This window comes from Pocillopora verrucosa, chromosome 10 (genome assembly GCF_036669915.1).
Source record: "Pocillopora verrucosa isolate sample1 chromosome 10, ASM3666991v2, whole genome shotgun sequence".
NCBI classification, from domain to species: Eukaryota; Metazoa; Cnidaria; class Anthozoa; order Scleractinia; family Pocilloporidae; genus Pocillopora; species Pocillopora verrucosa.
In genome coordinates, this window is record NC_089321.1 from 3,901,418 (window position 1) to 3,970,692 (window position 69,275).

The window sequence follows — 69,275 nt, forward strand, 5'->3', positions numbered from 1 at the left end:
TCTGTTTCCATTCCTGTTAAATAAAGTTATGAGTATGTCAAGTGTGCCGACACTTTCTGTGTATTCTCCAAATGTTTCATCCCTATAACTCAGTAAGCCTAGTTGAATGTAATACCAAGTAATCAAAGCTGAATTAATTGCTTACAACCAAACTTTTATTTTAACAGAGCTCAGTGTTTTGGACGTTTACAGTTTTTTTTTTATCCAGTCCTTTTCCAGTGTCAGAGTAATTTCTTGGTCTCCTGATAGTTGCAGAGAATTTTTTCCTCTTGTAACATGCGAATTCAGTCCTCACTCACAGTGCCTTTCATTTAGCTTGATTCTTGATAAGCTGGCTAAGCGTGAAAACAAAACTTCACGCAAAATCTGTGACGTAGCGGCCGATTATTAGCTGCAGTTGTTCATCCATATTCATCAGGACTTGTGAAATTTTCTGCAAACCACGCTGTCCGTCGTAGAGTGAAGACGTGCTGTCCGTTGTGCTAAATATAGAGTTGCACTCTGGAAGGAAGAAGACACTGGACCTTTAAGGAAGAGCACTCCTACGTTATTAAAACAGCAGGTGAGTATTCCCTCTGGAAAACATCGCTCAAATCTCCCTCGAGGAGCTAAAAGAGTCGTTTCATCGCGGTTCAACGACATAACACGAGTCAGTGGCTTGGCCAGGTCTGAACCGCTCTTCAACTCGAAATTCCGTTGAATTAGGGTGTTGGCTTCGAGAAAAGCAGAACTTGTAATGAAAATTCTTTCTGGTAAAACGCTCCAATAAAAATGTTTTCCTTATTAAATCAATTGAGGATTTCATTTTGTGTTTGAAAGTAACCACGTGGAGGTGTGATGACTCCTCTACTCCGTGACCTTTGCTTCACTGTTGATAACATTTCGAAAATTTTTAGTATTTTAAACTTTTTCTTTACTGATATTAAAGTGCAAAACAATTATTAAGGAATTTAAGTCTTAGTTTCCGTCCTCGTGGAACGTAAGCATTGCCTGATCACATTCACATTCTTTACTTTCAGGAGGAGCAATGTTGTCTGAAGGATGAAAGAACAAAGATTCTGGCCAAGAGAATTAAAGACATTGGAATTACTGATTATTTAGTGGATACTGCAAAGATAAGAACTTTTAATTTATTTAGTAATAGTAGCAAAAATGGTGGCTGTTTCTTTACCTAATTATTTTACGAAATATTAATTCTTTTGCCAATTTTCTTGTACTGGAATGGATAAAACTGATTACGTAGTAAGTATATTGTTCTCAATTAGCCACCATTTTTGAAATAGTTTGTCGTGGTACAGATTGTTCGGCACACCCTTAGCGATCATTTGATTTATTTGAAAAAATAGCCATGATTTGCTTAAATTTATCTTGGAGGATTTCGCTACATCAAACCGAACGAGGAAATCACTGGAAACTGATTTACTCCAGCCCAATGAGTGCTGTAACTGAAATTAATCGTTTCGAATCACTGATCGCTCATTTTCTTTGTTTGCTTAACAGTTAGTATCACTGGTGTATCATGGTTGATGTCGTGCAAAGGTGATATTTTTTAAGGTGGCACTCTAACAAAATACTTCGACCGGACAAAGACCAAATGAAACTCAAACCTGAAATCATTTGATGAGTTAAATCTTGCGTATATTATTTATGTCAAAATCACATTACTCCACACCATCGGCCTACAAATGCCAATATTGACTGGTACGTTACTCGATGTCAATCCTAGAACAGTGTTCAACGACTGACTTTGAAAACTAGGCTGGCTCACTAAATTAGAAAAAGACTCCTTACAACAAACGACATCAAATACCACCCAACTAAAAAAAAGACCAACTGGGTCACCAACAGACCAAACAGAGCAAACTAAACTTGCCAACGAACGCTATTCAAGTCTGAGAGCCACCACCCACTTTACTGCAAAACTGACCAATCAGTCAAACCAACGTTGAAACGTGTGACTTAGAGACAACTCTTCACTTGACTCTGCTGACTTCTGCTTAGGCCAGTCACTAGTAACGACAACAGCCCTTTTTCAGAATTACTATTACCCGGGCGATCGCACTGCACGATTGACTACAACACGCTAACAAGAGATTAAGTTGGTCAAAAATATATTGATTCAATTGAAAATTAATTCTCGGCATGAACTGTATCAAATTGAAAATTGACAAATTTTGTTAAAAAAACTGAAGTATTCGTTTTTCATGCAAGAGGCAAGAATTTATTGGAGTGCCATCTTAATTAGAAATATTACTTTGGACCACGCATTAACTGAGGTTGGCAGTTTCCGTTTGGAAGTAAGATATGTTTTAAAACACTAATGCCTGGTGACAAGTTCTTTCCAGAAACTAATTATTTTGGAATTTACCGTTATATAAACCAGTTTAATTGACTTCTCATTCAACGAAGAAATTTTTATTTTCATATTTCGACGCGGATAATGATGGTAGTTGTTTTGAAAATCGTTAAAAAATAGTTCATAGATTGGACAAAAATCAACGTGAAAATAGGAACCAATTTATTTGGCCAGCAAACAATAAATATACGTCAACTGGCGAAGATTCTTCGTTATGGAAAATCATTATTGTGTCATAATAGTCTCTTACCAACAAGAAAATTAAAGAAATTACTTTCGAATTTACAAATAACGATTCGAAATTTTGGATGAAAATTATTTTTTTTCAGACAAATGTACGAATCAGAAATGAAAATTTAACGAAATAAAATCACTCACAGTTATGTCATGTTTTCTTGTTCAATGCTTTCACACATTGATTTCAAGGAAATTTAGAGAATTATTCACGTATTTGTTTATTTTAGAATTGACATTGGTGCAGAAAGCACGTGGATTTTACGAAACCGAAACGTGAACCAACAATGCAAATTGGCTATATTCAAATTGAAGTTCCGGGAATTAAGAGGAGTTTATTGTGTTTTCTCTTTGAAAACATAATACTCTTTTATTTCGGTGCTTACCGCGTTGGTTGTCATTTGCTGGTTTATATAAAGATTTTTTATTAAAACAAACTTTCTAGGAAGTCCACAACGCTTCTTAATTAAGTTGTACTCTAAAAAAAGGGCCACTTGTTACCCTTTGGACCAGGCATTTAGTTTTAAAGTATATCGTAGTTAGTTTAGTTAACTCTTATTGTAAGTGGAAGAAAGATCTTTTGTGCAGTCATTCGATGTAATACAGAAATACAGAAAAAAATGATCAACAATAAGATGCAATTTTTACCTTCAATTTCGGTTTGTAACTTCACAAAAACAGAAATTAGAACGCGTTTAACAACTAAATCTCTTTAAAAAAATTCGCCTCAAGAATTCGTCATAAATAAATTGGAGCCGGATTGTAAAAAGTCTTTGCCTATTGTTTACAAAATTGAACCCAAATTCTTCCTTAAAAATTGAAACTGTTTGATTTCTCAAATTGCTTCTCGAATCTAGTTTACGAAACTTGGAGCTTAATTTTTATATGTCCACGCTCGTAAGGCTAAAATCAAGTCCAATGTTATAGCTTGTTACTGATGTTTCAAACTTGTTCGCGAATTTTACTTTGAGAAACTTGGAGTCTAATTGACAAATGTCTTTTCTCTTGAGGCTGAAGTCAAATTCAGAGAGTATGTTCCCACAATTCACGCTTTTTTTAATTTAAAAATAGGAACTTTTTGAGTGAGGGAATGATATATTCTTCATAATGCTTTACCAATCTATTTCCTGTGTTACATTCGAAAACCGGCGGATTTTTAAGATCTTTACTCTGGAAAAACCTCATGGCAAGGCATGACAGGTTTTGGAAAAAAAATACGTTGACTTTAACAATTTATCACAATTTTTGAGATAAATATTTCTGATCGGACGCTCTTTAGCTTGCCATGATACTTTTTCTTGAGGAACTTCCACAAAGAAATGAAGTCTTAAGATATAGACCAGGGGAAAAATTTGATTCTTTTTAAGAGTGAGGGAAATTGGCGATTACAGTGCAATGATTTTTGCATTAGACGCTGTTAAAGTTTTTATCCAAAAAGTTGTTAGAGAAAACTCTGTGCAAATTGCTCCAAATTTTCCCGCCAAAAGTCTTAGTGTATATACGAAATATTTTTCTTGACACATTTTTTATTGATTTAATTGAAAATTACTCAGTCTGTTTACTTGTGACTAAAGAGAATTTTAAAAAAAAATACTTTGAATATGAAACTTTGTTGGTTTATTAAGTATATAATAGAAAACAATAAAAAAGACAACAACTGAACTCTTTACTTTATTGACTTGCTTACCCATAGTATATGTAACATAAGAAGACAACAAGTGAATAAATATTGAGGTTTATTAGCAAATTGTCTTCATTCGCTTTAGTGAAAAAAAAAAAGGGCGCATGCGTATTTTAGGCACCGTATTTTTTCTAAGTCTTTTGGCGGGAAAATTCGCCACATTTGAACAGATGTTACTTACAGAGTAAAATAAGAAAATTACGCATGCCTAGTTTAAGCGCCCGTATTTTATATTTTTCCAAGTTTTTCGGCGGGAAAGTATTTCATCTTAAACAACCCTTACCGTGGATTGAACTGACAAAAAAAAAACACGAAATAACAACTTTGTAGTCCTAGGTTTTGGCGCTTGAATCTTCGCTTTGACTCAAAATGAGCTACATCTTGTTTGTACCTGTGCAAAGATATTTTCTGTCACTTGCATCATAGACTTTCTTGTTTAATTCGAGCTTGAAATACCAGGGATATTCAACAGGCAGTCTGAAAAAAAAAAATATAGATTTATATAAATTACGTAAACTAACAAGTGCCCTAGAGAATATTGTTCTCTCAAGCGATGATTATGTTGGTTTGTCGCAGAAACACGTATTTGGTAATGTTAAATGGAATAAAATCTAGTTTTGAAATCTTTAAGTATGCGTAAGTGTACAAATGAACATGAACGCAACCTGTAGTTAACGATGAATTCAAGACGACACTGAATATTCTAATAAATTCGAGAAATTTTGTTGTGGCAGTTGTCGTCGAAATTACTTCAAGTTAGATTTATTTTAGATCAGTTGAGCTTTCCGCCTGTTTGTTTTCATGTTTTAAACCATCCATTTCAAGCCGGAGGTTCATAGTTTTAGTCTAGCAACTTCTCTGAACGCTCGTCAGCGATTGCTCTGAGATCACGTAGGAACACACAAGCAATAATTGTATAAATTTAGTTCCTACTTGCTTGAATTATACCTTAAACCATTTGAAATGCCCTTGTAAATACGAGTTCCTGATTTGTTCCAATTTTTCGACGAGAAGCCAGAAAAATTAACTAATCGAAATATTTTTGCTAGTTTCTGTCTGCAACACACCATACTAATGCCATGCATAGAAAGAGCATATGAAAACAAATCTTGGCGCTTAAAAATTCGTGCGAGTCCGTGAATATTTGAATAAGAAGAACAATTAAATGTGTCTGGGCTGCATTTTTAACCAAAAAAGCTGCAAATTACTCATGTGACAACTTCTATATGTGGCTAAATAGCTGTGAAGGAGTTATGGAATCGAGCTAACTATTTCTTTCATAAATTCGTTCCCAGTGAACACCTTTGCATTAGTCAATTTAAAACTAGAGTTTTTCAGTGTCCTACCATTTTAAGCAACGCCATTTGATATTGGGTAACCGAGATTTGGATTAAGGTGGCAGTAAATTCTTAACAATTTCTGTACTTTGGAGCATAGGTGTACCATTTGTCAGAAAGTGTCCTGTATTTCTTTCCTTTCTTGTATATCTTGATTTCAAGTTGATCTTCTTTTTTTCTTGGTACAGTTCTATAGAAAAAGATATATAAATTGTGAATACGCGTATGCCTGAGTGCTTTTTATACTAAAGAAGATAAATCATGAACTTTTTTTAGAGCCACCACATTGTCTGGTGACAAATTTAATGCCTTTTAGTGTTATTGAACTAAGGAATTAGGAAATTTTATTGTTACACCTTGCTAAGCATTCGAAAACGAAAATCATAATCAACTGGGAATAACTGAGGTAACTTTGAAAAATGGTCTTCTACCTTAGAACTACAATTGTGTTTGACAAGCTTACTGTTGTCACGGTAATTTGATAACAATGTTTGCAACAAAAGAGTTGGAGCAGTGGCATTGATTAAGCTTAAACTTAAGAAAATAATGCTTCATCAAAGTTAAATTAATCAGACGGTGATCAAAGAGGTAAAAAAATTGAAGAAAACGGCTTTGATTTTATTTATAGTTTCTTCATTTTCATCTCTGTTTAAATTTCAGCCACTGACCAGATTTACAAGCTTTAATTTGAAAAGTTAATTTTTTCCAAAGCTAGAACACCGACCTTATGGCACGTTCTCCTCAGTTCTTTCTTCGCTCCAGACTCTCTCATCCTATGTCTGATGCTTTTCTAGAGTCAAGAAGAGGAAATACAACGGGAATCCATGAATACCTTCTCAGTAGTGCTCTATATAAATAATAATCATAAAAATTCTAATTTTCTCGATTGTGACTGGTCTAAAAAACTCCAATTTTCCACTAATTCACCTGCCAAGTTGTTATCGGATAGTTCAATAAGCCAATCACATTCAAAGTTGTAGTTAAAATCAACTAATCACAATTTTTATCCATAACTTGGCTATTTTTCTTTTTTCGGAAATTGTAATTTTCATAATTAATTAATAATAAGACTTCGTGTCGTCCTACTCGTTCTTTTATTGTACTTGCGATAAATGACTCGGACTCCCACTGCGCGGTATCACTTGTATGATTACAGATCTTATCAATAAAGGGCAAAATTACTGAGCGCTGATTGGTTGAGAGAGAGGGCATTTTTTTCTTAATCGAGGGAATTTTTAGTAATCAAGAGAGGGCATGATTACCTGTTAATGATTGGCTAATCCGTTGCATTGCTAATCCGTTGCTTCCCAGATAAAAATAGACTGCGCGCGTGATTTTCCTTCGTATAAATTTTGCCCTTTATTGATAAACAAGTAATCCCATGAGACCTCGTACTATTAAGGATTAATTGCACTTGAGTTTTCAAAATTTTCCAAATTGCCCTCGTCGCTTCGCGACTCGGGAAATTTTGGAAAATTTTGAAAACTCTCGTGCAATTAATCCTTAATAGTACTTGGCCTCATGTGATTACCTATACAAATTGGACTCCACTCAGTTCTATTACCATTACAAATCGATAAATTATAGAGACAAATAAAACTTTGAGTGGAGCCCCCATATTTTTTATGTTGAATAAAAGTAGAATGTCGTTACTAAAATAAAACATCATAAAGTCTACTAAGGTGATGTGACTTTACTTTCAACAAGATAAGGAAGAGAACAAGAAAAAGATTCTAAGATAAAGCCCGTCTCTGTATAAGAGATTGCCCTGGACGGTTGTCAGAGTCTATCATGGTTTCTGTAGTGTGAATTAAGCGATAGTGAGTGTACAGATACTAGCGTCTGTGGTTGGGAAACACGTACATAGCAGTTTACCATTGAGTATTTTGTCAAGTTTTTGGACAAAATGAATAAAAGTGAGTACTGCTATCCACGGCGTCTGTATGGAAAAAGGGAACCAATCCTCTATGTCATCACGTTTTCATGGTCACCCTTTTTGGTGAGGTTGGACTGGAGGGAAAGGGAAAGTTTGAAACGCACCGTAGGCCAGTACACTATCACCATAAAAGCAAGTTGAAATATATGAACAGGGATGAAAAGAGAAATAATTAAATAAGCGATAAATACATTAACAATAAAATACGAATTTTTCGCGTTCAAGAAGAACTGTCATGGCGGCTGCCACTAAGGATTAATCCAACATTGTGTTATGTGGATTACGCTCTTTCCTCTTACATTTGGCATTGTGAATTCATTTACAAGGCAACGACGAGAAAGACGTGTCTTCAATGTATCTTACTTTAGATTATTTACCTGAGGAAAAAGTCGATACAAAGTTAAAAGCACAAATCTTCGACATGGCATCTGACTTGATCCTGCAGAAGAAACAGTCGCTGACCAGGACAGAACAGACAATATCTAAGGTAATAGGTCCAATAGGGTCGTAAGGACGTGTTTCTTGACTCCATAGAAGCTAAAAAGAACGCTCAAATTTCTTGTAGTTCCTAAGCGTAGTTCGTAAGCTCTTTCCACGTGCAAGAGTGAGCACAAATATGAATATTGATTAATAAAAATTATTTGTAATTCAAATGAGTTTTCCGACGTGAAAAAAAGGATTCAAAATAGTCGACCCCGAGTTCCTCGGTCTGTTTCGTTCAACCATTAAAGTAGGATGCCTCGCATAAGTCTGATTTTCAACTTAATGAAGTTTCATAGAGTTCTGCAAATAGTGCTTTAATACAAGAAATATCAGTTAATAAAAAGCATTTTTAGTCCTTAATTATCGGTAAACCAGAACTCCTCGGCATATAGATATTTTTTCCTTTCGTAGGAGTATTACGAGGTCTCGAGGGTCTGTTGTTTGTCAGACTGCATCAGTGTCAAAAAAACACGTTACGGACGAAGTTGTTTTATTCGGCCATTTTCCGACTGGATGAACTCACGTACACAATTTTAATATCTGTGTACACACATATAAATGCAATATCTTCAGGCCTCCCCAATTTTCAAAAAGACGTTCCAAGATTTCAATAAAGTATTGTTCACAATCCTCTTTCATAACACGGTATTCGCCTCTTAATGTATTTTTGATAGTACAGTTTATTCAATTCTTTACAATCGTTTTTTTTCAACAGTCAGCAGGTTGAGGAATATACTCAACCAGGTACTAACTAGATCGGTTGGAATATCTACAGATTCTGGAAAAAAAAAAAAAAAAAGAAACTTTTTCGGATATATATTTCTGTTGTCTCTATTGTAGCACTGGTATAAACCCGTGTCGTAAAAAATGGACGATTACCACGCATTACATTCTGGTAACTTAAACACGTCCCGTATATTTCTTTGCGTGATTCCTATGTTCGGAACATCTAATAACTAAGCCAAAAAGGTTCCAGCTTTACAATTTGTACTTTTAACCTAACTCCTAACTTAAAACAATTGAACAGAAGAGCCCAAATAAAGTGACCTGGCCTTGGATCGAAGACATGACCGCGAGGCGTGAACCTATAATAAATGTATTTTCAATCGATGTTTTGTTTTGTTTCCCTCGTTTTTCAATGTGATGTGTCAAAACAGAAAAAGAAAGCTAATCTTACTCAGTGAAACTACGAGAGAAAATTGTTTGTGCTTTAATTTTCCCTTTTTCCTCAGGAAGTTTACCACGAACCCTCAACTTGATGTGTTCGATCCAAGGTACCGGTGGTTTACTTCACAGGCGTTCCTTCAGATATCATACAACGATCCCCTCCTCCCAGAAGGACGCTTTTACTGGGGGGAGGGGAGAATAGTTTTCTGATTAGCACGAGGAATGCAGCCTATGGCTATTAACAACCAGACAACTACCTCCTCATCCAGCCAAAAAAAATAATTCCTCCTAATGAAAGTTTCTACTTTCTTTCTGTATACTACAAACTCTTATATGCCGACCAAACTTAAAACGATTACCCTTTAACTCACGTTAGTGACCAAGACAGAATTTCTCCCTACAATTACAATACAATAACAAGTAAACAAGTGATGAAAACAAAGAAAAACTACCAACTAGGGGATCATTAAGTTGATCCAAAACCAAATTCTCCAAACTAGTATCACCAAAACTGTTTGACAGTCAGTAAGGAGAATTACTAATAAGATCTTGGGAGCGAAAGGGTTAAAATAATTCATACATATCATACACGTGTGATAACACACGAGATTTATAAAACGAAAAAATGCTGAAATAAAAATATTAATGTACGTCACAAAGATTGAGTATATATAATACATGACGATCTATATATAGTATATACAACAAACCAAAACACCTCTACCGACTTATTTACAATAGCTACCAAATTTCTAATTAAAAAGACACTAGAGGTGATTTCATATGTGGAAATTATATACTTTTCTTGCCGACAAATGGTCAGATGAAACCAGCAGTAGCCGCGTTTGACCTTGAGGACGTTTGACCTTGGGCGCGTTTGACCTTGAGCACGTTTGACCTTGAGCGCGTTTGACCTTGAGCGCGTTTGACCTTGTACGCGTTTCGATTGCGGATTGTAAAACCAAAAGCAAAACAATAATAACAGCCAACCAAAACAAAGGAAAAAAATCACACAGAGTCAGAAAACGCAGAGAAAAAAAAAAGCAAACTGTTCAATGCGTGGGAAAACGCGGGTGACCAAGTCACGATTTTTTCCCTCTGAATCTGATTGTTTAAAATATGGCGTGAGTTTTCTGAACCTATCACATGTCGCGTGAAGCAAAACCGAGCCAATTCTGCATTACTCTCGCGTCATTATAAAAATTGTTCTAACTTCAATTGTGATTGGTTGAGAAGTCACTCATATTTTAATGTGGACGTTAGTCCAATTACCTTGAGTTTCATTGGCTCTTGCTACTAAGTTTTCGGTTTTACGACATCCCATCAGAAAAAGCTCTATCCTCATGGCACTCATCGCAATAAACGTTGGTAAATTAGGAAAATTATCTACCTCTAACTAAGGAAACAAGAAGGTGGTCTTCAAAACAGATTGACTGTTTGGTGCGGTTTCCTATTGTTTTGTGCAACAGGATATCTGGATCAATGTCAGTTTCTTAGCAAATGCTCACCTACCCCTCCCCTAATCCAACATTAACCCTAAGTTGTACTCAGTTGACAGTTGTTGGGTTCGGGGAGGGGTAGGTACGCAGTTGGGGCGAACGTCCATCGCTGAGTTTGTTACTCGACGCTCTCAATATTGATTAGGTGGTTTCCAGCCTAGTGATATCGCCAGCTTATTCCAGAATAATTCCTTTTCTAGTCGTTTGTAATCGAGGTAATAAAAATGAGACATGGAACGAGGAATATTGTCTCTGTAACCATCATCAATAAGAACTGGTATGATATCAAGTTTTTTTTTGGTTCCTGTGAAGGCAAAATGAAACACAGGTCACCATCAGCATCTTTTCTGAGATAAAGTTGTTGTAAAGTATCAATTCATACCAGAGAAAATTAAAGTAGAGAAAAACCACACCGAGATTTGAACGAAATTGTGCCGAATCGACAAATCGAACCAAACAAATTCCCATCGGTTCAATGTATTCATCTCCAGAACATGCGCAAATGCAGCGTATGATCCCATTTCACGAGCAAAATGGTTAATCTTTCCTTTTATGATATCTCTCAGTTTGTACGTGGGCAGCGATTTCGCTGTAAGGCTCGCTAAATCAAAAAGTTTGTTTGAGTTTAAAATTAAAGTTTTTTACCCAGATATATGATAAATATCTAACTACATGCAGCGTTGTTTTCTTGGTCCATACTTGAAGTTTCTGAAACTCGATTTTTACGCTTAGATTTATGACCCGCGCTTTTCGCGCCGAGCAAAAACTCGTTTCATAACTTGATTGAGCATGAAAGATTCACTCTCCTATTGGACCCCAAATCAGACAGCTGTCAATCAATCACGTTAGCAAATCTCTGAATGGTTTGATTATAAAAAACATAACATTTCTAAAGACCGTCCAACTGACCTGTTGACATACTCATGGCTACATCTGATTCAAAGCGGGCCTTTTCACTATCATGGTAGTTCCTAGACCAAACAAGAACCACGTTTCTACAATTTTTCTCGATGGCCGTGGCAATTCCCTCAAAACGTGAACCACCAGGCAGGAGATCTCGTCTTGTATCACATACATGACGGTTATATGGTTCACTTTCCATCCTCTTGACAAGTTTATCCACAAAAGCACGGTCTCCCTCATCGTAGCATATGAATGCGTCATAAGAATCACGAACTAGAAACACAAACAAATTTCCTTTACAATAACGAAATTGAGGTGTTAGAGCAATTTCAGTTATGTCGTTAGCAATCCAGGGTTGCCTTGGTTTTGCTTTACTAGGCTCTGTGATGGGTCTTGAAAAATCGTACTCCTCAGGTGCAAAACTTAAACCAATCACGACTTGGTCGCCCACGTTTTCCCGCGCATTCGTTGTTAATACTTTGAGTTCCCTTTGACCCCCGAGAGTGACTAGCATCTAATTTCTCCTTACAATGACATCCCAGAATCACACACTAAGGTCATGGGAATAAGAGAAATGATCACCAACTAAAGAAACTCTTTGATTGTTAAATAAATTCTCCTCATCAGCACCTCAAGAAATGTATACAGAAAAGTATAGAGAATATGCATACTGATGCCAAGGTGTAAAGGGTTTAATTTTTTTTTCTAATAAGGCACATGTGTTTTCCATTCTTCTGATTGACCATCGTTATAACCTTGGTTTGGTTTTACAACACTCAATCGAAAAGAGCTCTTTACAAAAAATTGGGTAAATTTGATGGCAAAAAAACTAAATTAGAAAAATACAATAGTCCACTCACTTGTTTTCTGTTCATCAATCTTTGCTGTAAACAAGAACATACGATGGAGACAAAAGACACTGATGTTATTTAAAATTACTGACAACAGCCACCCTAATTCAGCCACTGGCTAAGAATAAGCTCTTGTTTAAATATCATTTTTTACAGTCAGTCATCTTCAATGACTGGTTTAAGAATGGAAATGAAAACCAGTCTGTTCCCAAAACAGCTGTTAGAGTTCCTATGCACCATGCAGACAGAAAGGTGTCGTAAAGCACGACACTTTCAGTTGTGATCATTTTTTGGTCAGATTGAAGAAAAAGGCAAAATGTAAACATGAGAAGTTAAGCAATGACTAAGGAGTAATGTGTTGATCAATTCAACAATTCAAAACTTCAACATCCAACCCCCCACACATTTTAACTGATGAAGATTTGTTTGTTCAAATTCCCCCCCCCTGTCCCCCCTTCCCCCCCCCCCACCCCCTAACTACAATTAAACTGGTATTAAGTGGTCACTCATGGGGTATGGCAGAGTGACCACTTTGTACAGTTTGACTCATTAAAACAGGTTCTACAGAACAGGGTGGATATAAAAAACAACAAAAACCTTATTCTATACCATAGTTGACCACTTTATGTATAAAAACTTGCTCAAAAATACTACTAACATTGATTTTCAGAGAGAAACATGAATTAACTTTTACTTGAGAGATTTTTGTTAGTTTTATGTAAGTGGTTCCTCCTTAGGTGACCATTCATTCAGATGGAAAAACAATACAAACAGGCTGTTGGGACTCAGTCAAGGGTGACCACGACTGTTTTATAGACTGAGGTGACTGCTACATAGTGGTGAAAATTACAGTGATTAAGGGAAAAAATTTGGGACCTTGACAACTGACCACTTAATATGGTGCAGCTTTAAATAGGTTGAACTGTATATACGTTAACACCTCCATATTTAATACAGCATTTGTATTCTGCTAGAAAGACTTATCAATTCTAGTTCAAATTCCCCACCCCCTGGCACAGAGGATGATCAAATCCTTGTGGGTTGCCAGGGGAGAGGTTGTTGAAGCTTCTAATTGCTTGGAGCACAAGGACAATGAAAGTCAAGATGAAATTGGCTTTTTGCTGTAATTCTGTCTGTTTGATTTTCATTCAATGATATCGCACAGTGATTTAGATAATGATTTTGACCAGAAGCACATAACTTAGGTTTTCTGCTTCTGCCTTTATATAATGTTCAGTTAACGCAGGCTTAGTAAATACAAACAAAGTACAGTTACAGTCAAACACAGATACATACATTTTTGAAATCGCTCTTCAATCACCCTTCGAGGAGGTGTTCTCTCTGAAAATGATCCAAATCAAATAATGGTTAACTCTACTATGGAAGAGATTTTCAGTATAGTGTCACAAGTTTTCTATGATTATAATAGGTTTTTCTTTTGATTTGTTTAGAAAAAGACTCCTTCTACCCTCTCAATCAATCAAATGTCAAACTAAAATCAACTGTAACTTGTTTCCTGGTATATTCCAGCGCCAAAGGCAGTTTGCATGTTTCAACTTTCAGTTCTCGTCAGTTTCTTGTGGTCTTTACAATTGTTGTACACTTCTACATGAGTTGAAAGTCCAAACCCATAAAACCCAAGATTGTATTTTGTAGAATCTGATGTTAAAAAAAATGTGTTATTCGAAAAGTTAATCTGGGTTTTATGTTTAATAATGATAATCCAGTAAAAAATCACAATTGTGCACAGGCACTCTAAACTTGCCTGGCATACACTGATTAACAGTCTCATTTTATGAGTTTCTATGATAATCAAAGATCTTTACAACTGAACCTCTTCTGCAAATGTGTAGATGTGCCCTATTCATCTAAGCATTTAAGATCAGCTGATCAATATCCACCAAAAAAATTTTATACCCACCAACCACTAAAAGAAAAAAGTTTATCCTACCTATATATGGCTGAAGGTCCTCCACCACATCTGGTCTGTCTATTTGTTTTAGAAGTGACAACAGCTCTTTAATTGTTCTTCTCTCTTCTCTTGCAAATTTTATAAACAGTTCTTTCACTGGTTGAGGTAAACTTTCAAGATACTTAATGTACTCGTATTTGTATCCCATTTTATCAGCCAATAAGCGGTAGTCTTTTCCAAGCATATGCGTGGGTCGCAGTAGAATTGCCAGCTTTTCATAAACCTCTGAAGGCATATCTTTAAGCAATTTCTCATCATCAGTTGAAGAAAGATCTGTGGGTTTTGAATCATGTTTAGCCCACAAAAGTGAGTTTTAAAATAATAAAAGGTGATGATGACCTTCATTAACCTTTAACTCTTAAATGGTAAACAGGTAATTTCTCCCTAAAATATCCATACATTGTCCAGTAAAAATGTAACAAGAATATTCAAACTTATCAGGTGGAAGTCGTTATCTTGATTGATAAGCAAAATCTGTTAATTAATTTACAAGGAAATGTGTAGCAGCTGGAAGGCAGAATTAACAATCAGATCTTTGGAGTTAGAGGGTAAACTTTATCCTTCACAGTAATAACTAATCAGGGATTACAAGAAATTCATTCTATTGTCTGGAGAAGGTTGATGTCACCATTGAGAACGCAATAATTTTCTTGCTGAATATTCTACCTTTTAGAAGCGATTATTTGCTACCTGCCTCATTTAACATTGATTCTCCATCAAGGACAATGATAAGGAAGGTTACAAAAATTATCATATGGAAGAAACCTTGTTGAAGGAACTTCAACAGCCAACAAAGAAATGTATCATCTGGGGTGCCAAATATGTTCAGTTTCAAGACTGTGAGGGGCAACTAATTTTGCAATTTTATCGCCTTACCTCCCAGATCTCACATGGTTTGTGGGCTAAGCAATACCTTCTTATGGTCAATACATTTAGGGATTGGGGGACTGTATATAACTACTCGAACTTTACAAACAAACTAATAAAAATTTTTTTGAACTCACTAACCTACAGTTGTGGGGGATACTTCATCAGAGTCACCTGTGCCCACATCCTTTTGCTCACACGAATCCACAATCCCACTTTCACCAGAATTGTTTGCTTTGGATTTTTCCTTGCCATTAAGAGTTCCTTCTTCTGAATTCGGCGGTGGTGGATTGGAGCTCAATTCGTTTTCACTACTTTCCTGTTTGCATCCACCATGTTGTCGTGTTTTTTTGCGCTTTAATTTAGCCTTGAGCCGAGATCCCTTTCCAAAGAAATTCCACTTTCTGAATGCTTCCATCCTATAGCAAAAGAATCATTTCAGTCACTGTGCAACTCGCGAACCAGCGAAAACACCAGAGCCAATCAATATCTTGTTAACAAACAAGGAAGTTTATGACAGATGAAGACTGATCTAACTTGCAAAGCGATCTTTATAAGATAACATTGTGGTCACACAATCAATCATAAACATACACCGTACTAGATAAGCAAACAAACCCGTTGGAGTTTCTTGAATCATTAAAATGTGATACAGATCTCCGCATCGAGAATATTCGAGGACACCGAGCGACAACTTGTCAATTTTAGTAATTATTTTCTGAGAAAACGCGGTGATGCTGATGAAATAGAGGACTGCACATTTGTCTGGGAAGGCTACCGACCAGAAACTTAGTCGAGACAGAATATCAGAGTCTAAATTTTGCACGATTCTGCTTTCAAATCTCTCACTTTAGTCTGTATACTCAAAAACACTACATACGTTCGAAATCAATCGTTAGAGAATACAGGCGGTGACCAAAGACAAGCAAACACGAAGCATTGTCTTTAGAAAGAACAATGGCTAGTCATTTTGCGGGATGTTAAATAAAAAATCTTGATTCGCGAGGCATTTCTTCAATCATCGGATTAAAAACTGGAAAAAACTCTTAGATCTCTGCTCTGTAACGTGCAAACCGAAGGTCAAAACAAGAAAATTAAAAGTATTGCAACAAAACCGAACACTACGAGATCATTCTATCTTTTTCATGCGACAGAGATCCTTTTACTATCGCAATACAACAGAATATGGTCCTTTTCACGCTACCACCACAGTAACAAAATACACAACGGACAGCAAGGTTGGATTTCAACTTTCACTTAAAAATGTAGGCCTTTCAACACCGCAGATGAGCAAACAAAAATACCTTATCAAATTTGATAAGCACCGCTTCGATACAATAGTAAAAACTCTACAAGTTTGTACACTGTAATTTCTACTTACATGAGGGGCACAAGGCCCGCAGACCACGAGAAAAGCTGTTAGATGTTGCTCTTCGAGCCAGGCAATGGAGGACGAACGGGGGACGTAAAAGACTCCCACTTGGATATCACGTGACCGGAATTTCGTTCTCGACCACTTCCTACTTTCACTTCCGCCTTCCATAAATTTTATCTGAAGTAAATTTCTCGGTAATTCTTCGGAGGTCCATCGGAAATTCTTCGGAAACCCATCGGAAACACCTAGGATTTGGCTGTGCGAACCGGCAAAAGGGCTATGTCTGCTTTGTTTGTTTGTTTTTAATTTTTGAATGGTTGTTGTTACGTCTCGATTTTGGTAGGCTAAAATTAATTATGAATCTCCCTTGACCTAGCCAATTGCTTTCCTCCATGCTGATAATAAAAAGTTGGTGGAATAATTCAGTTTTCAGCAATGGAAAGAACTATCAACAGAAATTTCATACAAAAGGCCTTCCAACTTATTTCATTCAAGTTTGTAATACTTTTGTGCTGTCTGACCCTCTAATTCCCAGAAGTGGTTAACATCTAACTTCTCCATATAATATTGATACCCAGAAAACAGATAATGAGAATACTCAAACTTATCAGTTATAAGTTATTATCTTTACCTAACACCAAATTCTCATAACTAATTTTCAAGGAAATGCATTGCAGCTAGAGGAGAGAATCAATAATCAGTTCTTAGGAGTGACAGGGTTGAGGTCCTCTGGTCTTTTTTTTGCCACAATAGCTCAACTCACATATCCCTTCTAAATTTCTTTAAATTTGTGTTAATCCACACACTTGTCAGTTGGAAATCCTGTGGCCTGCCTAGGTGTTTTGTGGTATCGAACTCAATAGTGCAGTAAGAATCTAGATAGCAGATGTTTAGGAACCCCTACCCTAGGTTTTATCCATAAGCTAGGAATTCAAAAGGACAGTTTATTTCAGATCTGTTGATATCTGCACAAAAGAAACTTATAATTTTCCTGGTAGCTGCCTTTCTGCTTAAAAAATCCTCTGGATAAAGGATTATATGCCTGATCAAAACTGTAACAAAATTCTCTAACATGATTGATTGTCAAGAGCCTGATTTGGGCACTAATTGGACAGAGCATGTGTCATGCTTGCAATTGGACAGTTAAAGGAACAGTTAAAAATTTGATGTCTGTGTAAGTGCACAGAACACGTCATGTGGGTGCACTGCAGTCTTGCATTTTGCTGAATTAACCATTGTCTTTTTTTTTTTGGAGAGCATATAACAAATGTCTAGTTTTTTTCTCCAATTTTGTAATAGTTTTGATTAATTGGTAAAAGGACTTTGTGTTGTCCAATTCTGTCCGTAATCATACTCATGATTAACAAATTGGACCCCCACTTCGTGGTCATCCTTCATCACCATTCTCATTCACCTACGTGCAATCTCATTTTGCATACTGAAATTTGTGCCCCACCAAAAGGAGAATAACACCCTTTATCCCTTTTACTCCCAGAAAGGATCAACAACAATTTAGTATGTTACTTGGCAAATGGGAAGGGGAGACAGCCTTATTACCTGAATGGTGTTTTCTTAATATGATACCAACGCTTTTGTGTTCAGCATATAAAGGGGAATTCAATATGTGATAGAGTATAGCTCAATAAGATTCCAAATTTTCAAAACCCACTAGCAGCTGGAGGAAAAATCCCTTGAATGGCTCAATTCCCTTCCTTGTTCAAAAAGTTAGGTTCATTTGTTGATGTTAGCATACCAACAGCAGTCTCTTGAAAATAAGGCTTTATGTGACAAAAACTCCTGCCATGGGAAAAGTTTGGTTGACCCTCATCTGTAGCTCTCAAATAGCAATCTACTTGTCAAAATTCACCTTTTACTAAAACTTCAGTAACATAGCAGTACAGCCACTTTAATTTTGCAAAAGTTAAATGAAAAAAAAAAATTAGCTTTTTGTCTCTAAATATACACACATTTTATTGCACTATGTTGTTACCAATTAAGCAAAATACATATCCTAAATTAAACAAGGCATAAAAATAATTCTGAACATAAGGCAATAATCATAAAATGTTTTGAAATAAAATATTTACACCATTTTTGGTATGCAGTATTTACAAATGCTGAAGAATCTCATTGCATTCATACATCAGTGTATAAATTTGTAATTGTAGTAATAAAGATATTCTCACAATGGTCTGACACAAACAAATTTGTGTATTATAGTAAATTTCTAAGTTTCACAGAACTGTTTTAGAAATTGCATTTTTTTTTAATCATTTCATGATTATATCATCCTAATCTTGGTTGTTCAGAGACTAGATAACTCTATCCACTCAATAAATCACCACCCAATGAATAAGTATTTACAAAACATAATGTGGTGTCCACTGGATAGCAATTCACCCACTGGCTAAAGTTCTACAGCCTTCAAACAACCAGGTCCTAATCTACAATGTATAAACTTATGAATCACAAACTCTTAACAGTTTCTTCAAGATATAAAGTAGTAATTAAGTAAAGAGAAAATTCTTCTCATGAATGCAAAACAGTAAAGGATCTTGGGCCTATAAACTGAGACCATCAAATACTTTCAATAACTATGTCTGAAACAGATAAATTGATAAAATCAAAATTTAACACTAGTGATATATAGAATGATTGAAAAAAATGACTGAAAATGACCAAAGGGCAGAACTAAAATTTCAAAAAATCCAACCTGAATGATCACAACACTATTTTTTTTCTACACTTATTCTACACCTCTGCTATTACACTCAGAAACCATTGCTACCCAATAGATTTTGTGAAAGCTTACTGTGTTATGGCCAGTTACATTGGATGCCCACAGACATATGCTGACAATAAACTCATGTGAATTTACTAGGATACTGTGTTTGTTGACTGTGTTTCCTCCTCATGCTTCACTGGCTTATTCATTTCAGCAGAGTTGACATTCCTAATTTATTTCTGGTTTTAGTTTTCACAAGAGCCTAAGAGTTTAAAGGAATTTCTTGCTTCAGCAAATATTTGCCACTTTTGAGTTCACATTAATTCAACTTTCACTGCTTTTTAAGGTTCTTTGCACAGTGCTAAAATGGGAAGAAAAGGTTGGGAGTAGAGGGTGGTTTTGGATATTAAGTACATCAACAGACTCACACCTTCAAACAGAGGATGCCAAAGGGTTTTTATAACACAGCTAATAAATTCATCTAATCAAATTCAATTGCACGAGCATGCTTCATATTCCTATTGTGCATGCTCATGACGTCAGCAAACAAATCCCTTGAGAAAAAAAATTTTTCCATTGGGTGGAAAATGTTATAAAACAATAGGTTCATACATCAGCTGTGCTAGGCCTCAAGCAACTCTTACACAACTTTCATGCTCTCCAAGCTTCCCGCATGTTTCATATCTTGATGAACACATGCTGACATATGAACCAATTGTTAAACATATGATACATGATTAAGCCCACATAGATTTACCCTTTAACTCCCAGAAGTGATTGACATGTAACTTCTCCCAATAATATCTAAACATCATCCAGCACACAGGTCATGAGAATACTCAAACTTAGACAGGTAGAAGTTGATATCTTGATCTATCACCAAATTCTTGGAACTAATTTACAAGGGAATGAGTTGAAGATAGAAGGGAGAATTGACAATCAGATTTTGGGAGTTAAAGGATTAAAGTACAAGTGATGCATGAATTTCTATAAAAATTCAAGTGTGAAACAGGATTAGGAGCCCCCTATGCTACCAATCAAACATTGAGTACTTGAATTTCCAGCATCTTAAGTGTCCACCCTTGAAAGGCCTTCAATAAAAATAAATTGAGGAAAACTCAGCATCTAGGACCAAAATCACGCAGCAGATTTAACATTCTGTACAAAATGCTTAAATTCAAATAGTGCACGTGAGAGTTTGGCACAACAGATTCCAGAAGTTTCTCTCATCCTGCCTGAGGTAATCAAGGTAAGTAATGTGAGAAAGGGTTCGCGGAATACTGCATCTATAACCCTCATCAATGAGCACTGGTATAATTCGCTTCTCTTTGGCACCTGTGAAACAAAATAGATGAAACTGACTGTAAATATATGAAAATCATACATGTGAACTGTGGATAAAGAAATGAATATGAAAGTCATCTCACAGTTGTGAACACTACTTAAGCAGTACTGAAAATAAGGCCTGAAAAATATTCAGGCCTACTTTATGTTGTGTGGTGCAAAATCACAGAACAGTTATCAAGCAATAATCCCTGTTTAGGTCCATATTTGCCCAACAATTATTTCCATCCAAATGAAACAAAGCCAGTGGAAAAAACTGAACTCGAATGCTACTCCAGAAAGTACAAAAAAATTAGTTGTCAATGAAAATGAAGGAAGGGTTATAAAATTAACATAATCCTTCCAGCGAGCTGGTATGTCAGCTGTTAGTGTCCTTGGCTTAGAGATTGTCCTAAAAAGTTTCATATCTGCCCTTGAAGTTTCACTTCTCAGCCAAATATTCATTTTTCAGACAATTTCCCTGTAGCAGACATTATTGGCCAAAATACCAGCCACCTGAAGTGGATTATTAACAACATATTCAGAAAGGAAAACCAAAAACTAAAGTTATCAGAGCAGCCAATTATTGATATAACAGTAAATTTCAGAGTCACTTTGTTATGACCTAAAACAGTACACAGTCACAATAATGAACATCAGAGAAAGTAAAGTCAGGATTATATCTATTTTGTCATCTGACTGGCTCAGAAATGGAGGGAGTTCTATCTTCATATTGATCACAGAGTTTCACAACTCACAGATCTCAATAACAACAATATTTACTGAGTACAATACTGCCTTTTTTTTTGTTACTCTTAGCTCTGAGAATTTTGTGCTAAATCACACAATTTATCCTAGTTAACATCACAATTGCTCTTCCTTCTTGTAATCTTTTTGTTTTAAAATGCAATTATCTTGAAAGGAAAAATTCTATTGGGTTCATTCTTAGGTGGGAAAGGGTTTACACCTATTGGTTGATGTTTGCTTTTACTATCAAAAATATTTAATAAACAAATCAATATTTTACTAACCTGGTGCAAGACTCGTGGCAATTTGTGCCTGGTATATGGCTCCTTGGCTATTTTCATAATTTTGCGACAGGATCACAATAAATTTGTTACATCTTCGCTCAATTGCCAAAGCAGTTGTTTCAAGATGAGAGCCAACTGGTAAAAAGTCCCGCTCAGGCCAACAGAGGTGTAGATTACGTTTATTTTCCATTTTCTTGACAAGTTTGTCCACAAAAGGTTTGTCTTCGTCAGCAAAGCAGACAAATGCATGATAAAAAGTTTTAACTATGAAAATAAAACACCACATCATTAACTGGGTATAACTATACTGAACTGGTAAAGGAAATTACACTGCTAGGTGACTTTTGATGCCACTTCAAATTCTTCTTGTAAATCCCAAAGAAATACAATAAAATTTGAAATGAGAATCTAGCAGTCCCTTAGAGGTTACTTTGAGCTTTTTTTCTACACATCCCTCTAAAATGTATCTCGCTTGTTGTGTAAACAGGGAAGATTTTGGAAGAGCAATATTTGAGTCAAATCAATGGATGTGAGGATCATACTGGTTACACACCTTGACGTTGAAAACATCTACAATGTAACATTTCACATGCTGAGATGATTATAAAAATTTACAACTTTATATGTATTAGAGAAAGATGTTTTTTCATCTTGTCATGAGTGTGGGACAAAGAAAAAAGTCTGAGTCCCCAGGAGGAATTGAACCTCAGACCTTCAGATTCCCTGCTCCGATGCTCTACCACTGAGCCACAGAGACTCTACGGTGAGCGAGGTCTATTACGAAGTTCATATGACATGTGTCCTGCATACTGCTAGGATCAGCAATGTCGATAGTGTAATGTTTGTAGATAGAATAGGAGAGATGGTAAGTTTTAAGCTCAAAACTTGCCATCTCTCTTATTTCTATCCACAAATTTATATGTATTCTCTGCCAAAAAATGGAGAAATTGCACTAAATTCTACAAAATTACGTCACAAAGATCACTGGATCATTGTTTAGTATAGCATAGTGAGTATAATAAGGCGATTTGTATGTAAACCATAAACACAACTTTCCTTGCCTCTAACGAAAATAATCTTTTGACTTACCTGTCCTCTGTACAACATTGGTATCTACAAAAAAAGACAACAGACAAAAATGTACAGTTTGCAAAGATCAGATCAAAATTTTCATGGATAGCATTGAGGACATGAATCAAAAGAGCTCTTTGCCAATGTATACAAGTGTAGCATATAAAAAATTCAAGCCTTGGGAGACAACAGATTGTGAATGTCAGTCATGCAACAATAGTTTTCACCTTATGCACATCATTTCATGAAAATTCATCACTAAAACTCAATGACACAAGATGTTTTCACGTACAAATTTCTTGAGATTTCATTGTTTTAGGAATACTTTCTTTCCGATCCACAATAATTCTCAACCCTAAATGCAAGGCTTAGGGCTGAAATACCAACCTAAACACAAGCAAAAGGCCTTCTTCTATCTAATGACATAAATACGTACTGGTCAGATGCATTCGCTCTTGTATCTCCCTTGGAGTAAGTGTTGAATCTGAAAATACAGGAGTAAGCAGAATAAAAAACAGTAGGTGGATGATCAGGGAATTATTCTTTAGTAAAAAGGAAACTAAGCAATAAAACAATCATGTGTGTTTTTTTTTTTAAGTATCTCAATTTTTTTTCTTCGAGCAAGAGAGCCACAAATTTGCTCTTCCTAGAAAAGTAAGTGGTACCAAAAATGGTCTCCATTCTTTCTGCTGCATTACAATACAAACTCTGCTGCTGCAGAAACATGCTCTGTGGCATAGACTAGCATACTTTTTAAACAAAAAAAACTTTTAAATACAATTTGAAATTAAATGTCAATTAAATGAATGTGTAACAAGATTTAAAAGTATACAGAACCATCACTACAGTTTTGTGTTAAGGTATTTTACCTTAAATTACATTTTTTTAATAAATGGACAACAAACACACTACCATAGGGATAAATTTCTGTAATAATTGGAGATGTAATAAGTTTCAATTTTAAAGCAACACAAGGTGATATGAAAGACTCTGGACCTTTGAACCTATCTAGAACCAAGAGTCAGCTTAATCCTCATACAATGTTGGGTGTAGGAATTAAGCCCAGGTCACAGCCATGGGAGGAAAGTGCTCTCACCACTGTACCATCTCCACTCCCTCACACAGCATATGGTATTTAATATCTGGCATTTAATGACTTGAAATCAAATAATTCAGAATTGAACATGTAGTTAATGGAGATTACTCCATGGAAAGTACACAAGTATAATTTTTATTCATGAGTTGCAATGCATCAAAAAAATCCAATGAGTGAGTGCAGCAAATGAGTGAGTTTTTGATGCATGGCAATAAAAATTGTTCAAGCACTTTCCATAATATGATGTTTTTATTCCATACATACAAAGATTTTTTCTTAATAACCAACACATTTCAAGCAGGGCTAAAAATTGGCGGTCGCACTGTCGCCAGTGGCGAGTTAAAACTGACCAGGTCCACCAAAAATTAAGGTTTGAACGCCTGATGTAGTACTATACTACAGAATTTAGAAAAGTTGCGATGTAAATTATGCAAAGTACAAAGTTAAAAATAGAACTCAATATGTGATTTAATTGGACTACCTTTCTCTTTGTTTCTTTGCCTGGACTCTAAGACCATCCATTTTAGTGAATTTCTAGTTCTGAAGTGGAAATTCCCAGCTGTTTTAACAGTGATTTCACAAGCGATCCACATTCACAGCTCATAGACATCATTTTGATTTTGTGATTGCCACACGACTCTGGATTTTTGTGTTCTTTCCTTTTAATTTATGCACCATTAAAAACCATGGGGCATTTATTCAAGTTTTTCATTTTAAACTAGAGGAAATCAAGGGCATCTTCATTTTGGGATGGGCCACTTGGAATTCAAGGAAACTGGCCCGACTGGCCACCAAGCACTGGAGTTAATTTTTAGCCCTGGTGAAGTATGATGGTTTGCATCTCTGATTGACAAACAATGTGTAAATCTCAGCAGGTATGAAATAAGAATCAATGTTAGCATTTAACGCAAGTTATGTCCTCCATAACAATTTTATTCCCTTTCAAAAGAAAAAGGTTGCCCTACCTATATATGGCTGAAGGTCCTGTACTACATCTGGTCTGTCTATTTGCTGTAAAAGTGATACCAGTTCTGCAATTGTTCTCCTCCCTGTATCATATTTTATCATCAATTCTTTCACAGGTTCATGTGAACTTTCAAGATGCTTAATATCTTCATTTGTATATCCCATTTTTGCAGCCAATAACCGGTAATCATTTCCAAGTGGACATGATGGTTGCAAAAGAACAACCAACCGTTCGTGACCTTTCGTACACATATCTTTCAGGAGCTTTTCCTCAGTGGCTAGGGGTGTATCTCCATCTAACGGAAGAGCAACAGTATCACAGAGTGGAATATCATGATCAGATGGAAGATCAACATCACCTCTTTCAGGTGAAACAACATCATCTGCAGGCAACAAAAAACAATCTTAGTGTGAAACTCCACAGGAGAGCAGTGCATTGCTTTTTTAACTATTTCAAACCTCAACTCTCCAGACTTTTCTTTTATCCAGACTTGCTTTTCTGATCCCATTAGCTTTAAACATGTATATTCATATTTTTTATTACCGAGACTCTTGATTATCCAGATTATTAAATCTAGTCCCCATGAGTCTGGATAATTAAGTATGTAAATCAATGTGACATAAAAAGAGTACAAAGAACTTAAAGGACCAATTATCTAATTCTAAATCTGGGTCCTGGTGTTCAAAGGACAGATAATGCTATCCAATAGATATGTCCCTATCAAGCGAATAAGTGTAACAAAACATACTGCACTTTCCACTGGATAGAGATCTACATGTATACAATGGATAGCATCGTCCACTGTTCAAACAACCCAGGCCTGGTGAAGACTTTCAAATGTGAGAGATAAACTGTTTGTACTCATAAATAACACAACATATGAGTTAAGCACACATTGTTCTCCAATACATGGATTATTAAGTAAGATACTTCAACATGACTTCAACAACTATTTAGAAGTTCACTAACCTAATACAGTTGAACCAACTGTATGGCCTGTGTCATCTGACTTGTTACTCTTACTGCTCTTTTCCTCTGACTGTCGTCCCCATGTGAAAAGTTTCTTAGCCTTGTCTTTGATTCTTTTACACTTACACTTCGCCTTGGTCTGTTCCATTCTACAATTTCAAAATGTCAAAAATTAAAGGCGTAGAGCAATGCAAGGGGTGTAAATAGGAAGGGGTTCTGGGATGCCTTATTCCAACTGTGTCACTATCTTTGATTCCTTTTACTTTTGAATGATATACAGCGAGACTAATAAAAAGCATATCAAGATAAAAGAACTTAAACCCAACTATACAGCTATTTTGTAGACCTGTTCCAAGAGTTTGTTCAAAAAGTGCCAGTTGGGGTAAAGAGGCCATTTTAGATCCAATGACATACAGCTTGGTTTCCACTACAATTATCCAATACAATAGCCCCTTTGTTTGCAGGAGTCAATGAGAATCATGGTAACCGTAAACTGTCCCACTATCCCAACATGGCAGAGAGTACAAAATTCCTTTCTTAAAATAGCAGAAATCTGTTTTGATTTTATACTTCACTAATATTTCATTCCCATTTCTGCCAATAAATTTTAACTGTAAACATCATTTGTGATTTTGTAAAAAATGTTGTGGTTATTCATTGTGGTGGATAACAATAAAAGCTAAGTTTTTTTGTTTGTTTCACCTGACTGAGAACTGAGTGAAACAGTAAGGATCGAAATGGACCAATCAGAGCTGTTGAAAAACAACTAATCACAGCAGAGCATCATGCTTATAATATCACGCATGATCAGTCGACCTCATTGCCTGAAGAAGACCGCAGTATGCAGTCGCAATGTTGCGATCTACATCACATGTGAGTACATCATGAAACAAAAAAAAACTTAGCTTTCATTTGTGATTGTTTGACAACAATTTGTTCCATCATTGGAGGTTTGTTTACTGTAGTTTCTCAGTTATAAGGCGTACTCGGTTATAAGACGCACCCCAAACTTAGCAACTTAGTCAAGCCAAGTTCTCATAAATTGAAAATTATGTGAAAATACTCGGTTATAAGACGCACCAAAAGGTTGTGAGTTAACAAAAGGATGTAATGGAACTGAGAACAATTATCCCTACACAACTGGTATGCAAACTCTTTTGTTAAAGTGAAAAAAAAAAGTGAAAAAGTGAAAAAGTCTCACATTTAATGATCTACATAAAAACCAAGAAAATTTCTCACCTGTAATGAGAAACATTAAACACATGCTTGTTTATTTCAGCCTTCCTGCTTAGGAAACATGCTTCTATTTCCAAATTAAATAATAAATATTCAATGAGCCAATTTCATTCTATTAAACATCAACTGACTGATTTAAAACTCAGTTGCAAAACTAATTGATACATTCTCATCATAAACAGTCAAACTTAAACTCAAAGTTAAACTTCAACTTCTTGTTCGGTCGCAATTATGCCAAGCACTCGCCATCACTCACATGACCTCAACTTCAAGTTGAAAATCATTGCCGAAGCCGAGGCATTCAACAAAAATTGTGAAATTGCCCATGAATACAGCATTTCAGAATCCATGGTGAGAAAATGATGCAACCAGCAACATGTCCTTTTTCTGGTGAGCTGCGGATGACAGCAAAGTGTGTATCCATGTAATGCTACCAACTGAAGGACCTGAGTTGGATATTATATTACTGAGCAGGTGCTGTTACGCATGTATGCAAATTTCTGTTTGTTTCCTTTTCTACAGAAGTTGATTAATGTTCTAAAAGCAGTGTTTTCTTTTTGATTCATTGGAATAAAGGATTGAATTAGACGCAATCTTCACTACACCTCAGACCGAAAAGCTCTGCTTTTTCTGCTTTTCCTCTCAACATTTAGTGTCCTTTTCTTTTCTTTTTAACTGTAAGTTCTGCTAAAATTGTGATCTCAAGATTTTAATGCACAAAAATACTTGGCTATAAGACACACCTCAATTTCAGCATTAACTTTCCAAATGAGGACAGAATTTTCTTGGAAAAACCGTGCACCTTTTATCCGAGGAACTACAGTAACCTTACAGTTATATTTCAATCAATATTGCTTAATTTTTGTTAATAAACAACTAACTTTACTGACAATTTACAAACAGACAAAGACCTTAGTAACAGTAAGATAACAAAATTGTACTCAACACGAAAGGGTTAAAGTTGAAGTACTTCCCATCTGCTTTACGCTGTCTGTACACTAATTAATAAACAGTTTGCATTCACAATGTATAGGACATTTCACACTATCTACCTACTAATCTCATTTAAGAAATACAAGAATGCCCCATCAAAATCTGGATAACCCCGACAACAAACCTTGAATTTGGTTTAAAAATCATGGTTGACTCCATATTAACATACAAATCGCTATTCAAAACATGCATAATTCCTGTTGAATGTTAAGCTTATGACCTTCACTGCAACGTTGAAATTCAGTTCCACAAGATTAACTAAAGCACTGTTTAAAAGTTTCACACATTTTAGTATCAGCTGTTTAAAAGTCGAACCTTTCAGAAGATAATTTTTTTCCACAGAGTGTTGCACAGTTCTTAAAATTTACATGAGAAGGTTAATCGTAACAGGCGACATCTCCGACTAGCAATGTTCCTTGGCCGAGTAATGCCAAAACATTTGGTGTACTGTCCGCTGCAATTTCGGGGGAAATACATTCAACCGTTGATACCAAGAAATACTTTCCGTTGCTTATAAATAAACATTAAATTTCTGTTTCGAAGTTTAAAATTCTTGTCCTAAGCTTTACAGCGACAAGGAAAAGGACAGGCCGATCGAAGACCAGACATAAATAATCTACGTTTCACTGTCACTGTATAAACTAAATCGGAATCATAAATTGTAGTTTTGATGCACAGCACGACAATTCAATTTCGACTGAGTTTTCTGAAAAAGGATCTCTCTAAAACATCCTAGACTTCCGTTCATTGTGTACCTACTTTAAGTGATCAATACCACAAACAAAATTGCAATGAGTTAATGCAAGGATGTAAGATAAGGAAACAACATGGCCGTCTAATGCACTTTTACATATTTAGTGAATTTGTTTAAGTACTTAGAGAGAGTACTGTGGCTGTATTAGAATACACTAACTTACTTGAAGGACGTAGATGCGGTGAACCAAAAGAGCTTTGAGACCACACCAGACAGGCTTCGACAAAACTCAACGAAAGGAATTTCCTAACATCACGTCCCTTTCCGTCAACATCACGTGTTGTTGTGACCGCATTACGTCAAAGGTCCAAAGCAAGGCCTAATTCCTGCTTCTTCTCGGAAAGAGCCTGGACACTTGTTATTTGAATAAGATGCCATTTCTGGCTGTAGAAACACCTATCTTTCGATGAATTAGCTTCTTTTTCTCACGCATTTTGATTGGTTCTTGTTAATGATCTATTACAGGACGGACGCATAGATGACGTCACCACCTACAACGTTTTGCTTTTTTTTTTAATCATTAATTAAAAAATAGATTCCATGTGGTCGTAGGTCTGTCAAAATGTTGTAATGACAGAAAAGTAGCATACGAGGCGCAGCACTTATTTATTCTTACCACATTTTGACGCTATCTATGATTTATTTCTGAGCAGACGAATGGCAACATGGAATCCACGTGCTAAATTTATATCAATTAGGCACATTTTTCTCTTTTGGGTTTTTCAAACCAAGACAAGCACGACCCAGATTCTTTTCCCCATTTTGAGTTTGCACCACCTCGAGAGAGAAGCAAATTGCTAGCAGTCCACGTTTAACAGAGGCTGCTTTCGCAAATTTTTGGGAAAACGTTCAAGTTCCTTCAAAGTGTATTGATACTTTATGAGAGAATTCAGTGAGTGTAGCAGGATATTAATGTCGTGATATTGTTGTCTCAACATACATTGGTCTTGCTAACTGTGCTTAAATTTGATGTTACCTCTCAGTACTGGGAAGATGATTTTTGCCAAGTATGTGCCAGTAGCCTCTCAGAACCTGTTCCCTGTATAAGTCTATTCTTTGGCGTATTATAGACTCTATCTCAATTATTCTTAATAAATTTGGTTACAAATATTTACCTGTGAATCTTCTAATTTTTTAATCATTACTTACCTTGATCTCCTTATCCCCTAATTCTTGAAAATGTTCAATACCTCTCCAGGAACTCTATTTGGAGTCCAACCTTACTATAGTCAATTGTGAAAATGCTATCACAATCAGCAGCAAAATCCCATCAACCCATTACTAGGAAGTACCTGCCCCTACTCTGGGCAAAAACCCCATCCTGGCCTCAGAATAGACTTGAAAAAAACTTTGAAAGGCTGGAAACAAGAATTCTTTCTAACTTTAATACTTTCAGCTATTACACCAAACCAAGATAAAATGAAACAAAGTTGCTTTCAAATATTAAAAAAATTCATGGTTGTACACTATAAAAACTATAAGTTAATGTCAGATGTTACATTTTAAGAAAACTAGGACTTCACTTGCTAGGGTTATTTTTCATGTCATGTTATCAATTTTAACACAATCTACACAAAACATATCACACAGAAGTTAAAAATAAAATTAAAAATTTACTTCTATAATACTTATTTACAATATCCTAGGCTCATTGTCTACATTTCCAAAACCAAAAATGAGACTAACAGCATTGACAGAAAACTTTTTTATATTCTACATATTTGTTATATTTTTAAGTTGAACAAAGCCTCTTCAACAAGGGCCTAGGTCTTCTACAGCTAAGTGGCTGATAAAATGATTCCTAAAATTTCCACACAGACTGAAACTTTTTCCAGTTAAAGGATTATTTCAAACTCTAAACGCATTTTACTGAAAATGTTTCTGGCTTCATTCTCTGTAGAGGGTTTGAATCCTATTTACAATTCTTCATATACATATAGGAAATGGTAACATCATCAAGAATCATTATAACATCTACAGATACCTGTTAAAGGTCATTAAATAACCATATGAGAATAAGAGAGGTGGTTAATTTTGGATGCAGTAAAGAGATAGTGAAAGATATTTTTTCATCTGGCCATGAGCACAGGACATTTCTTTCACAATTACAGCATGATGAACAGATATCAGGTACTTTATAAACATTAGCCATGTAACAAATTCTTATCAAACTATGAAACTACCTGCACATTTTAACTGAGATCAGATAAAATACTTTGTCAAAAATATTTATCATTAACTCCATATGTTATCACCATATAGATTTTCTTTTGAAGACTTGGCATCCTTAAACCAGAGTCAAATGAGGTCGAGAGCAAAGTCAGTAATTACAGTTTCAAAAGCATATTAGCCCATCACTTTTTTCCATTGTATGCACATCCATTGCTACAACCAAGTGCCTTGGTCAACAAATTCCAAAAATGCTGTCTTGCCTCTTTGCTTGTGTAGTCCAAGTGTGTGATGAACTTTAAAATTGTTGGTATTTCACAAGGTTTGTACAAAATTGGTATCAGATTGGTGTGCCTGACATCTGAGAAAAGGGAATTTTATAAGCACAACGCAAATAGGACAAACTTGTTTCTAAAAATAACCAATGCACAAATCTCATTTTAAAAATGTGTTATAAATCAAAAGGTGTTGTTCTTATAAAATAGTTTTAATAAAACAGCTTGCTTTTAGTTTTGTTTAACAGAAAGCCACATGCTTTGTTGCCCTCCACTGTGAAGTACCACTGTCTATATCACAGTCATTTGCTTTCCTGATTAGCTGTGAATTTGCACCAATTTTAGCAGGGTTTCTTTTAATGTGTAAATCTCAGTATGTATAAAATAAATTATTTCTTTGTCAAAAGAAACATGCTATCTTCTTTCCCCTGAAACATTTTGCACCTTGGACCATCAAAGCACTGCAACTTTGTCATCACAACTTTATCTTCTTTAACTGTTAAACTCTTGAGGTGATAACCACCCTTAAATTATCAAAACTTAAATGTGATGTCTTGCAAATATGTAGGGGAATTCTTTTTAACTCCCAGAAGTAATTATCATATAACTTCTCCCTAAAATATCCATACATTAATCCATAAAAAGGTAATGAGAATATTTAAACTTATCATCTAGAAGTTGTGATCTTGATCTAACAACAAATTCGTGTTACTAAGTTACAAGGAAATGTGTAGCAGGTAGAGGGGGAAATTAACAGTTGTATCTTGGGAGTTAAAACCAAATCCTCTTGACTAATTGACAAAAAATAAATGGCATGTGCAAGAGAAAGTTACTCATCTGATAATGATCTTTCAAATACACTTTTTAGGTCAAGAAAAAATTAAACCTTATAACTCCCATGAGTGATCAAGACAGAATTTCAACTCACAGTATCGATACAAAATCAAGCAGACAAGTGATGAGAATTAAGGAAAATATAAGTTAGGTAATCAGTAATTGATCCAATACCAAATTCTCTGAACTATCATCATAAGAACTGTATCGAAGATGGTAAGGAGAATTACTAAATGATATCTTGGTCCAGTGAAAGGGTTAAGAAGTCACACAAGAGACACAAACCTGCTGACAAGCTTAGCGCAACGTTGGCTTGGAAATCAGCTCTTTCACATCTGTTAAAGTTCTCTGACAAGATAAGCAAGACTTTTCTGCAGTATTTCTCAATGGCCTGGGCCGCAGCTGCTGAAGGATCATTGCCACGCAAAAAATCCCGGTAATCAATACAAACTTTTAAGTTATAGGGTGGTCCCTCCAGTTTCTTGACAAGTTCATCAGCAAATGGTCTGTCAGGTTGGGCATATGCGATAAACACATCATATCTGTCAGACACTGACAAAAATAAATCCATTAATAGTGATAACAAGGGGATTCATTATTCCCTGGACCAATCATAATTTCAATAAAAAAAAAATGTAACCCTTAAACTCTCATGATAATTTGAGGTGAGCTGATGAAAGCTTTAAGGGAGATGACTTCCCTCCTCTAGATTATGTTCATTTCAACAATCTGCTGTCTCTAACATTTTTTTCCGGTTAAGAAGTTTAATCCAATTATGTGCCCCAACAAAAAGTTTATACCGACAAAGACAAGAAGTATCAAATTTCTTGAACTTACTGGTTTTAGGCTTTTCCGCTGAAATAAATAAGAAATTTCACATTAATTGACAATGACCGCTTTGTGTACAAATGATTTTTAATTAAAAAGAGGCTCAGTGCCTGAGGGACATTTGTAATTATTAATATCTGATAGTGAGCTAAGATTTGATGTAACTTTCTATGATGTGGATTTGAAGTCAATGGCTTGTGAGTTTGGTTTTGCATGTTAATATGTTTTTTAATTGATTTCCTTCACTCTATCTGTTTTATTCATTGATCTTTGAGAGTTTAGCCTAAAAGCGGTAAGATTTTGTATTCAAGAATTTTCTTTTCAATCGGAGAACACATTTTAGCCCTTTGACTCTGTAGGAGTGACTAGCATCAAATTCAGCAGGTAATTAAGTGCTGACGTTTCGAGCATTAGCCTTTCATCAGAGCGATAGACAAAGGGCTAATGCTTGAAAAGTCAGCTTTTTTGCCCTTTACGGTGGCTAATTTATGTTTTTTAACTCAGTTATTGACACTTAATTGCCTGCTATACTCTCCCACTGACACAGCACCACAGTTTCTTTAGAAACTTACCCCTTTATTCATTTAAAATCAAATTTATCCTGACAAAATCACCCCTGAATCACACATTAAGTTCACACAGAAAAAAGGCAATGATCACCAAACAATGAAACTCTTGATTAGTAAACAAATTCTCCTTGTCAACACTTCAGGAAATGCAGAGAGAATAGTATGGAGAATATAGAGTGTCAAGGGTTAACCCTTTAACTCCCAGCAGTGATTCACATGTAACTTCTCCCTACAATATCCAACCACTATCCAGCAAACAGGTAATGAGAATAATCAAATGTATCAGGTAGGAGTTGTTATCTTGATCTAACACCAAATTCTTGCAACTAATTTACAAGGAAATGTGTAGCAGCTAGATGGAAGAATTAACAATCAGATCCTGGGAGTTAAAGGGTTAAAGTAAATATGAATTACAATCCTTATTGCTCTTTTTTTTTTTTTTTTTTTTTTAAGATGTATTTTTTTATTTGATATCTGGTATTGGGGGCTATGTTCCAACAGACAAGAAATCAATAACTGAAACATTTTGATAAGTAAATGAATATAAAAAGAGTTTACCAGCTTGTCCTTGCATCTTCTCGAATTCCAGCCTTTTCCTTTGCTCTACCTCTTCTCGAGTGGGTGTCTCCTCTAGCCCAAAAAAACACCAACAACAACAACTTTATTAGTCTCTTGCAAGTAAACTTGAGTAGAAGTATCCTGTGGAAAAGAAGATATTCATTTCTTCGCAGTTACAGATTACAGCTAAGATGGATTTTGAGATTTCAAGGAGAAATAAAACCTTTTGCAAAATGTCTTTGAACATGCTAAAAATCTGATTGAGGATATCACTATTCTGCTTTCAGAGCCAAATGGAAGAACTCAGCCAACAATCATCTTTTTATTTTGTATATATTTAAGTGGTATAAATTTCAAAATTATGCTTGAACCTAAATATTATGCAATCACATTCTTATGAAGGGTACATAATGGACAACTAAGACTCCACACTGAAACTTTCCCTTCGTTAAAAAATGTGCCTTTTTTCTCATTTCCCTTTTATTTCATGCTGATGTCCACAATCATAATTTACATTCTCAGAAATTAAACAGAACTGTATGAGTGCAGGGACCAGATGGCTTTTTCTACACTTCTTATCATATACCACACAGCCCTAATCACAGCAATTTCCTTTATGGTTCTCTATAGGATTGTGTGAGGCATGTTATATGAGTCACATGTGAAAGCTCTTAGTCCTAAGATCTGATTGTTTATTCTTCCTCTTGCTCCTTCACATTTCCTTGTGAATCAGTTATGAGAATTGGGTGTTAAAACAAGACAACAATTTCTACCTGATAAGTTTGAGTATTCTCTCACTTGTTTGCTAGATAATGAAGGGATGTAATAAGGAGAAGTTACATGTTAATCATTTCTGGGGGTTAGAGGGATGATGGAGTTTCTCAATAACCTTAGGGTGGAGAAGCCTGAGGTTTTTAAGGTTCAAACATACTACAGAACAAGGTTCAGCAGTCCCAGGCATGATCTACCTCCAACAAAGAACTTGAGATAGTCCTTTACTTAACCTTAAAAAGGTAAACACAGTGAACAGAGTGTTGTTTTAAAGGTCTTGATTAGCCCCTAAGCAGGATACCCTTCTGGTAAGTCTGTAATAAAGCGTCATTCTGGCATTGTACAGTCTAATCGATTTAATAGCCTGTATTGTTCCAGACATAATTTAGAAGCTTGCATGTACCAATAACCACGATGTATTTGAAAGGCTAAAAATATGATAAAAGGTTGCATTTTTTTCCTGGGTTGTAAAGATCTTGATCAAAAGCACAAGATTATCCAGTTTACAGTGTACTAAGGAAGCGATAAATCTGTGTCCTGATCAATTCACTTCCTCTAAACTTGTTCAAATTTAGCAGATGTCGACATTTCGATATTTTTACGTGCAAACTCCAAGACACATCTCTGGTGTCCTTACTAATACTTAGAAAGAGAAAAACCCGGTCAACTGTTGCTTATTTTCATAACTAACTTAACCTAAAGAGACAGAATTCGGTGAAATCTGAACTATCTCCAAGCAATGACAAAACGAACCATAATAGTGAAGGTAACCCATGGCATCGGCGTACGAAAGTTCAGAGTGTATTGTAGGCTGGAATTGGGTTACGATATAAAAACTGAAATAAAATCTGTAGTTTCGTGCGGCGCTCCGTAGTCGCTTCACCAAATATATCTCGTTTAAACATATAGTGTATCGAATCAAATCACTAAACTCGAAGTGTTTAAGTTGATTCATAAAGGAGTTCTCCTCTTTAGCCTTACCTACGAATTTTTCGAGGTCTGTAACCAAATCGATCCTCTCCATCTCTTCTAGAAACGTTAACAACTCTGAGATGGGCTTTCCCTTGCTCTCATAATCAGAAATCAACTCTTTTACAGGGTTATTCAAACATTCGTAATACAAGATTGTTTCATGTGTATAACCCATCTTGTCAGCCAAAGTCTTCCAATCTCTTCCAGGAGCCGGTGGTAACAGAAGTTTATATATTAGAAAATGAGCTTCGTAGCTCAAATCTTTCACCAGCTTTTCACCGCTCATGATTCCAATCAGTGGAGACAAACTCAGTCCATCCACAGCTCACTGAAATGGCAGAAGCGCCATTGCAGGGATCGTTAGGAAAATTAGAAAATGCCACGCGCGATTACGCACTTCGCGAATGTGTTACTTCGCGTGGGGTCTGCGCATCGTATGTGTTTGCCGTTTACTTCCCCTTCCTGTGCTCTTTAGGAGCGAACTTCCTTAACCAACAACAGGAAGCCACAAAACAAAACGGAAGGCTGAGACTTTTAAAGAATCGCCTGCCCCAGTGATCTAGAAACTACTGAATTCAGCTCCAGATCTTTCTAATCCAAGGTATGTGGTGAAAGTAAAAGCTCATCGAGATCCTGGATGCATTCGAAATTCGATTGATAAAGAAGAAAAATTTGTCTTCAATGTCAGAGGCTATGAAGAATAAAAAGCTTTAAAACCTCAATTGTGACCTTTTAACATGTCTCCATCCCATTTCGGGTAAACAAAAGGATATTTAGTGTTTCTGAGGGGCTTTTCAGCTATCAAACTCGCCCGGCTCAGAACACAACTAAGAAGAAATCCAATCAAGGTAATTTAATCTACAAACAATATTTAAACGGAAGCGTTCAAGTTTACACAAATTCTTATTCTTTGCACTGTGAATTCAAACTATTTGGTGTCCAGTGATCCTATTTGACAGTCATATCCGGGCTCTTACTAGGAGTGGAAGGCAGGTTATAATTTAAGAGAAATGTAGTTCCTCAACATATGACTTAACATCGGAGTTGTGGGGGAGGCCCCAAACTAATTCCCCTCTCTCTCCCCCCAGGGGTAAGCTAAATTGTTCTACCATAACCTTTTCTTGAGACAGAGACAAAGAGAGAGTGGGAAGCGTAACATTTACCTCAGGGGCCTTCCTTGGCCTTACCTTCGACCCCACCCCTCTGCCAAACACGGAAAAGTAGTAGCTCATTACCTTCATGTTCAAATTAATTTTTTTTCGAGTTTATAAGAATGATAAATAGAGAGACCAGCTTAGAAGTTACAATATATTACTTTTCATTTCCCAAGTCTTGTATCATGATACCATTTCATTTCAATTTTCATGACCTTTTTTTTTCTTCTGAGTTAAAGCAACATAAATATTCACGAAACATCGCATTAATTCTTAATGACCACGACCGAAAAGAAGCTGAACTTTTCATTGACGGAGGTCACAAAACGCAAAAATGAAGCTTTGTTTCTCACACGTGAAATATAAGCTACATAAAAGCTTCTCTGAACACAACGCTTGTCTTTCAAAATCACTCTAGTCACATTTTCAACGGTGGAAATAGTAAACATGAATACCACTTTCCGGGACAACATGTCTTCTTTCATTCGTTGTAATGCGCATGTCTGGCTTTCGACGAATGTCTGGTGCGTTTTCAGGAAACTGCTCGTGAAATCTTCGACGAGCTTCAGTTTTACTCCAGCGGTCTTGCAAATCCAAAAGTGCTGTACTAGGCCTATGATTCTCTCCAAGCTTGGCTGATCGGAACCACTTTGGGTACAAGTCGCTACTGGTCGAACCTGTCTTCGTTTGCTCGGGAATTTGACTTGGCATGTTATTCAGTATGGGGGGAGCTGATCGCTTGACACTCTCAGGGGCGGTGACAGGTCGTGCAAGCTCACTGAAATACTTCGAATTCTCATTATTTGTAATGGAAGAGTAATATAAATGGGGATGAGCACGAGCGAAAGCATGCACGTCGGAATATTCCCCGCTAGGATTAATCAAGCTATTCTGTAGATATCCATCGCTGAATTTGGGACCAGTGGTCAAATCTAAGATTTCTCCCTTTACAAAGCAATTTCCGTGAGTCTTTTTGATAGACTTTTCCCGAGCTTCTTCTTCTCCCTCGTCTTCACTGTCTGTCATCCACAGTTCGGTGCCATGGCCTACAACGACTTTTTTCTTTCTCTTGGTTTTCTTTCTGACGTCAGTGTGGCGTCCCTCCAGAACCCGCGGTGGGGCGAATTCATTCCTGAAATGCTCTCTCTGTTTAAAAAGAGGTAAAGGTTATGACAGTCAGATTAGATCAGCAATTAAAAAACAATTTTTTAGCAACCATACCTCCAAAAGGCGATTAACTAAACTTATACTTGCATTATCAATTCATTACTGAGCAAAATAATGGTGAGCATAGATCACCTTACCAACTTGGACTATGCTGATTTAACCCTCAAATTCTCTCAACCAATTTACGAGAAAACGTGTAGGAAGAATAGAGAATTGGTAGAAGGATCTTGGACAAAACAGAAGATGCGATTTACGAAATTGGTAAATAAATCTTATTTCCCACATCCACATTCTCAGTGGAAGGGGGGGGGGGGGAGGGTGTGAGATTTCCTATCCTAGATATACAAAAAAACATAAGAGCGAAAAGAAAAAACCACGCTTAGAACTTACCAAGGTGTCGCTCTCCCCTTTGAAAACCTCGTCGAAATTATCCAATTTAAGGATATTCTGTGGTCCGTTGCCTGTAAACTGCTGTTGGTAATGTGTTTGCCAGAAGCTCCGCTGAACATTGTACAAGGCGTTCGCAGTCCGGGGGGTTACTGCCAGGGATGAATCTCTGTCGGGGGTGTTTGGCACTACTGAAGTAGGAGGTACGGGGTAGTAGACTTGTCTCTTTAATTCCGGGCCCTTGACCAACTTTTAAATAGGAGGAAGAGAACGAAAGAACGAACAAAAGATGACTAATAAGAAACCACGTAAATACTGTTTGAATCGTTCAAAAACACCAAGGCTGTGACTATGCCGCCTGCATTTCTAAGACCAAATTCAAAATCCTACTCACTCTCACCCAATAAACGACAAATCACACAGTCTTGGTTACAAAGCAAACTAAAGACGTTTTTCCGATGATCTGAAGTAGGAGAGACGGGGTAGTAGACTTGTCTCTTTAATTTAAAACCGGAAATGCATTTGCGTTCACAGGCAAAGCAACGGAGTCCACATGCAGCAATTTTTCACGCATCAACGACATTAAGGTTCTTGCATCAACGCCCCTTTCTGAATCTCTTTAAAAACCAACAATACGTTACCGCAACAAAGGGTTTGGATAAGAATCGTTTTGCACGCCTTACAACATTTTATACAGGTTGTTTCTGACGCATGTGTGTTGGAAGTCGGGTCGTGTAAAATAATCATCTTTATACTCTTGTCCTCGAGAAAAGAAAGTTCAGTCAGGTAGGGCTGTACCCTGTACCACTAGATCTAAGGGAGTCTATTTATTATTATCTAATTTACCTGAAGAAGGTTGTGTTCCGGCCAGGTTAAAGGTTTCCTTTCGGACTCTTTCTGAACCGACACCAACTCCCTCCGGTCAAAATGACCCTTGGTTTTCTCAAGTATGCTGGGGTCTGGTGCCGAAGCTGGGGCTGTGGGAGGTAGGGTAGGGTGAAGAGTAACAGCTAGTTTTCCCTTTTTGATGTCTTCTGGGGACTCAAGCGACGGGAATACCTGGAACTTTGGTATGTGAGATGTGTAAGGATGCTCTGATGGAAATCCTAACGGGATCTGGATTTTCCTGGTGGGAGCAAGACAAACATCAATAACATCATGGTGAAGTCAAGAGGCCCTAACCACGCACCTCAACCGACCAAGAGCGCTACTATTCCTTCAAGGCAGGATGCCAAGAAACCCTTAAATTTGTTTGTTGAGGACCCGTGATTTGCAAAACACGCAAAACGGATTCAAATACTGACGCAAGTCAAAAGCAAAATGAGCCAATTCAATATTACTCGAACTTTCATTCATTCAAATAAGAACCAATAGCGATAAATATCGACAGATTTTTGGAAAAAAAACTTTTAACTTAAGTGGAACGCGGAGTAGAGTCACGTTACGTTACTTACCCCATTTCTGACTTTTCCGGATTTGGAACCCTGCGAAAAAAGCACAACAGATATAAATACAGTTAGAAGGGTCGGTTTTGTTACTCTAGCACAAAACATATGATGCTTCGTCACCATCGTGTTTTAACGAAAATCATATAATCATTTCACGTTTAAAACACTTCATACGCCACGTAACTACGGCTATGGGAGGATTTACAATTATAGTGTTATAGGAATTATTTCAAAAAGGGAGGGGGTCACACTGTGTCAAACAGAGGGTACTCACTTGATTATTATGTCGATCTCAACCCCATGTTTTGCTTAATGTGACTAAAAAAGGCTCACAAAGGGGGACTCACGGGCACCCCCCCCCCGACTACGCCCTTGCTAGGGACTATACAAAAAGCTATCTTCAGGAGTACATGTACAGTAATAGTTCGGCCTTCGGGCGATGTTTGTTTCGGGGAGCTGTTGTTGATTTATCATGATTACTTCAGTCTGCTTTCGGTCCCCTAGTTTTTCCTACCACAAGAACGGCAGAGGAAAAGCGGACTCTAAGAACGAGAATGACTAGAACACGACTGTCCCCGCGCGCGCGTTTTAGCTGTGATTACTCAGCAGGAGAAGAGAGGATTGGGAAGGAGACGGGAAGTCTAGGCCATGTGGCCGGTAATGATATCACTTCCTGTGCCATTTTTGTCTCATTTTTCTTCGGTCACATTGACGTTAAGTTGTCTTTTTTTATAAGTAAACCGTTAATAAAGCGTCTGGCGAAGTGGAGACTCTTTTAAAACTTCATAGAGACCCTCGATGAGATTTTTCTCTCAAAGACAGAATTTTTTTAAAACTAAAAACCACTTAATTTTCCACTAAACCGGAATGACGTGACAAGAAATCACTGGAACCAGTTTCAGTCACCTTCTGAATTAATAAAAGACATCACAAATTCCATATCAATTGAAATCTACACGAGGAAGAATCATTAATTAAATCGTTTAAGACGATCAGTACATATTTTCACTTTACAAGAAAGATGCAAATAATCGTAACTGTGGCAGGCAGACAAAGCATATTCGCGGCTAACCGCGAAGTGCATATTTGAAAACAGTTGGAAAGAAATTTTCGACACTGTTTTTCGAGGAAAGTTCAACCTTTCCTCATGGAAAGATTAAAGAAATAATGACCAATCTCCCAAACTATAGAGCACATGGCATAAATAGACGCTTAAGGCAAAAGTTGAGGGGAATTAGCATAAATTAGTTTTGAGAGCCGCTCACAAAAGATACTGCGAGACAAAGGTGATGTTGTTTACAGCGAAAGAGTCTTGTGATTATTTGCAGGTGACTAAGCGTAAATACAATTTACATATTCATCTTCTGCCCCATTCACAATTATAAAAGCCATGTTGTAAGCCGGCAGCGAAGTCCTAGCTTGTGTGACAGAGAAGCACAAAAAGTAACGCGTTACGTTTATGATGAGTCTGCTTTATGGATCTTTTCGACATGATGTGGCATCAAATACAAGCGTAATTAATGATCGAGCTACAGAACAAGCATAAAACATTCAACGTGGACTATAAACCAACTGAAAACTCTGCAAGTAAGCTTTTAAAATCGTTCCACTTTCGCTAAATTCGCCTTGCAACAGGTCAATAGACATATTCGGCTCTTAAAAATGTTGCCATGGAAACGTACTTCCAAAAGACCAACCAGAAGACGTCCAACAGTGCTAATCTACGTGTCGCTAATATTCTGGGAGTGCCTTGATCAGTCGACACTCCACGGGAATTGTATTCTTGGTACGCAAGTGCAGTGCTGCAATTAAACATGGCGGTAAACTCCGAAGATGCCAGCCACGATCTGTACGCGGTTCAACTTTACGACCAAGAGTACTTAAGGCCTCGCACGACGGAGGTGCATGGCTTACATCTGCCAGAGAAGAACACGTTTACAATCCGCGTCGATCCAAACATGTTAGCCGACAACAAAGAATATTCAGTGCCCAAACGCCTGGAACACCTCGAGAAACGCCTACAAGGAGGCAAAAGCAGGGAAAAGCGAGGGACTTTCCGCAAGGAAAATTTACTGCTCGTCGACTTGGAGAGAACCAGCGCGCTCAGTGACTTAATCACCGGAGAGATACCCGTATTCGCTCTAAAAACTTACAAAGAAGAAGGCGAGAAACGCTACATGGAATTTTCACTGACCAAGAATGCTTCAGACAATCTGAGGCAAAAGGATCAACAAAGGAGGTTGGAAGTCGCCATGAAAATCGCTTTCGCCAACTACCTTCACTGGAGCCGTGTCTACGAGGAAATTGAAGGCAAAACTGAGAAATCAGCGCTCGAGATCGAGCGACAAGAAGATTTGGAAGAGTACCTTCGTAATCCACTCGAGTGCAAGGGCATTGTCTACTGCTACCTCGTGATAGATGAGTCACAAACGGCAGATAAAAAATACCAGTTCTACATTGGCAAAGCAGAGGGAGAATTCACTAAGAAGATCAAGGAACATAACACGTCGGGTAACAAGCCGCTATTGGAACTGTCATTGCAAGACAAGGCGCTTTGGCCGAGAGAAGATCAACACCTTAAACGAAAATTTAAAGAATCGCTGCCGAAATCCCCCAAGAAAGGTGCAAAGAAAAGCGATGACATCCACGTACCGCAGCTTGACTATGAGCCAAAAGTTGTGGTGCTCACTTTGGACTTTGGCTACACGGAGAAACTTGCCGAAAAATTCAAGAACTCGATCGACGCGGAGGACACAACAGAAAAGCTCGCCCAGAGTTACGCACAATACTTTGCCGCCAAGGGCCCCATTGGACTAAATGGCTGACATTGCAGCCTTTGAACATGTGATTTCCAGTAGTAGTAGGAAGTTAAATTAAATAATGCACCAGGATTTTTTGTTATCACTGCTTTAGGACAATATGGAAAGGCCGTAAATACTACGTAAAGTACAGGCTTCGAGACAAAATGTTAGCATCAAGACGGAATTTTGTCAGTTTGAATCAGGGATGAGATCTGATCTAGATTTGTCATGAATCTGTTACTATTTTTTCCCAGATGCGAGGTGATATATGTATGTAGCATTCATGAGATAACACAAACTCTTGGTATTCAAGAAGGCGTTATCACACACACATCTGGAGCATTCGATTCATTCCGTGCGTTTCTTCAAGACTAAACTTTCCGCAAGAACCCAAAAACATCACTGGTGCTAAGTGACTGTATGTTTCAAAAAGCAGTTGATTGAGAATGAATTAAACGACTGCGGTGAAGACATTTCAAACCGCAGAGTGGAAGAAGTAAAATACTACTCACGAAAGCTCTAGATCTTGGTGAAGGCGCTACAATTTTTTCTACAATTTAAGTGTTCCTATGATGTTTACAAACGTTTCGGCCTTCGGTAAAGGAGACAGCATTTTCTGGAATAAACTTTTACCGCGACATGATCAATACAAGCTCCGCTAGTATCTGCACATTTAAATTAATAAAACTATCGAAGTAAATAATATCGAGATGTGCAAAGATTTAGTTTTGGTGAGGATATTCTATCCAGTGCGTGACAAACGAAATTGTATCTGTCTCCACTTTAATCGCTTAGTATTCGAGTGTGTTTCAAGAAACGCTATCTGCCATCACTCGTTGTTATTCATGTAAATTAGGGGAAACAATTCGTTTCGACATCTAACGACTTGTTGTTGTGTGTGTGTTTTTCTTTTTAAAGTTAAATCTTAAGGAAAGCAAAATAAAGAATGACTCTTTACAACGAAGGATGTGAAGATGCAAGTGAAATAGTGTTTTGTACTCACTACTGCAATTAAGGATAACATCAAAGCTAAAAGGTTTCGCATTGATTCAACAGTTCCTAATTGCATATCCTCGTGACTAAATGTTCGGTTGTAATATCTTTAACCTTTTTATTATTATAAAACAAGCGAAGTATTGGTATCGATAAATCAGATTACTGTAATAAATGGTAACGCTTGAATAATGCGCTAATCTTTTTAACACCCCATTTAAGGGCTCCATTACTCGATAAGTTTTCAAGTGAACCACAGAGGCGATGCCGTGATGAAAATGCAAATTTACAGCCGCGAATTGTAAACAAAACACACGCCCCCATTGTTGAAGCTGCATTTGAAATTTTAGGTCTTTTTAATCCTGGTCAGTGTTGTGATTCTATCGAGTAAATCTGCTATGCGACTAACATCAGATAACTGTTCTATGATTCACTAAATGTCTCTAACATCGAGTACAACGAAGGTTGAGTGAACCCTTGGTAAACTAAAGCGGAGATTTCGTCCGAACAAACAACTGGGAAAATCCTAAAGTAAACAAATTAACGGTTTATTTATTTAGAACATATACTCGATTTTGTTCTCGTCCATTCAAATGATTGTGGGACGCGAAGCAAATTAATTTTTTGATAATTTATTCATGAAGAAAATTCGAGAAAATAATATAAATGATTCGACAAGTTGTGGTTTTTAACACAATAGCTACTAATGCGATAAATGCAATTGACTCAATACTCACAATTCATCGTTTCTTCTGAGGTTGCTTTTCTTCAATGGGGTAAGATCGTAATACTGCTCAATAGGTACACCACTGCAATGCAATCAAATTGCTCTTGTTACTTGAAAAAAAAAAAACAAAAAAAAAAACAAAAACAAAAAAAACCTCAGCCGAAGGATTGAAACAAAAACAGGAAGTATAGGAGTCAAACACGTAAAGACATGCACACACACAGATGAAAAACAGTTTTCCTCGCAAGACAATGACGTTGGAAAATATGGAACTTTTGCATGATTTTGTTAAGAAATGTGTGCGAAAAAAGATCACACGGATTACTGACCATGGACCAATTTTTATTCTACGCATGCAAATGAAGTCGGGCAAGATGGCCATAAGAATAAACAGGAAATACTTTCTTTTCCCTTGTTCTTTTTGCTTTTTTCATTAATTTGGGCTAAATTTCCGAGGGCGATTAAGTGTTCCCTGCACAATAGCGCATGCTCATGCATCAAAGAACAACGATTGTTTTATTAAATGCATCACTAGGCACCAGGGAACTTTTGTCTTCGTCATTTCAACTGGCTTGTACCAGACTCTCAGTTAATATAGACAAGCGAAGAAGCAGGCGCGTAATAAAGGGCTGGGGGTAGACGTGAAGGTTGCAGTTGTCATAGAAACATCTCTCGTTCTGCCTTTTCTTCGTGTTTCTGCTCACAGAGCCAACACCATATTTCGCGCGCCCGCTTTTTCGCTTGTCTCGACTTCGTGAGAGCCCGGAGAAGGTTACGTTTCAACGCCCTAGTGATCATTCTCACACAAGGCCGGGAATTTTAATTTGAAAAACTTGGGTTCACGTTTTTCCCCGACTATCCCTGGCAGGGAGGGGGAAAGGGGAGACAAGGTGGGCTATATAGCAAGTGCCTAGGTGGGACTGCTCCTTAACATTGAAGGTGCGGGTTTTTTCACCACTAGCTGTGGCTACTCGTGTGAGTTATTGGACTATAGACTTTACTCTCGAATTATCGGGGAAATGTAATTAAATATTGAAGGGTTTCTTCCAGCGGACTTAATTGAAACCTGACGGAAGGTGTACCAAAACTGTGAGGAACTTTATTTTACGGAAGTTAAAGGAAGGCAATGGTTCTTGCGGTATGGGCCACTGTGTAACACCTACTCAACAGCTAAAAAAATCGAATGAGTTTTAAATCGTCAAAGAAAAATTATAAAAAATTTATAGTACATGTCAAGGGAATTATTCTTGGCATTTGTCAGAAGAGTGTTGATACGTTTTTGTTTTTTTTTTTTAATGAAAAAGTGACATCTTCGGTGCATGTCATCTGTCCCTGAGCGCCCGATTGTTTGACTTGTGAAGCATATTGGAAATCACACTTAAGCAAGAGACAATATTGATACATATATTTTTGTGACAAAGCCAAACAACAGACAGAAGAATCGTCTCACTTTTATAGGATTGCATTTCAATATAATCTGCAATAAAAGGGATATTTATAACCACTGAACAATCAAAATATAAAAAGACCCATGCAGAGATGACCATACTGTATTTCGGTGACGAAATGACTTTGTCACCGTCGGAAAAAAGAGGAACTAGAACTGGATGGAAGTTGAACCTGACACCTGTAACCTCAATGAGATACTTTAGGTCCTGGAATTTCAAAAAGCAATGACAAAATCAACTGAAAAAAAAGACAAATTGTCTACAGGCACTCCTGTTATCTAATGTCGGTTATCAAAGCTTATCGAAAGCTATGGTTTTGAAGTAGTGACTCCGGATATTAAGTTCGTAGAATCTCTTTATCTTTGTGGAGTTTTAAATGCCTCACAAATAATTACACGCCTGTTAAGAAACTAATCAAGTAACAAACGGCTCAAACGAAATTTTGAGAGTTGCACAGAAACGGAGCGCCGTGCGAATTCCCAGACATGTTTGGGTTAAACTTTGTGTTTCGTTTTCGTTTACGTATATTTCCCGAGAACAAAACCGTAAAAGTTAGACAAAACATAAAGTTCAACTTAACAAGACTCTTTATTTATTCAGAGCGAACAGTCAAATACGTGGGATATGGTGTTATTACAGTTAGAAACAATTCATAAAAATATCCGTCTACCTCACTTTAGTACGAGAAGTCGTTTCAATAAACAACCGTTGTTCATAGCAGGCAATAGACTATAACGATAATCCAATAATGGATAATATTAGATAATCCGCGATTAACATTGGATAATTTCCTGGGAAATACAATATGGGCAAACCAATGTTGCTGATGTTGGTGCTAAGCAAAAAAACGTAATTATGGAAAATAAGGCTTAAAAAAAAAGGTCCACTACAATCTGCATGTTTGAGCAATTTTCAATTGAAAGTAATCCGGGATTGCATTAGTTTTTCTTTACTTTGCTCTGTGATTGGTCTAGAAAATTCGCGCCCCCCTCTCTCAACCAATCAGATGCAAAACTAAACCGATCACGACTTGTTCGCCAGCGTTTTTCCCGCGCTTTAGGAGGGTTTGCTTGTTTTTACTTTGGTTTTTCATTGGCTATTCAGGCAATAGACTACAACGAGAGTCCTTCTTCTGATTGGCCGTTGTTGTTACTTTGGTTTTGGCTTTAAGACACTCAATCGAAAAGCGCTTCACAGAACATTCTGGTGTTTTCCGGAGTGGCTTATGACCGCATGAGTGCCTGCTACTCTTAAATGAAACATGTTTGGCTTTAAGCAAATCAGAAGGAATAAACACCCTTACCGTGGAAATGGCAGCACCCCTCCCCCAAAGTGCCTGTGTCCTTTCTGTACTCGCGTGGGGGGCTCCTGCTTGGGTCGATACTCCTTGGGGAGCTGAATGGGGCCAAACCCTCCATAGCTTAGACTGCGACCCCATGGTACCTTTGGTGACCTGCTGGTCCGTGACAGGTAACGGTCAAAGCTGATATTGAAAAGAAAATCCAGTTCTCACAAAGCGTTAACGAAAGGATGAAGGGATGAGGATTGAAACTGGGTAAGACATATCAGGATTGGAGATGGTCCTGATAGCATTGGATGGCGCGAAAAATATTGACCAAGCATCGTCTTCGTGTACCACTACATGTCACGCCACGCCAGACGACTAACAAGGTTTGTACACATTTAATTTTTCGGTACAAAATTCAAGCAGTTTTTCAGACTTTCGAAACCATTCTTTTCATTTTCAAAACTCAAGGTTCCGAGTCATGTCACAGGGTTCGGAAAAAAAACGATCACGTTGGAAGCGCAAAATGAAAAATTCACATCAAGTACCCTAGACGCTATTTAGGAGCAATTCAGCCACAGTAACAGCTTGTCGCCGCTTAAAACCAACTCAGAATTTAAATAAATTTTTGTTTCCATTCTTGTCGTTATGCGAAAATTTAGTGCGCTCATTTCCATACGTTTTCAAGATATTTGACTCTAAGAAACCCAGAAAATAGAGATCTATCAAGCTAAGTTTCATCAGGGCAAGTATTTAAAAATGTCTGATACCTTAGTCTAACGACATGTGATCACTAAAGCTGTGCGACTTTCACGAGTCCTACTGTTCTCCATGTTCGGTGTGTGTAAATACGATAACTTTCTTTGCCGCTTTATCAACCAACTAGACAGCCCTGGATCGCTAACGTTGAAAAAATCGCGCATTTTTGCCCAGGTGATGCGTGTGTGGGCATAAAAATGTTTAATGAGTTCTGGAATTCTAACTCGTCTCTGGGCACAAAAATCAATTGGAAACCACGCAAGCATTTACAACAAAGAGAAAATATTACAGAGAAATGGAACTTTTTCACAAATAAAAACATTGTTTCTCGGTTTCAAACAATAGCATCAACAGATTGAGAACATCTGCAAACAATCGTGTTGCCCACAAATGAAACCACCTGTGTAAGCTGTCTATGATAGTTTAGCTTGGAGGCATCAACTGCATACAGAATGACAACACGATCCTAGATACATCTATGTCTAACTTTATAGCGAAATCATACGCGACATCATAGGTCAAAAACTCTGACAAAAAGATATATGATCGTTGCGACATTTATTTTGCGTAGTAAAACAACAAATGCTGGGCTGATAATTTTCTCAAATACTGCCGAGGATAATGTAATCTTAAGCATTTATGTAAAAATTCGCAGGTGCGTTTAAAATTGAAGGCTACTGATAACTGTCATCACGTTCCCTATCACAAATTATTCCAGTAAGTGCTTTTTAATCGTTAACGGAAATTTGTAAACAGAAATACAAGACAAAAAGTTACAGCATGGCCATTAATTTTGTAATTTAAGGGTAACAGAAAAAGGAAGTCGTGGTTCGATTATGTTCGTCAGATGGCGTGCTTAAGAAACCAGTTTCTCGATGATAAGTAAATTTCGAGCACTTAAAACAACTCTGAACCCAGTTCAACTCCTTAGCAACGTGTTAGCAACGGTTCCGCATGGTTTGTGTCAGATGAGTGCTAAAACAGACACAACGCGCCGAAGCATCAAACTTCTTTACCGCAATTTCACAACGAAATAAAGCGAGGGTTACTGATCTCATTGACTCTAAAACTTCCTTCAATACAAAAAAAGCACAGAAGTTATGTTACTGCTTCTACTTACTGATCCTGTGACACAGTAATCCTATCATGGTATTGAGGAGTATGTAGAAAATGCGACTCGAAATTCCTCGACAAGAAATCGACACCTTGATGTTCTTTGTATAATCCTTGCTGTAACGCAGTAATCATTATTATATTGAACAATATTTTCGTCGCAGGTGTACACGGTTTCCGTCAAATTACATGGCGAATTTCACAAATAGTTTCCCTAAAGTTACAGAACTTTTGCAAATCTCTGGCGCATATCCGGTACCTCGACAACATCGCACTATAAACATAAATTCGCCAAGGAGACGCTAACGTTTCCGATTGGTTTACTACACAATAGGACTTGAAGCCGCCGCTTGGGTTTAATTACAGTTATTTCCTACTTTAGTTTGACAATGACGAAAGTTCTTCGTTATTTTAACAATTATTAACTAGAACTTACTCATTCATAAACAGTATTTTTTTTTTCGCTTTTTCAAGGAACACATGTTCACAACGGCTTGAAATGTGTCATAATTGCGCGAAAAGCCACCTGAGATCGAACTCGCGGTGTTGATGGCTTAACTCAGAAACTGCTGAATGCGAAAAAGATACAAAACAAACAAAAAAAGACAAACGAAAATAAAACACAAAGCAAAGTAGAAAATCAAAAGAATATATTCCACTTTCTCATTCGCTTCTTGAGCTGGATTATTAAAGGAAAAAGCAATGAAAGTAATTTTGGACAAGCTGGGAACAACATCTCACCAAAGCTTTCGGTTCAATAACTTCAGATACTGGAAATTCTCTCTCTTATCGTTTGTTGAAATTTCTCATATATTTTTTCCCTAATTTTTTTTTCTATCTAACGTCAATAAAATTTCAAACGCATAGTATTCCAAAAACGCCTGTTTCAGGGATTTATCCTCCTGTTTGTGCTTGTGTCCTTAAGGTCTCAAGATTTTCATTCAGAAATGAAGTATCTGAGAAACCGCTGGATTACCATTTCCGAATGGTAACTAGTTAAGGCCATCGAAATTCAGCGGGAGGATTCTGTATAAAGGCCTGAGAAATTCCTACCTTCCATGCCTAATGCGTTGATATGACTGCTATAATCGAGATGTTTTTCCGCGAAGAAAGAAAAAAATTAACTGGGTATTTAGATGCATTTGACGGAAAACTGTGGAAATCTTAGTTTTTAGGCCTTTTCGTTTTCATTCTGTTACCACATTTTCCGCACGCTTGCTCAGCGAGTAAATACAGTCCTGAAAGGAACTCACCAAATTATTGTCTGGATCTGTTAGACAGGTAGAAGTGATTAGAAGTGTCTCTCGTAAAGTAGCCTTAGATTCCTCTCCAGGCTAATCAAACAACGAGTTCAAAATTCACTATCTATTTTACTTTCGGGACCTGCATGTGGGAAACAACCTCCGCCTCTCGAGTCTGCAGCTCAGTGGGAGAGAATATCACCGGCAATCGAAGGGTTGGGTTCGGAAGAGAGACTAAATTTATAATTGTCATTCCATGTATCACTTTTGTGACAAAAGAATTTAAACGAGGGTACTAAAAATATTTTGTGTTGGACACAGGTAAGAAAAAAGAAAACACACAACAAAGCAAAACAACGAGACGGGAATTCTAGGCTGATTGAATTACAAACTATTGAGCCGCTTTTCTTCGAACAGTAGCGCTACTAATGTATGGAAGAAGGTCTTAGAGCACCCCAATCTTTCTCCTGTTTATCTAAGAAGCGCGCTTCACTTCAAATGAAGACAAAGAGCCCGCTGCTTTGTTTAGCATTTTCTATAATAAGGCGGAAAATGGATAGTTGACAATGTTACTGTATTCCTGCACGTAGAGATCAAAAGAAGCGGACCTGGCTGGTCAGAAGATTTATTAGTGACGTCAGTTGTCACGACTGACTGCACACCGAGTCAGGTAACCTTGGCAAATTTTGTTTAGCGTTAGAACCAAATCCTGAGAAGGAATTTGAAGATTTCCGCTCGATTTTTGTCTAATTTTTTGACAAATCAGTCTTTACACTACTTTATAGAGTCTCACTTGGTGCAATGTGAGTAAGTTCAGTGCGGTTAATCGCTTGGAAATGGCTCTCGCGATAACTAATTTGTCGAAGCTTCAACACGAACTCTACCGCGAGAAGCATGGCTTCGACAAGTTGTCTAGAAATGTACAATCGTCTATGGTCTATGATCCGACGCACATTCGCCGCATTACAACCTTCCCAGATCGGTAAGTGCTGTAAAAAATTGTTGAAATTTTTTCGGTTAGTTTCTAAGCTTGTGGAATTTTGTAATTGTCTGCGATGTGCAGACTTTCGCCTTGAATTCGGAGATTCTGTACGAGAATTTTGTTTTCTGAGGTCGAAATCTACAAATTGTGGCTTTTAATTACACCTGGTGTTGATTACACTCATTTCCCAATCACGAATTGAGATCGAAAGGCTTCAAAGAATCTCACGCAACCTCAAGTCAGCACGTCACGGTAACATTTTAGTAACGCTAGGATCCAATAGTGGAGCGCGCGAGGAGAAAAGCGTGACAGCATCTGCGTGGGTTTTTAAGGCCAACTGAAATTGTTCCATACTCTCCGCGATAAAAAAAAAGTAAAATTGCGTTTCGTTGTTGTTGTTGTTTTTCTAATCTGAACTATGACCAGTCGGTGGGAAGTGTAGGGCTGTAATTCGTGCAGAATGTTTCAGAAAAATAAGAAAAATTTTCCCCAAGCTTTTGAAGAGTGTATATGGAACATCTCAATAACTACATGAATATTAAGTACTGAGAGGAAACATGCTGAAGGGGAAAAAAATTAGTGGATACATTTCATAGATAGGTAAAATTTCCGCACAGCCCCATACTATTGTAAAACAAATCTGTTTTCCCAATGGCAATGTATTGTTTTTGTCATTGTTTTCTCTATCCAAGAACTGAATGCGTAATGTAGTATGGGGCTGTGCGGAAATTTTACCCATAGATACAATGTAAAGGAATACAACTATCTACTTGATGAGAAACAATTCATCTACCCACTACTAACCAAGCAGTTAATTGCTACGTATATAAATCAACCAGAACTGCCCACAGTAGTCACATTGTCCAAGGATTTACATGTAACATTCAACTAACAGAGGGGAGATAACTAATAGGATACAAGAGACTAATAGGATTCAACACAACTCAAGATCCCTAGCCAGGGGGAAGGGGGGAGGGCACCCATAGAAAAAGGGTGAAGATGTTCCCAGGGATCTTAAATTAGGCTCCCAAAAGGGGCAGACTGACCTGGGTGTGGTGTTTCCCAGGAGGTACCATTTAGGAACTCTTCTTGGGTGAGCAAAGAACAAACCTGGCATTCAATTCCAGGTTCCAGAGCACTGAAGTCAGAGCCACTGAATAACATGTTTAGTTCCTTAACACTTAGCCACAAAGCTTCCAGTGTGTATATGATTTTGGTTTGTGAGCTCCCCCCCCTCTCCCAACTTTTTCTCAGAATTTCAAATTATCTTTGACAAGGTGGGTGTTGATTGAACTGAAACTGTCCAAGAAACTTATGTCTGGGTGATAAAAATTGTGCTATTGATTATTTTAAACCTTCTCTAGATATTCGCGTCACCTTGAACAAGCTGAAGTTCATGTTAAATGTCCTTGGGGTCGTGCCCGAAGCTATGCTGGTGAAGCTCCTGTGTGTCTTCCTGAAAGTTGTCGGCCAAAATGGGAGCCACCTTTCCTCCTACAAAAAGGACACAGACACTTTGGCAGTGGAGTTGATCCACATCCCAGGTGAGTTTCTGACTTACTGTAGTCTGCATGATCCTTGTAGTGCTAGCTGGATTAAGTGACAACAATGATAACCATATTCCTTTGCAGAACAAACTTGGTGTTGCATTACTTGCTTTAACCTTCAGAATCTAAGAAAAAAAGAAAACAACAAGGCATTGACAATAGTTTACACATGTACATATCTCAGTTTAACTAAAGACCATGCACACCAGGTAGTAAGTTACCTGTATTACAGCTTGCTAGCTGAGTGCCATGCAGTGATTGCAAAATTGGCTCCTTAAGTTGCTAATTTTGTCACCAAAAGTGTTAACTATTCATCAGGGCAACCAAAAATATCAAAGTTTGGAGACCTGGTTAGAGTCATTGACCTCGGTCATGTCTTGCTCTAAGCATGTAACAATTGTCTTTAAAGAACATTTATAACTTTTCTCTTATGAAAGATTTCATAAGAGAGACTAGAGCCATCTCACACCCAGTGTTTCTTCAGAGCCCAACTTCGTTTTTTTTACATTGGACCCTGTGCTGGGTTCTCGTTTAACCCTTTAACTCCTAGAGGAAATAAACATGAAACTTCTCTGTATAATATCCCTACACTATTCAGCAAACAGGTAATGAGAATACTGAAACTTAACAGGTAGATTTTTGTTATCCTCATCTAACACCAAATTCTTATAACTGGTTTAAAAGGAAATCTGTCACAGCTAGAGGGAAGAATAGGCCATTTTACAGTTGTGTGCTTAGTTGCCAAGCCTTTGATTTGGAGTGAGGCTGAAGGTGACCTTGTTGTGATGGAGACTAGTATCTAGTTAGCATGATAACAAAGTAATTTGCATTTGAAAAGCTGCAAGGTTTGTATCAAAACAAGGTCACCCTTAACCTCATTCCTTTTCAAAGGCTTAGCAGCCAAGCACACAACTGCAATGATGACGATGAGATCTTGGGAGTTAAAAGGTTATGGAAGAAATGAAAAGGTGGTTGAGGAAAAGGCTTGTATCTGACAAAAAAGTTTTTCTCTTTTCTTTTCCACAACCTTGCCTCCTTTCATCATCCTTCTTTTTAAAACATCTCCACTCATCACAACCCTGATGCAAGCAGCAGTTAAGATTACATAACATGGTGCTGGTACTAAATTGTACCAATGAATGTTGCCAAATCCTTCCATGAATATCACATTAGTATTTCTCAAGAATTCTCAAAAAATATCTCATTGTGACAAAGATTTTTTTTCTGAAAATACCTCAGCAAACTTCCTAAATGTCTTTCTCTCTGGTTTAAAACTGAACCAAATTTGAGGGAGTTCCAAGAGCACATTTTGAGTATTTATTGCAAAGGACCAAAGACAAGTTTTAGGCTCATCAATCTTACACTTTGCACAAAGAAATAAGAAAATAATGTGAGAGCACAGGAGACATGTTATAGTGTGCTGTTCAAGAAACCATAAGAAAAAAATTTAGAATAACCTGTGGAAAGACATTCTTTTTAGGGGGGGGAAGTGGGAATGTGATGGTGTGTCAGTCAAACGGTCCAGGTAAGGGAAATGCTGAAAAAACAGGACGCCCAATGGCAGATTGCATTGAGAACCTGTAGGGAAATATTAAGACTATCTTTGGAATTTCCAGACGTCATTGGATATGATCGGGTTTTGTTGCTAGCACTCTTAGGATAAAATTCTAACGCTCGTGACTCAAAAGAGTTGACAAGTATTGGACAACAGTTGAAGAGTTTTTCTTAATGAATTTTAAGTTTCAAATGCGTTTTAAACAGTTTCAGCTCAGGTTTCAACACTTGTCCTGTCTCCGGAATGAGTGAAATAAACGCTTACTTGATGTGCTTTAATTTCTTGAATGCCGAGAGCTTTAAGCCTTTTTATTTCTGTTTTCCTAAGTTCTACATGTAATTCTTCGTGCAACAGTGCAGGTTTTTACTGGAAATTTGACTGTTCTGGACGTAAAGTTACATTCTAAGGGGAGTGCTTGTGAATCAGTTAAGAATGAACACTGTAGTTGTAGTCATTGCTGAAAAAAGGAAGTGCGACCTTGTCTTTGTGAATGAAGGGTTCTATTTGTTGTTTCTTACCGTCACAAAACTGCTACTCTGTGGTTGATAATTCTTCCAGTTGTCCTCTTATGTAAATAGACTGTCAATATTTAGCAAAGGCGAGGTTGGTGCCTATTCGATAAATCACGCTGCGATGATCCGCTCGCGTTTCTTGAGAACGAGCGAGTATCACCGACTATCACCCGAGAGTTACCGACGCCTAAGGGACCTGACAGAAAGGTTCCCAACTTACAAATCAGAGAACTTTCGTTTATATTTTTGTCAATTACTTTTCTCATTAGCAAGGAATATGAGATAGTTAATTGACAGAGAAGAAATTAGAACAGAAAGAAATATCCTGGACGTTCTGCCATGCGATTTTACTCGCTGATACAAATTTTGCTAACTAGGGAAATTGGTATTTTTTTAAAAGATTCTTTGTAATAAAATAAGCGTTTCATTGTTCAGTTTCATTGATCTGAATTTCTCTTTCAACGATTCAAAAAGCCCCTAATTGGGTCTTCGTTAGGTACTTGAAGGGGTAATAAGGCTGGAAAAATTACATAATTTCCCTCATGCTCAGATTTTCGACGTATTTAATCTAACGCTTCGGCTCAGCAATTTTGCTTTTGGTATCTCTGAATAATGAATCAATCTATCTCTTCGTGACACTTATCCCTAAGAAGCGTACCAAAGCTGATGCTCGCAAAATGAGACGCAGTGTTGACTCGCTCGTAAAAATATTAACAAGGGTCTTTTGCCTTCCCCCCCCCCCCCCCCATAAACTGTAACTGATATTGACCATTTTTTCACACACAGCGAAGATATGCTGCGACAAACAACAAAAGTAGCACCAAAAACAAAAACAACGAGAAACGAACATTGCAGTCAAAGAACGAAAAAAAAAAACTGTGTTGTTGACTTTCGCTGATCACAGGATAGCGCTAGTGGCCAGTGGGGATTTGGTTTTGGTAACATCTGATAAGATCACAAAGAGGCGCATTTTGGTACTGAACTGAAAAACTTTCTTACCATCCCGTCTGTTTTTATTACAGAGGTCTTCCATTGCAACAGTTTTACGACCTGACGCAGCTCAAGCGGAGTAAAGTGAGGTGGAACGATGAGTTGTAAGTAATACAAGGAAACGAGTCGAAGGCTTGGGGACGAACTGGCAAAGGTGGGGGCGAACTTGTTTTGTTTTATGGGGCGAACGTGCTTTACTTTAGAGGGCAGACTTGCAATAAAGCGAAAACTCCAGATATCCTACAAAAGGGTTGAACTCAGGTGGCCGAGGTTCAACCCCTTTATGAGGAACGGGTGGGAGAATTCTAGGACTGGACTCGACAAGGTCTTAACTAGGCTAGCTCACCCGCCTGTATATTCGGTCACGTGATGCATTTAAACTAAACGCGCGCGAGCAAAAATTTCTCATAAATATCGACCTATATTTTTATTGATAAATCTTGTCTCCTCTGTAGGTTGCCAAGGCCCACAACGGCTGCTGTGCAGTGAGTATTCAATTTCAGTAACTTTTATGAAAGCAAAAGAAGAGAATGAATCGAATTTGAAGATATAACAACTTTACCGTTTAAAAATGGAAAGGAAGTTTCAGTTTAATTTTTATTCGATTAAGCTAAGAAGTGCGAAGCCAGCACACCACAATCCCTTTCATGTGGATCAGTTTCGAATCCGCGCGGTTCCTGTCTGTTCGCGCTTTAGGCGATGTTTAAATGAAAAAAAAAGGTATGTGAAGGGACCGGTAGCAGCCCCGTTACCAGCGTCAAATAAGTATGTTTGAAGTAAGTAACGTGCATGACCCAGCTACTACCCTGTCTCACGAAAGAATTAAGGGGGCTATGTTCACAGGGTAACTAACTTAAAAACCACTTAGACGTAGGTTTAGCCAGCTTGAAATATTTAGGAGAGTTTAATTTGTGATATTGTAATATCCTGGTTGTCATTTTGGGAATATATTTACTTTAATTGCGTTTTTTTTTCTTTTCAACCATGTCTACGGTTACTATAGTTTTCGACTAGTGTAATGTTGATAAATGTTGCCAATGTGATGTGTGCAGTTTGTGTTTTGTTCTTCGAGTTTGTTACAGGTTTGACTCAGTGTTGATACCGTATCAGTTTATTGTACATGTGTGCTTTGGTAAGGTATTTCCGTCATATGATAAGTTTCCTCCAGCTGCGTTCTGATAAGCGTGGTAAGCTAAAGAGCAAGTCAAAAGAGAATTGGAGACTGTCACAAGAGAAATCCTCAACAAGTTTTCCGTTAGCTATTTACAGTTAGTTTGTGTCAGGAGGGGGGAAAGTTGTATCACCCGAAAGGCGCCATTAGTTCGTGCGTTTTCTACTGACGCAAGGCGAGCGGGAAGATCGATTCATGCGCGAGACTCGACTTCTGCGCCCACCTCCGCTTGCCTGAAGTAAGAAAATAAAAGACGTTAACTCTGATTCGATTAGTTATCATTGGACAAACCTTATGGGTTGCGAACACGTTATAGAAATTTTTTCATTATAAGGGAGAGAATGGAAGTTATAATCCCAAGACCTAAATAACCGCTTCATTTTCAATCTAAATTAAAACTTATTGTTGTTTAAACTGCATTGACAAAAGAACAAATCAGGGCTTTCAATGTGACAATCTTTCATCATTTATTCTTTCTTTGTTGTATTCTTGTTGGAGATATTGACAATATTTTTCCTTTTTCCTACAGAGAAGGTCAAATTTATCTTCCTTTTCCAAAGGAGTCTCCTCTCAGTTCACATATGTCCCGTCAGGCCATGTTCCCCAGTCCAACGCCAGCAGAACCTAAATATCAAGGCAAGATCACATCACCCACCCATCCCCCGATAATCGTGAACAAAGCCATGGGTAGCTTTGCTCGGCGGGAAGTGGTAACACCAGTGTTCAACTCCAGGACTTCTCCTCCACTGCAGCATCCAGTGCGACCTGTAGCAGTAAGTACAAACTCGTGAAATGTGTAAGACTAATTTGTTTGAAATAACAGAAACCCCATCAGAAAAAGGGGCATCGATTAAAATAAGTAATTTCAGGCAACCGCAAAACGCATATTTAGTTCTGACGGTCAAAATCAACCTGCCTCTGTCATACAGCCCTGTAACGCTATTTCGCACTCAGGAGGGTGGGTTAACCGTTAACACAGTTAAACGTAACAACTTTTCTGTTAACCATAACGGAAGTAAATTAACCGTTAACCGTAAAATGGCAAAACTTTTAACCGTTAGACACCCTCACACGGCCTTGCACGCGACATTTTCCGCTTTTAAGAAGGAAGAGTTTGACAAACATTTTTGTTTTATCAAACACGTAATTAGATAGAAATTATGTAAAGCCTGATCCGTGTAAAGTGTAAAGCTGGTAGATAGTACCAGTTTTGTGGACCTAAAAATTACCCTTTGAGATGCATTTCCGCGAAAGGACAATGATCTCGGTTGAATTTTTAAAAGTAATTAAATAACCAAAGAGAACGTCCTGTCAGGAAAAGGAAAATATCACAGGGAGCCCAAGAGAAATCAAAGCAACTGGTAATACACGGCCCAGGCGTCGGAAAAGTGAGCGATACAATGGGGCTATGTTTAATTTTCCCTCTGACTGGTTCAGAGTCCAGCGCAAGTCATCAAGACCAACCACTGAGGAAAGCGAAGCTAAAAATTGCACGCTCAGATTACTTTCTATAAAACATCAAAAATAACAAAAACGTTTTCTCTCTTCGTATTTCAAGGTGGCAAACAATTGGTTTTCAAAACATGATGTCATCAACCAGTTTAACAGGCTCCACCCAAGTAATACTCCCACAATTCGACTCAACATTCAGAGGCTACGGCGCGCTGACTGGAAACTTGTTGATTAAAAATGGCTAAACCAATTAGAGTCGAGAACGACAGCTCGCACTCAAGAATGGCTAGTGAATCACAGAATGAGTTGTACTTCGATTGTGGAGTTAGCTGAAGAAAGTTTTGTAATCGTTTGTGGGTGTAGAAAAGGTTTACTTTTTTATTTTTTACATGTCAAAGAGTGCATAACATAATAGATTTCTTTTAACCTTGTATGATTTTAAAATTATTTATTTTGGAAGAATAGCTAATCATAGCAAATTAGAGACCGAATGATTGTGTTTTAAGTCTCGTCCAGACTCCTTTGATTCCTTTGGATTTTCACCGTGTATTAAAACAACTCACTTTGCCTTTTTAACCGTCATTCGCCATTGTTTGTTTTCGTTATTGAAAATCCTTCGTTGAAGGAATCTCATCACCTTAAGTAAACTTATCTAGCGTTCCTGATTGTAGAACAAGCCTGCAAAAGAAAAAGGTGGGGGGGGGGGGGGTGAGGCACTACTCGGAATTCTTTATGGGTGTGTATAACCTACTTTTTAAAATCCTGACCCAGGATTTTCAGTCCAAAAAAAGCCATTTTTATCCTCGTTTTTGGACCAGGCCTCTACAGTCTATACACGGTTGCAGACTAGGCTTTCAAAGTTGTACCTAGTTTGCGTGTTGTAGCTGATTGACGCTTCGCTTCAGTGTTGAAATTAAAAAGTATTAAAACTCCCTTAAAATTCAGTCGGAACGATTTGGATTGGCCAGAAAGGATGAGCTCATGGTCTCTTGATTTTGGTAAGCTCATTTTCTATATTATACAGCTAGAGTTAAAAAGACAGATATGTTTATTCGTTCTCGTAGTTCCCCGATTTAACACCATAATGATCATAGTGTAAACTCGTTTCCAGACCAGAACAGCTCAAAAACTTCCCCTTTACGACTGCGCAGAACAATATAGCTTTTTAGAGGGGAGAGCTTGCCTCCCCGAGTGAAAGAAGAAGATTACTATAACTATGCTATAAGTATCGCCAACTTTTCGAGGTACAAGTTGCTTTATTGATATCATTGTTGATAAAAGAATAAATAGGATATGTTTGTAAAGAAACTTTGGTGCTGCATCGGCGGGAGTATTGCAAGATATTTGGCTTTATCGAACGAGTTGATAGTGCAAAATGACCACCGTTAGGAGCCATTACTTAAGCAATGGGCTCCTGCCATCGTGCAGAGTTTTTAAAGCTGAAGTTTCCAGCATTAGCCCTTATTCAGAGCGGGTTACTGACAAAGGGCTGACGCTCGTAACGTCATCTTTGAAAACTCTTTATGGTGGCCAACTTACCTTATCAATTGATTTGATATAGCCAAATTATCTCATCGTTGATGAGTTTGATACTGCAGGTTAAAACAAGAAAAAGCCTGATTGAGAGGTTGTTGTTTGGACTCTTTTACTTCTCTCAGTGGAATTCATTTCGTAAGACATTCAACCAATCAGAAGAAATACAGAATTTGGATTCCTGCGGGTAAGGGTCGCAAAGCTGATCTGTGAATTTTGCAACCTTTGGGCTCATTTGAAAGGAAAAAAAAAACCGCGTCTATCTCGTCACGCAAAGTCATTGTTAATAGCTAGTCGCAACGTTTCTACAGCTTTTCTAACAGTCTTATTCATGCGATCAGGTCTATTGATGAAGCGTTGCTATCTGAAGCATAATGCCCTTATTGGTGCGCTGTTATTGGTACGTTTGTGAAAAAATGTTTTTGGTTTTTCTCAGTTTAGCGCGCTGTTATTGGTTCGTTTTTGACAAGCCGTTTCCTCATTGCGCTTTCATTGGTGCGTCTCAGTGTACATTAATCCTCGGACTGGTCTTGACATTGTGAACGCACTGATATGCCCGCTTTTTCTTCAACCGGCTGCTTTGCTTTATGATTGTAAACATCCCTACTCGGCAGAATTTTGCATAAGGTTTACTACCCTTAAAAGACTTGCTTTTACGACAATATATGGCCCTCTCAAAAGATACGCCTGCAAAGACGTCATTTAAGCGGGTCCTGGTGTGTATCTCCAGTTAATGCAACCTCCCCACTACTCTTGACTTATAGGACACTGTATGGTTGGCTGAAACAATTTCCCCTTTTTCACCTTTCACGAGCTGTACCGAGTAGTGCGGCTTCGGAACTAGTGTTAAACGCTAGATCTGCATTAAACGTCGTAGACGCTCAGGATCTAGCCACTCAAATCATGTGACATGTCTCTGACACGGCTTGGATTTAAGTTGTCCACCATACCTCCCATAGGGCTCCACAATAAGGTCTTTCGATCCCGCTCTCGCGTTTCCATTTCATCAGTTTTATATGTTGTCGCAACGAGTTTAAAAAACCTGAGATAAGATAACTGCTGCGCGGTTGTGAACGCACCGTCCGCATGTACAAGTTGTACGGCACATTGCACTGTCTTATGAAGCTAACTTTACATCAGTCAACGAGAAAATTAGCACCTTTGATTCTGTGCATAGAGCTTAACACTATTTCGAAATGATAGGTTCGAATCTCATAGCAAATATTTTAACCGTGGACGGCTGTTTTCGTCTTGCTGGGTCTCAGTTGTCGGCAAGTTAGAACATAAAGACAAAACCAAGCAACACGGTAAACAATTTTATATGAAATGAGTGGTCATAGCTGTGTGTATTTAGTAGAAAATTGACGTCTCTTCTGTTTTCTCTTCTGTGCAGCTATGGCGTGCTGAAGAGACCCAAACGGGCAAAAAATGTTAATCATGGTTGTATCATAGCTTTTACTTTAAACCCTATCATGTCCGTGTCGTGCTCACATTTGCTACGTAGTCTAATAAGTTATTGAAGTTCATTGTTCTTTTTTTTTAATTGCTTTTGTTTCTATTTTGGAAGATCAGATTTTTGCAGATCCTATGCAAACCGACGACATCTACGCATGCAGTTCCTCGCCACAAAATATCAAAATTTTGGAATCCTTCGTAAATTGGGCCACTGAAATGAAGATAAATGAAGGCTGGTAGTTGGAGATCCGTGTTTAGGTTAGATATCACTGATTTACTGCGATAACTCATCATTTTGTCTGTTTATGGTCATAGATATCTAAGATATCAGATGAGACGCAAGAGTTTACAATCTTATCATGTACTCTTTACTTAAAGCTGGTTGAAAGAGAGACGCGAGCTTCATTCAGTTGGCACTTTAATACGGACCAGAGATACCGCGAAAATAATCTGATTTCCCTCTTATCTGGAAAGTGCTTGGGTAAATGCAACAATCGCCCGCTTAGGAATGTTTATAGGATTTCTTAGCGACATCTCTTAATTAAGGTGAAATTGGTTCTTTGTCTCACGAATGTAAACGGATTTCCGGTGCTTTTCGAGATGAGAGGAACGCGCGTTAGTCATAGGTGTGTCAGACTGTTTTTGAGACAAAAATGCAATTAACACCTTTCTTGGCAGTTGTCAACACCTTGCCTTTCTTTCATTAAGTAAAAATATTTTTATTTCCGAAATATTTTCACATCCTCTCAACTTGCGTGTGCCACGGTAAACCAGAAATCCTTGCTTTATCGCGTGCGGATCTTGGAAGTGTGAGTAAAACATTTGTCAGTGTTAAAAACCTTTTAACACCTTTGATTTTGACGTCAAACGTTTCGTTCTTTGGATGCCGAACTTATGGTAAAATACTTCAACAGGAAGTCATCTTGAAACACAGAAACGTCCGTTGCTTGTTTTTCACAGTAATACCAAGACGCTTTGTAACATTTAATTTCGACGCGTAAACGAGTCTTGGCAGACGATGCTATTGTTTTCAAACAAGCAAACTTTTGGAGAAGGGATTGATTAATAAAAACACAAGAACAGTTAAAAGCAAATTATCTTATTTATAATAAACAGTGTTGTGAAGTAATTAACGGTTTGTATCTTTCAAGTGCTGCACGTAAAGATTGAACCGTCTGTCCTTATGACTGATAACTGTCTCAGTGAGTGATTACAACTTCTTCAAGGGGTATTAGCAACCTTGTGTACGATATCATGATGGAAAGGTTAATAAGGCCTGACCGAAGAAAGTTAACGCCTTGAAATGAAATTGTTTAGCTGCTGTAATTGAGTGACGAATGAGGGAAAACTGTTGAAAGACGGCTTAGTAGCGAGGCAGAGTCTTTAAGTGTTCAGTGAAAGCTTGTAAAAAATGCGAAAAGATTTGGTAAAGTTGAATTTGCGGCAGAATCGATCTTTTTCCGTTCGGTAAATTTAGTAGTTAAATAAAGCGAGGTAAGAGATAAACAAAACGTGCAAATTGGTATCTTTTCCCCTGTGATGCTCAGTGGGTGTAAAGGTAGCTATCTGTACCAGAAGTGTGCTTTGTTTTGAAAGAATTGTTTGTCTCGTTCAATCCATTGCGAAACCCTCGTCAGAGAAAAACAGTGGTTGGGACAAATAGATGTTGGGTCACCTTTCGTATTTGTATCACTATGGATTGCTTTTAATTTATCGTTTTTAAGAACCGAAAAATGAGGAAAAGCGAAAAAAAATATATCATAGCTCTGTAAGTGAGGAGAGAAAATCATTCCCTTTTGAATTGTTCAATGCTTTCAAGTGTCATATCAAACGTGTTGTAAGAGGTGAAAAGAGCTAGAGACTCACTCTGGCGGAATTAACTTGCTAGCTGTATCAGCTTTATCGACGGTTACAATTTGACGTCTATAAGTTTCGCTCATTTGAGATTTGTGTTGCTGTGTTACTACTTTTAAACGGTACTCCACATACTGCACGAAAAATCTTAGCATTTCTCACTGTAGAGACGCCACTATATAGGGTTCGGAAAAAGTGACAAAAATGGGGTAACATTTTCGGCTAAGGACATCTGATTACAGAATAATTTTCACCTCATTGCACTTCTTAAATTTGAATGCAGTCAAACGATGTTTAGAACTGATAAACGGGTGAAAAATGGAAAGTGAAAAGGCATTTTCCAAATTCAAGGGTTATAGCTGTTCTAACTTCCGTTTTCAGACAAAAGATGTTCGACAATGTTTTATTTTTTCTTGAACCAAAAGAAACGCCTTCTCAGCTTGAATTCCACTTGGGTTGATAAGATAGCTGATCGTTGCAAACCTTAACAGATTTTTGGATAAAGCATATCCAAAGTTCAGCATCATTTTACTTATTAATAGAAAACGCAATCAAATTTTTTTTCTGAAGAATTCTAGATCGGTGGCAAAGAAAAAGCAAATATAGTCACAAGTTTGATTTTTTTTTTTAAATGTCTTTTGATCGCTTTTAAAGAATTTAAACGTGTGTCACTTTTAGCAATTTAAAATATTGACCAAAGGTAAGTTTTTAAAGTTTCATCAAGTGTGAATACAAAAAGGAAAGGTTGGTTTAGATTTTAACTTAGACGTTACGACTTCACAGCTATTACCTCAAAAAGTGATCGAATTTTCAAGAAATTTCGCTGCATAGGGGAAATGCTTTTAATCATTAATTGATAAGCTATGAGAGTCACAATGTCTCTGGTCTTTGAGAAAACTGCACAAGCACGAACATGCTGCTGTGTGTTCATTTAACTTAACCAGTATGAGATCTGCTTTCAAATTTTTTTTCTTGCCCATCAACTAAGAGGTAAACTGCCTTTGCTATTGAAGTTGAAGCGTTCAATACTCCAAAAATAGTCAGAATATCTCGTTATCGATCACCGTGGTCGAAAGTTCTTATAACAGAATTATTTTTAGAGGCGCAAGCATTATTTATAAATGAGCTGTGTATTTCCTTAATTGAAACAATGCTTTTGATTTGGGTCTATACAGTTATAATTACTTCTTACGAAGCTGAGTTTGTTTAAGGTCGACTGCCACTAAAATACTTTAAGTCAAAAACTTTTCAAAAAGGAAAGAAGAACTTGCCCATGTTTATTTTAAAAACGGCCTCTAAATTTAGAGCAAACATTATTTTATCGACAAGGCTCCGTTGAGTCTCTGGATCCAAAATAACTTCAATTAATTAGTGGAGTCAGGCCGAGATTTCTTATGCAAATCCCAAATTTCCAAAACAAAGTTATCTTTTATTCCTTGGGTTCGATTTATCTTGTGGAAGGTTTGATGACAATCAGGGTATAGATGGCGTGGGTGTCTTGGAATCGAATGATTTTTTTTCCACAAATAGGGGTTCAGTCACAAAAATTTTTGCAAAAAATGCGATGGTACGAATTTTTGGTCGAAAATGTGAATTTTACAATTAGTAATGAAAACGAATAATGGTGTGTGGATGTCTATTAGCAAAAGTTGTTGTGACTAAGATTACAGAGCTACCAAAAGAAAATGTGTGGCATAAATAGCGAGTAAGTGGATTGGAGAGGAAGTGATGAGATTTTTATGAGTGGAATTCGAAAAAGGAAGTCAGCGTCATTGATCGTTTCTCCGGTGGAAGAAGAATTTTTGTATTTCAAAGCCGTAAACTTTAATTTTTCATCGAATTTTCAAGACTTCTTATCATGTTAGCATTGTTATCCGAAAAAAATTTTGGTTTTAGAAACAGTTCAAATGTATAACAAAGAGTCTAACGAAACAATGTTACCATCAGGTGTTGAAAACATACCTTCTGAGACGCTGAAAGAATGTAATGATGAAAGCTGTTCTTTATTTTCCAGTGTTCGGTTTAAACAGGTTAGAATGAGTACCTCTTTCCGGAAAAAAATAAGTGGAAGTTGAAGTTACGTAATATTTTCTGGAACAGAACCTCAACCAACTTGATGAATGGAAAAAAAAAATCGAAGAGACGAAGCTGACTTGAAACTGAAGCGTGCCTTTGCATAGTTTGGAAGTTAAAAAAGTTTAAACTCGGAAAGAATTCAGTTTAAACTTGGATAGTATTCAAGTTCCTCGAGACTCTGTACTTAAAAGTGGCCTCTATCAGCACTTTAGCCAGATAGGATTAAACTTAAAATGACTTTCTTTTCAATTTGAATTCTTTCTTTGTTTTTGTAAACCCGAAAGTAAGCAATCGGTTGATTTTGTTTGAGATAACTGAAGGAAAAGACCTTAAGTTTGATTAAGCTAAGGCGATGATATTTTACCATTTACTTTGATCATGTTTTACGCGAAGAAAAGGCTGAGCCTCATTTCTCCAAGCTGTGAGTAGCATGAGTAAGAATCGATGACATCGTGTGCTGAAACCAAAACATTTGTCTCGATATATGGCTTGGTATGTTATTGGCTACGTTGACCGGTTTTCCTCGGTTACAGTTCTTCTATTGCCGATAGGAAGCTGTCTTCGACTTCGCTCACTATCGTTTACCCACTTATCAGATCATTTATTTATCAGTTTCTTACCAGCAAAGGCAACAACTTTGAAGAGCATGGCCGGTGCAGTAAAGAGAGGGCTTCCGAAAGGCCTCTCCAAATAAGGCGATTTTGGCATTTCCTGTAAATAAACTTATCGCTCAGCTCTGTCACCCCAAAGCAATTAAAGCCGGGGCAGTTCACAAGTAAAATTGACGCGCTAAAAGCTCGTCTCGATAATCGCTCTAATTAATCTTCATACTCGCTTTCGTTCCAGCAATTAGTACTAGACACGCCTCCGCTTCTAAGGTGGACGAAAGTGAACAAACAATTTTGTCAGCCGGAATTGGCTATTTAAATAACACGACGCAATTAGAGCGCTTGCTTTTTCACGGCCAAAAAAAGAGATTGGAAGAGCCTCAGGGAATGTTAAAATGCGGGATTAAGGTATGAACTTCTCAAAGGACTGCAGAGCCCCAATTTTAATTCCGGAAGTCGGAGCACGATTCAATCTGGGGGTCTCACGTGCTATGTGGAATAATGAAAAGACAGTGACAAATTAGAACGTCTATTTAGTCAATTTAGGCAAACTCTATCAAAAGCCTCAGCTGGTGCAAGATCAGTTGAAAATCATTTATTCAAGCTGACCCTGTTTTCTTCTGAGGATTCTGTGTTTTGTTCTTTGGCTTATGCGAGAGGAACATGGAGGCTAATGAATGGCTTGGCATAAAAAAAAGCGTGCATGCAAAGCGCGGCTGAATGCTCTAGCCGACGACTCCTTTGATCACCACACGAGAGGAAAATATTTTAATGAAGCAATCTACATTTGAATAGCTGAAGTGCCATAAACAAAAAAAAAGAGTATAAAAAGATCACTATCTTTTGAATTCCACACAACTCTCTAGAAGCAAATTGTTGTGACAAGCCTGTTTTTCGCGTGCACTTTTTAGCCCTCGAGGCGTGGATGAAAAAAAATGACTCCTAGTGGCGAATTTATTTGATGACAATGGATCTAGAGATTACCGCAGAGACCATGTAATAATACAATAACTGATAGGAACTGGTCTACATAAGACAACAGTGACTTCAAATTTGGTGTGTCATGAAATATTACTTGTAAGTGTATACGGTACGACTTTGTTTTCGCCAGAACAAACGTAATTGGAATCGTCTCGAGTAAATTTCGTCGAATCGTCTTTCAATCGCTACATATGGCTCCTTACACCACAAGATCTCCCAATGACGATTTCATTTAAGCTCAGATATGTTTTCATTTCTTTGGCGTCGTTCTCAAAAAGCTGTCCAATTGGAAGAACGCTTTTTGAATTTCTCCCTGAATTGATATGATTCCGTGATTGATAGGTCGATATCGGAATATCGATAATTCAAGACAAATTTGCAAGGATTACGAGAAGAATCCTGCTTGGTTTAAAATTGAAAGCTACAAATATTGAACTAAACATGTGGTGAAAAATCACGGAAATTCGGTGATCGAGGTCACACGGAATGTTTGAAAAACTCTAAAGAGATGCCGCTAAAGAGAAGTGTGTTCTATTTGTGTCTTGTCTACTTGCAAAGTTAATAAAGTTTAATTAAATGAGCAAGGTTTGTCTTTGTTTGCACTGAACTCTATGAATACCAAAACGATACATGTGACATGAGATGAAAGAAAGTCATTTAAATGAAATAAGGATTTCAAACCTTCCTTTCAGTAAACATGTAACTGACATGTTGTTTTGCCTAACAATAATTACTCTGGCACTAATTTTTATATTCAAAAGGGATCGCATTCCAACTTAAGTTGCATAGCTTCTGGATGTGATGTGATTTGCTTGTGAGAAACATCAAAAGGACATTTTTCTGCAGGCATGCTTTTACTGCATACGTGAAGGGAGTCATCCTAAATTGGCTGATATTTCTAATTTAAAACCGAGAGAAAAAAAAAGCAAAACAAATATAATTTAGCTGGTGTTTAGACAATCCTTCCTCACTAGTGGACAGTGAAGTGTATTTCTTGCATCATAAGATTGCTTCATTTAATTTCAGAAAGCAGTGTTGACAGGAATCTGATGTCTGTACAGTAATAATTAAATTTTTTGTGTTGATTGGTTAAAAAAAGAACTTCAATGCACCCGCAAATTACCAACTCATTAGTTTTAGCAGTTTTAGCAGATTCAAAGCCAAAGTGGTAGTTAACCTCTCGCATTTTGAAAGTCCCGACACATTAGCAAAGGAAATGCTCGGGTGATAAAATTTTTGAAATGCCTTTTGATCGAAACTAACGCATTTTTTCGGACAAGAAGAAAAGCGAATTTTGGCAGGTGTAGGAATAAGCCAGGAAGTCGTTCAATTCACACACCCATCGAATAAACGACGCATGATGCCAGTCACATCAAAAACAACCAATCATAGGCAAGCAGTGTTAATCGTCACATGTAAAACCTGAACACGAATCGTTGCTTTCAGTAACATGTCGCTGAGGGAACGAATACTTCGCCGTAAGAGACTTCGCCGTTAAAAGTTTTTTCCTCGAGACAGAACAGTTTGCCCCAGGGCATATTTCGAAGAAACTTACGATTGGAGGACTTTGAGTGACATGGAAATTGCGACCGCCTCGTTTTTCATTCGTTTCACTTTTCTTGTATTTCTACTGCTTTTAGTGCAGTTTAGGCTCTCACTGTCGTGCAGTGGCTCCACAAATGCGCTGGACAAAAGAGGCCCGAGAAAAGCTTTAATGCTGGAACAGAACGTGCCAGATACTTCAGAATACAGTCAGCAAGCAAGTGGACCATCAAAAGGAAAGATAACAAGAAACTCTCCTGAGTTTGATAAACTTAAACCCTGCTACAACAACGCTATAATATTCAAAGACGAAGAAGGAACCGGGGCAGATCGCTTGATGTCGAAGGTAGCACATCTTTCGTTTGTTTACATTTTCTATCTCGCGTAAAATCTCTTAAATGCACAGCATGTCGCTTCTTGTGAGGCTTATGTAGTCTAGATAGTTCGTGCGCGATTTTCATTCATTCATAAATTTACGACAAACATCGTCGAAACCATCGCGCGAACATAAACGGACCTTGTAAATTTTTTTCCATTAGAGATGCCAAGACAAATTGAACACGTTGGCGGATCTTGTAAGACGACAATGGCCCACAGTAAAGCTCGTCGTTACAGAAGCATGGGATGAACAGGGACAGCATTCGGAAAATTCGCTGCATTACGAAGGAAGAGCAGTCGACCTACGTTTGTCC

General features: G+C 37.4%; 7 protein-coding genes across 9 annotated transcripts in view; 3 read left to right on the forward strand and 4 right to left on the reverse strand.

The window, feature by feature from the left end:
* Positions 1 to 8,691: 8,691 nt before the first annotated feature.
* Positions 8,692 to 16,760, reverse strand: LOC131788393 (myeloid differentiation primary response protein MyD88). Its single transcript, XM_059105478.2, has 7 exons — positions 16,668 to 16,760; positions 15,428 to 15,705; positions 14,399 to 14,692; positions 13,744 to 13,788; positions 12,457 to 12,480; positions 11,603 to 11,869; positions 8,692 to 10,997 (listed from the first exon to the last, which is right to left on the reverse strand). Coding segments are annotated over exons 1-7 (1,083 nt in total). The 5' UTR covers positions 16,670 to 16,760; the 3' UTR covers positions 8,692 to 10,824.
* Positions 16,761 to 18,546: 1,786 nt separating this feature from the next.
* Positions 18,547 to 29,145, reverse strand: LOC131788411 (myeloid differentiation primary response protein MyD88). Of its 3 annotated transcripts, XM_066173371.1 has the most exons (8): positions 28,990 to 29,122; positions 27,083 to 27,146; positions 25,844 to 25,992; positions 24,873 to 25,256; positions 23,248 to 23,295; positions 22,830 to 22,853; positions 21,741 to 22,004; positions 18,548 to 20,721 (listed from the first exon to the last, which is right to left on the reverse strand). In XM_066173371.1, the coding sequence occupies exons 3-8, from the start codon at positions 25,989 to 25,991 to the stop codon at positions 20,564 to 20,566; spliced, it is 1,026 nt and encodes a 341-aa protein (XP_066029468.1). In that variant the 5' UTR covers position 25,992; positions 27,083 to 27,146; positions 28,990 to 29,122; the 3' UTR covers positions 18,548 to 20,563. The 3 variants fall into 3 exon arrangements, with proteins under 3 accessions (XP_066029469.1, XP_066029468.1, XP_058961478.1); XM_066173372.1 differs by lacking the exon at positions 27,083 to 27,146 and having other exon boundaries at positions 18,547 to 20,721; positions 24,873 to 25,169; positions 28,990 to 29,145; XM_059105495.2 differs by lacking the exon at positions 27,083 to 27,146 and having other exon boundaries at positions 28,990 to 29,145.
* Positions 29,146 to 30,516: 1,371 nt separating this feature from the next.
* On the reverse strand, positions 30,517 to 36,203 carry LOC131788413 (myeloid differentiation primary response protein MyD88). Its single transcript, XM_059105498.2, has 5 exons — positions 35,812 to 36,203; positions 34,060 to 34,131; positions 32,942 to 32,959; positions 32,390 to 32,656; positions 30,517 to 31,356 (listed from the first exon to the last, which is right to left on the reverse strand). The coding sequence occupies exons 1-5, from the start codon at positions 36,086 to 36,088 to the stop codon at positions 31,181 to 31,183; spliced, it is 810 nt and encodes a 269-aa protein (XP_058961481.2). The 5' UTR covers positions 36,089 to 36,203; the 3' UTR covers positions 30,517 to 31,180.
* Positions 36,204 to 36,699: 496 nt separating this feature from the next.
* On the reverse strand, positions 36,700 to 49,336 carry LOC131788399 (sperm-associated microtubule inner protein 4). Its single transcript, XM_059105482.2, has 7 exons — positions 49,092 to 49,336; positions 47,231 to 47,410; positions 44,490 to 44,561; positions 39,965 to 39,994; positions 39,357 to 39,636; positions 38,514 to 38,759; positions 36,700 to 38,102 (listed from the first exon to the last, which is right to left on the reverse strand). Exons 1-7 carry the CDS (start codon positions 49,217 to 49,219, stop codon positions 37,383 to 37,385), a joined length of 1,656 nt encoding a protein of 551 aa, XP_058961465.2. The 5' UTR covers positions 49,220 to 49,336; the 3' UTR covers positions 36,700 to 37,382.
* On the forward strand, positions 41,689 to 43,745 carry LOC131788400 (uncharacterized). Its single transcript, XM_059105483.2, has one exon. It carries the CDS (start codon positions 41,773 to 41,775, stop codon positions 42,781 to 42,783), a length of 1,011 nt encoding a protein of 336 aa, XP_058961466.1. The 5' UTR covers positions 41,689 to 41,772; the 3' UTR covers positions 42,784 to 43,745.
* Positions 49,337 to 50,971: 1,635 nt separating the features above from the next.
* Positions 50,972 to 59,110, forward strand: LOC131788397 (sperm-associated microtubule inner protein 4). The gene is made up of 6 exons (XM_059105481.2): positions 50,972 to 51,307; positions 52,672 to 52,851; positions 55,944 to 56,015; positions 56,367 to 56,396; positions 57,612 to 57,855; positions 58,641 to 59,110. The coding sequence occupies exons 1-6, from the start codon at positions 51,162 to 51,164 to the stop codon at positions 58,767 to 58,769; spliced, it is 801 nt and encodes a 266-aa protein (XP_058961464.2). The 5' UTR covers positions 50,972 to 51,161; the 3' UTR covers positions 58,770 to 59,110.
* Positions 59,111 to 68,273: 9,163 nt separating this feature from the next.
* Positions 68,274 to 69,275, forward strand: part of LOC131788402 (indian hedgehog protein) — a 3,515-nt gene continuing 2,513 nt past the window's right edge. The window contains exons 1-2 of the mRNA XM_059105485.2: positions 68,274 to 68,929; positions 69,123 to 69,275. The exon at positions 69,123 to 69,275 is cut by the window's right edge and continues 109 nt beyond it. Coding sequence (XP_058961468.2) covers positions 68,618 to 68,929; positions 69,123 to 69,275 — 465 coding nt within the window. The 5' untranslated portion in view covers positions 68,274 to 68,617. The remainder of the gene's footprint in view (positions 68,930 to 69,122) is intronic.

What these genes read in the sequence shown, in the direction of transcription:
- LOC131788400 (XM_059105483.2), top strand. Translation starts at nt 41,773, where the DNA reads ATGGCGGTAAACTCCGAAGATGCCAGCCACGATCTGTACGCGGTTCAA.
- LOC131788399 (XM_059105482.2), bottom strand. Translation starts at nt 49,219, where the DNA reads ATGATTACTGCGTTACAGCAAGGATTATACAAAGAACATCAAGGTGTC. An exon ending in CGGAACACAACCTTCTTCAG is followed by an intron (nt 38,760 to 39,356) that starts GTAAATTAGATA and finishes CCTATTTAAAAG; the next exon opens with TTGGTCAAGGGCCCGGAATT. An exon ending in AAGGGGAGAGCGACACCTTG is followed by an intron (nt 38,103 to 38,513) that starts GTAAGTTCTAAG and finishes CTTTTTAAACAG; the next exon opens with AGAGAGCATTTCAGGAATGA.
- LOC131788397 (XM_059105481.2), top strand. Translation starts at nt 51,162, where the DNA reads ATGGCTCTCGCGATAACTAATTTGTCGAAGCTTCAACACGAACTCTAC. An exon ending in ATTACAACCTTCCCAGATCG is followed by an intron (nt 51,308 to 52,671) that starts GTAAGTGCTGTA and finishes AACCTTCTCTAG; the next exon opens with ATATTCGCGTCACCTTGAAC. An exon ending in GTGAGGTGGAACGATGAGTT is followed by an intron (nt 56,016 to 56,366) that starts GTAAGTAATACA and finishes TCTCCTCTGTAG; the next exon opens with GTTGCCAAGGCCCACAACGG.
- LOC131788413 (XM_059105498.2), bottom strand. Translation starts at nt 36,088, where the DNA reads ATGAGCGGTGAAAAGCTGGTGAAAGATTTGAGCTACGAAGCTCATTTT. An exon ending in AGACCTCGAAAAATTCGTAG is followed by an intron (nt 34,132 to 35,811) that starts GTAAGGCTAAAG and finishes TTTTTGGGCTAG; the next exon opens with AGGAGACACCCACTCGAGAA. An exon ending in TGCGCTAAGCTTGTCAGCAG is followed by an intron (nt 31,357 to 32,389) that starts GTTTGTGTCTCT and finishes CCCTTTTCTCAG; the next exon opens with ATGTCAGGCACACCAATCTG.
- LOC131788393 (XM_059105478.2), bottom strand. An exon ending in AGTATCCCCCACAACTGTAG is followed by an intron (nt 14,693 to 15,427) that starts GTTAGTGAGTTC and finishes CAAAACCCACAG; the next exon opens with ATCTTTCTTCAACTGATGAT. An exon ending in AGCCATGAGTATGTCAACAG is followed by an intron (nt 10,998 to 11,602) that starts GTCAGTTGGACG and finishes TTGCCTTCACAG; the next exon opens with GAACCAAAAAAAAACTTGAT.
- LOC131788411 (XM_059105495.2), bottom strand. Translation starts at nt 25,991, where the DNA reads ATGGAACAGACCAAGGCGAAGTGTAAGTGTAAAAGAATCAAAGACAAG. An exon ending in AGAGCGAATGCATCTGACCA is followed by an intron (nt 22,854 to 23,247) that starts GTACGTATTTAT and finishes CTTTTTTTGTAG; the next exon opens with ATACCAATGTTGTACAGAGG. An exon ending in CAATGTTGTACAGAGGACAG is followed by an intron (nt 22,005 to 22,829) that starts GTAAGTCAAAAG and finishes TTATTTTCATAG; the next exon opens with TTAAAACTTTTTATCATGCA.